General features: G+C 33.6%; 1 protein-coding gene across 1 annotated transcript; it reads left to right on the forward strand.

The window, feature by feature from the left end:
* Positions 1 to 2,188: 2,188 nt before the first annotated feature.
* LOC100733432 (coiled-coil domain-containing protein 178) lies at positions 2,189 to 57,022 on the forward strand. The gene is made up of 7 exons (XM_063232028.1): positions 2,189 to 2,373; positions 11,828 to 12,048; positions 16,389 to 16,531; positions 21,677 to 21,830; positions 49,542 to 49,637; positions 49,774 to 49,910; positions 56,905 to 57,022. Exons 1-7 carry the CDS (start codon positions 2,202 to 2,204, stop codon positions 57,020 to 57,022), a joined length of 1,041 nt encoding a protein of 346 aa, XP_063088098.1. The 5' UTR covers positions 2,189 to 2,201.
* Positions 57,023 to 72,089: the final 15,067 nt, after the last annotated feature.

Here is a 72,089-nt window from a genome sequence, read left to right on the forward strand (position 1 = left end):
AAACACATATAAGCCAAATCCAAAATGTTTTGATTGTGTGTTAATTTGTTTGTGTGATTCAGACTCAAGTCATAAAATTTATCATAGAATGAATCATAAATTACCTGAAGAATACAGTGCTTAATGAGTACATTTTTATGGAAGCACAACTATCAATTTAAAGTGCTGAGGATGCTTTAGAATTTGACAAAAGAAAATAATAGATTCAAAAATAGCAAATTAAGGACCAGACAAGAGAAAATCACTTTAACGCATTAAAGTAGAAACACCTGTTTCTCAAGAATTTCTGTCAGGAAGGATGCAGAGAATTTTTGACAAGCGCATGAGATTAGAAATAGAGACTTGCATAGCTGGTCTTACTGATGTGTGCCTGTAATACCAGCACTCTGGGCGTCTCATACGGGAGGAATGGCTGTTTAAGACCAGCTTTGGCAACTTAGCAACTATGTGAGATCCTATTTCTAAGAAATAAAAATTGCTAGGGGCTGGGGATTTAGCTCAGCGGCATAAGCACCTGCCTTGAAAGCAGGCAGTCATGAGTTCAATCCCTGGTACCGGTAAAAAGGAAAAAGACAAAAAAAAAAAAAATTAAAAAAAATAAAAATAAAAATTGCTGGTGACGTAGGTCAGTGCAAAGGTTCTGGATCCAATTTCTAGTACCGGAAAAATAAAGACACAGAGACTGTGCTACCGCTGAATTTACATTTCTAACCATGCTGTGACTATTATGTAACACCACCATCCAGCGGAAAATCATTGTCTTCATTTTTCAAAGGAAGTGAAACGAGGAATGTACTCATCGTGTTTTCTTAATGCAGCTTTACTATTTCACTCCTACCCTCAACTCTTTGGTGACCTTGTCTTTTTTGACACTTTATATACATGTATTCTTGTTGATGTCATGTTTTGAAAAAATTCTCTAATAGGCAGAAATTCCACAACGATAGAGCCTTTATCTCTCTTCTTTACTTTATCTCCAAGTGGGAGCATATTACCAGGAAAGGAATAGGCTGTGTCCACACTTTGTCATAAATACAGTAGATGGATAAACATCCAGGATGATACCTGTGTTAACAGTAAGTCATATTATTCCAAAAGTGTGAACCAGGAATCACCAGTATGTCTCACTAAAGGAATTAATTTATATTAAAACTAAGTAAGTAGAACTTGCAAATTGTTATTACTTCTGTTCAAAGCTAAGTAAAAAGTTATTATCTAATAAGATTGAAGAATATTGTGGTTTTTTCATCTTGAAACCATCTGAGGGTATCCAGTATTTATCTAATGTATTCATTATGATTTGTTTTCTTATAGAATAAAACACAGGTCTAATTTAAAAACAAAGCTCATGCTTTTCATCTAATAAATTGTACTTTGTGTGAAGGTATTGGTTTTCATAAATAGTTTATTAAAATATCTGTCCTTGAAAGTTTTCAAATAAATTTATTTGAAATACATTGAATTGTAATAAACTGTTTTTAAAAAGCTAATTCAGTTTTCTAAAATAGTACTATTAGTGAGACAATGCAATGTTTATACATATGAGTCTGATTTATTTCATTTATGAATATGGTCTCAAGTTGCAACTTTTTACCTAAAAAAGCCTCTTTTATCCTTCTTTGTGGCTTAATAGTACATCATTATATTAAACAAAACCACACATCTTTTTATCCATTCCTCAGTTGATGGGCATTTGAGTTGAAGAGCTTAACAAGCAAGTAAGATCCAAAAGGTACAATACATATTTTGAACTGAGAAGAAATTGTTCAAAAGAAAAGAGAAACTGATGGTGGAAAGGGGAAAGGAAAGAAAGAGGAAATATACACACACACACACATGCACACACACACAGCATAGTTAAGATAGTTATATAGCTAGTTTCTCAGTTCACTGAAGAGAATGATCTTTGCCAATATTGTTTGGAAATTATTTCATGTCTATGTCTTGTACACTGAGTGCTATGAAGATAACAATGTGCAATATATCAATTATTATTACTCTCTTATTAGACTGATTTGAAATTGTTTTATTGTACTTCTATTTTTTAATAAAAATACTGTTAATAAGTATACAAATATTTAAAATAATAATATAATATTACTAAGACTTGTGTTTTGATCACTTGGCTTAGAATGATTCATTGACGAATGTGAAAAATATTCTGATTTTAAGGTGAACAGTGTCCAGAATTAAAGCAAGAAATGGAAACATTGCTGTCAGAGGCCACCTATCTTATCAAAAGTCTAGAAACTGATCGAGCAGAAGCTGAACAAGCTTTAAAACAACAAAAATCGAGAAAGAAATTGATTATCATGAAAATTGACTCTTGGTCAATTTGGAAACTTCAAGAACTACCATTAGCTGTGCAGACAGGTAATAATAGGGACTTTCCTCATTGTTACTGACTTTGTTAGAAAAGCACAGAAAACCAGTTGCAGTTCTGTATCCAAAACCACCCATTTAGAGTTTCAGTATTTCACTTACAAACTAGGGCTACTTCCTGAGCTTATTCACAGCTGGGTTTGCAAATGATGGGCACTGTGTTGAGTAAATCTGAAGCTGCTGACATTGGGGTTTTTTGGAAATACTGTGGATTTATTGTACCCTTTGCTCACACAAACTTTAGCGCATATTTGTCATATGATGCTGGTGTTTGAATTACTAGAAATTGAGAAATTTATAGTAATGACCAATTAACATCTTCAGCTACATCTTGAAATGTGAAAAATTTCAAAAACTTAAGTGACAAATTGTCAACCATGTGAAACTCTTTGAAAATTCAATAGTATATTTAGCTTGAAAGGAACTTTTAGCAATGATGGAATTCTTAAATGCTTTCAAGAGTCATACTTTTGACAAATGCTTAAGAAGAAACTCCTATCTTTTAGACTGGAGAGTAAGGGACCTATGGTAAATTAGTATACAATATAAAGATATTTGATTTTTATTTTATTCTTCAATCAATGCTATCAAAACATGACTACCTGATTGAGTTTGGAATGATGCTCCTTTCTAATGTCAAAATTCAATTCAAGATTCAAATATATTGCAAGGAAGTTTTAATAAGATGCCCATATAATCTGCCATTTAAACCAAGAGATACTAGAGAGAAGAAGTGATGCTATTAACTATTGTTGTGACAACAGTCATTAACTTGTATACTCAGTCATATACCTTTGCTATAATACCCTAAGTTTTCTAAAACTGTATTCTCTAAGTGGAAGCAATTTGGGGAGACTCATTTACACCCACAAGGCATCATCTACAATTTTCCTAATTGTTCTTTCTTGATGTATTAGTAGGACAGTTAATGTAGAAGGCTGGTTTTGCTTCATTTTTGCTGGTCTATTTATATATAATGTCATATACCCCTTGTAGGACTCATTAGAGTTTCTTTACTAAGGATGTAAATAGTTAGTTTGGAATTTGTGTAAGTTGCTATTTAGGGAATTACCAAAATTAAATTAAGTTAAATTAAGATACACTTGCATACATTCTATATGACTAACAAATGCACTTTGAGTGGTTTAATAAATCCTTGTCATGGTCAGATTATTTTAGTGGTTAACTTATAAACATGTTATTAAAGATTTACATATGAATCAAAAATGTGTTATCTGCTTTCTTTTATTTAAGTGGTCAACATATACAATTAAAATTAAACTCATCATTATGTACTTTTTAATATAAACTTTGTTTGAAACATTTCTGGAGAGTCATGTTTCTGGTATCTGTAGCCTTTATACTAATATATGTGTGATACAATCATTAAACTTTATGAATTTGTTTTTAATACAGAATTATATATCTTCATTGTCTTTAAGTTCTCAGTATTTCTAGCAGATGAAACAGGAGAACCTTTTAATCTCCTTAAAGTCTTAATATTAATATTACAAATTTAGATTTTCAAATAAAATTAAGGAAACTTACTTCTTTCTAGATATCTTCTAGTTTCTCCCCTGGGAGAAACACTCTCCACCTCCCCTCACTTACATATTTTGTTTTGTAGTCCAGGAAGCTGATTCATAATAGACTACATTAAATATCTCTTTTGCGTTCTGTGTTTCTGCTGGAGTCCACTGATGACAGTCAACAGCAAGAGAACATAGGAAGATAACAGAGAAGAGTAAGGCAGGGGTATTAATAAGCTACTTTCTCCCTGCCTGGTCACTATGAGCCAACTATATCTCCCTTGAGAAAATGACAGTCCTGAGAGTATTACATGTAGCCAAATATTTAGCAAATGCATTTTCTTTCCCTGTCAAAAAAGATAAACATAAATGACTTCATTGTGAATTGGTGCCATATGATCCTATAAATTATAAAATTAGATGCATATAAACAGTATTCCTTTGTAAAATAAAAAGACATACATATTATTAACATATGAAGATACAAATAAGCTAGTTAATCAGGTCCCCATTTTCCCATAACCTTCCACGAGGACTTCTCTTTGACTATCCAATGGAAGAGGAAGAAATCACACGTCTGGTCTATGAATGGAGTTGAATGTTACGTTAGCACAGTTGGCAGAACTCTGGCTTTCGAATTCCAATATGAAAAGGGTGGAAACTACTTGTGTGGGTGGAAATTTATGCACTTCTTGAAGAAGAACAGGTGGCCCAATGTACATATAGGAAGTGGCAGAAAGGATGGCAGGAACATGCAAGGAATATAAGTGCAAGTTTGGTAAGAAGAAAAGTGATGGTGAGTGATTCTTTTCAGACAAGAGAAGGTAATTATGTCACACATAAATTCTTACCAGATAGACAAAAAGGTCTGGAAGAGACCTAATAGGATGTTAAATCTTTCCATTTTATTTCCTTTTGCACTGTTTAGTCTCATAAATTGTTCACTTATTACTGAAGTAGCTCTTCATAACAGATTATCCAACAACTCAGTAGCTGATGACAGTAATCATTTTGTTTTCCACTCAACGAGTTCATCATTCAATTTGGGGGCCTTTCTTGCTCAGATCTAATGGAGATATTCCTCAGAAAATAAAATTATCAAAACTCTATAAAAATTACAAAATAGAGACATGAAACAAAAAAAAACCTGAATTAATTATTAAAGTACATTAATAGTTTTAGACTTAAACAACTTGAGTATTGTCTTGGTTACTTTTCTTTTGTTACTAGGACAACATACTGGATGCTCTTAAAGAAGCAAAGGTTTAGTTAGCTCAAAATCTGTACAGATTTCAATCTATATTCAGGTGGGTCCAAAGCAGGTTGTCATGACAGAGCAACAACAATTCATGGCAGCAGAAGACAGCAAAACAACAAAGAAAATGGGGGAAGGCAAGCCTCCTTTCCTCCCTTACACCGTATGCAGGCTACCTTCCTAGGGTGGGTCCTCTGTCGGATGCTGACCTACATCTGCGATCTTCCAAACCAGTGTATGGAAGAAGTTAAATAAAAAGAGACAAATTGTATGATTTTTTAGAGCTCCAGGAGGGTCAAAACCCTTTAGTTGAGCTCATGACTCCAAAGGCTAAGACAAAGAGTTCTCTGGATCAGCCCACTTTTATTAGGACCAAGGACAAATGGTAGGGAAACTGAGGAAAAGCACAGGAAATGGGCAGGGCCTTGGGAGTTACTTCAAAGACTTCTTCAAGTAGTAAATTAAGCCAATATAGGGGAACCATTTTATCTCCAAGATAACATATATGGTAGGATTGAGACTCCAGGAACATGCAAGGAATGCCAGGAACAGTGAAATTCCTTTAACTGCTCTCTCTATTTAATTAATTAGTGTTGGAGCTAAAGTGTCTTTTATCTGTGGCCTTATCTTGCCCTTTGAGGAATCTCTGCCCTCGCAGGCTATTACAGCTTCAGCCAGGACCAGTGATTCACAGAGATTCACTTACTATGAATCAGCACCCATGGGCAGGCAAGGGGCGGAGGCCTGGACAGACTCACATATAAACATAGAAAGCCAATTAGAAAAATGTAAATCCTGCTCAGAGCTGCTTAGTAGTGGTCCCCAACAGTCCTCTACATCTATTTTTTAAATTATTTTTTCTTAAGACAGTTTGCTAATGTGTACTTTCTAAGGTTCCGGTCAATGTGTTTCAGTTGTCTAATTTTATGACATATATTCATATTAATTTTTGTTAACAGCATCAATAATGACATCTCTTTTAGGTCTGATTTTTCTAATTTGGCCCCTCTCTTTCTGTTTTGCTCTAGCAAAATATTAACCAATTTTTTGACCTTTTCAAAAAGTCAGTTTTTGCTCTCACTGAATTTTCTATTGTTTTTCAACTTTGATAGAGATTTTTCTTTGAGTTTCATTGTTAGTGTGCTCGAGAATAATTTACCTTGATTTACTTCTTTTTTCTGAAGTGGAAATTTTGGTTATTTTATTGATATCATTTTTCTTTTCTGGAATTGACATTTAAAAAGCTCCAAATTTTCCCTTCAGATCTGTATTATTTGCATGTTTAATATTAATGTTTTGTAAATTCATATTTATGTAATCCCAAATATTTTCTAAATTTCCTTGTGATTTACTTTTGGATCTGCTATTTACTTTTAAATTGCTGTTTAATTTGCACATATTCTAAGATTTTTCATAAATTTCTTTCTGCTTTCTAAATTAATTTTACTGTGCTAAGAAACATTCTCAATTTGTTTCCCTAATGTTAAAATAACTTATACTTTAAAATTAAATAGTTAGGAATGTTCTGTGTAGTAGAAATTAATACAGAATATATAATAAAAATAAATGCAGAAGATGTAATATAAATAAAGTGAATGGTTAAATAAAAACCTTAAATATATATCAATCTTCCTTAGCAAACTCCCCCTCACTTTGAACACAGTTATCTCAGTGGTCCTACCAGTTTTTTAATTTCTTGAAGTTCTCTATCATGAATGTCTCTTCATGGCTACATTTATGTCCTCAATCTCACCAAAGTGTTTATGGCTATTTCTGTCAAATGAGAACTTATAGGGTGTCCTCATCCACTTTATCTATCAGATCTGGCACTGTGTGAATTCTGGCTCTCCCTCATAGTCAAAATGCTCAGGAGAAGTAAATATTTGCACCAACCCAGGTCATCATAGCAGCCACAGTAGTACAACTAAAAGCCCACAGGAATAGCACATCCAAAACTCCTTCAGAAAGTGGGACGAACAGTAGAATAATGTATTCAAAGTGGTTGGGGGCATGTTTTGAGGGATTGGTGTCCCTGTGTACTTTATTGTACCAGTTTTGAAAAGATTAAATACAAACATAGCTTATTATTACACCTTGCATATTTCCCTATAATTGAGTATTTACAAATGTCATTAGGACAAGCTGATTGATAATCCTGTACAAATCTCTTAACTCTTTGTTTTAGTTACTTTTCTCATTGCCGAGAAAAAATATCAGATACCCAAAGTTAAAAGAAGAAAGTTTTTGTTTCTGTTTTTTTTTTTTTTTTTCTTTTTTCAACTCACAGATTGTAGAGGTTTCAGTTCATAGTCGCCTGGCTGCAAGGCAGAGTGACATGGCAAAGGAGCATTGCTGAGGAGAAACAGTCCATGGTGTGGCAGGGTAGGCAAAAAGGAGCAGGCAGCAGGCAGCAGCAGCAGAAGCCTTCTTTCTCTCCTTATATATCCCACCCAGACTGCAAGCCCATTGACCAATACCACTCACACACAGAGTGGAGCGTCTGTTATCTACCTCTTTTCCCCAGCATCATACCCTTAAAACACATTCGCATACCCTAGATCCAGGCACCTTCAAAACTCCCCACCTTGACCATGTGAGGTTTGGGAGAACATCTAGATATAAGTCATAGCACTTAATATTGCTTTCTTGTCTACCATTCATTGAATTGCTGGGTGTGGAAAACTTCAGTTATGAGTTCAATGTAAAATCTGAAGGAAAAAAAAAAACAGTGTTATCAAAGCATTTTTGACTACAGACTTTTTCATGTATTTTCATTTATAACAGTCATTTAAAATATGCTGACAACTTGTCAGGAAAGTACGAAATGCACTATGGACAAGATTTAAGTTCAGAATAGAAACTTTTGAAAGTAATTTGGCACTAATACTAGACTTAGACTTGAGTGAATCTTTGAAACCCTGATGTCCACAAATCCCTATTTCTATATATCTGTAGGCTAACAGAAACCAGAAATAACATCTAACACTAACCCAAAGTGGAAAGTCTAATTAAGGATCACAACGTGAAGCTCGGAATTAAAAGATCTACATAGCCAGTTCAAGTAAATTAGGGCTGAACCTGTTATCCAGATTGAACTGGAAAAAATTCATTTAAGAATAGAGAAAAACAATGTTCTCCAAGCAGTATTAATGATAATCTCAAATGGACTTGCAACTCATATTCCTGCTATCCAAATGTCTAAAACTGTTAACTAGAAAATGTTATTTAACTATTCTGTGTGTTCACAGTAATATTATGTATTTTTAAGGAGCAAAGATAAATTTTCTCTGGAAGATGAAAACTGCACACTGTGTACTAAAGAATTACCTCAAATAAAGTTCCAAGATGACGAGTAGCACAGTATCAAATATAAAATCAACAATCCAAGATTAAGGAGTGTAAACCAGTAGAAATAGTACATAGAATTTGCTCAAAAAATAATTTCAGATATTGGATTGTACATGAGATTATAAGATAAATATACTTGATATGATTCAAGAACTTAAAAAAGAGAAATTTGAAAACAAAAGCAAGGACTAAAAAACTATTCTTTAAGGAAGAAAAAAATGGGAAAAAACATTACTAGAAACAAAAAATAATGCTTTAGCTGAACAAGTCAATAGTTGCTTAAATTGTGTATACAAGACAAAATAATAGATAACTAAATTTTTTTAAATGTGCAAAATGCATACAGCAACACAGTGAATAGGCAAAATGAAGTATTTAAAAGTTAGGCCATAGAATGAGGTGGTATAATGAATGTCTAATGAAGATTATAATGGTAATTCATATTTAAAAACAGAATCTAAATGAATTGTTGTTTGGTTAGTGGAATTTACAAAGTAAGAAAGTGGTACTGGCAAACACTACACACATCCAAGAAGTTAGAGAATATTTAGAAATATATTCTTTATTATTAGAATTGTCACCAAGCATGGTGATACATGCCTGCAATCCTAGGAGGTGATACATGCCTGCAACTCAGGAGGCTGAGGCAGGAGGATCATTGCAAATTCTAGACCAGCCTGGGCTACAAAGTGAGCTCAAGGCCAGCCTGAACTGCATAGTAAGACCCTGTCTTAAGGGGCTGGGGATTTAGCTTAGTGGCATAAGTGCCTGCCTTGCAAGCAGGCAATCGTGAGTTTGTTTCCTGGTACCGATAAAAAGAAAAAAAAAAAAAAAAAAAAAAAAAGACCCTGTCTCAAAAAGACAAAAGAAAAAGAGAAGAATTGTCTTCATGTGTGAGAAAAAGCAAAATCATTCCTTAGAAACAAATCAATATCATTTTATAGCAAAAATACTTATTAATTCAAAAATTATGATTGTAGACTTTTAAAAATTGAGAGCAAAATATATACAAAAACCAGTAACAAAATTCCAAATAGTGAAAAATATTTATTATAGAAGCTACAAAAAGTTAAATGTTATCTTATTAAATAAAAGAATACTGATAGAAAATACGGAAAAGCAGTGGTAAGATAGATCAAAATGGAGATCAGTGAATCAGATTCAGATCAAAGCTGTAACATTGTGTATTAGTCAACTTTCTGAGAGCTGTTGCAAAATACCTACCACTGAAAATTTAAAGGAGGTTTATTTAGACTCATGATTTCAGAGGTTTCTGTTCACAATTGATTGTGTCCAAGGTAGGAACTCCTTGAGGGGAGGCAACAGTGGTGCAGGCTGCTCAGATCAAAGCACTCCCCAAACAGAGCACGGAGCAGAACCAGAGAGAAAGAGGGGAGGGTTCAAATACAGTAGCCAGCAGGACAGCGGCTGGCCCACAGGATTACACCCTGAAGTGTGCTCCACCCATCTCCTGGGCGATTCCCAGCCAGTCAAATTGATATAACCACAAGTCCTTCACGTTCACACACTGATTAATGGTAATGAAGAGAGTTAAAAACTTCTCAGAATATGATTGAAATTTTGATCAACTGTACAAGTTTAGAGAAAAGAATGGGTTGCTGGACAACCAAAATGTTCACATAAGCATTGACAGATTTTTAACCTAATAATTTAAAACACCTGCCTCAAAAATATAGGAAAACATGCACACATACCATGATGGTTTGTGTCTAGATGTGCCCCCAGAGCCTCCTGTGGTCATAGGTGGGATTTCGGCAGGTGGCTGGATCTGAAGTGTGATGCTGACAGTACGAAATGATGCTGGGATTGATTCGTGGTGTGATGCTAACATTATGGATTCTCCATCCTGTGTGCGGATTCTCCACCCTGGCTAAGGGTAGGCAGCTGAATACAACACAAGGGACCCAGAGAGGGCAGCAGCTGCTGCTGCTTGTCACCGCTTCCTCACTGCTTCGCTGCTTTCCTGTCTTCCCGCCTTCCGCCTGCCATGAACTGTTTCTCCTGTGCAATCACCCTCCGCCATTCCCCTGCCTTGGACTACGCTGACTATCTATGGACTGCAAACTGTGAACTGAAATAAACCTTTCCTTGTCCTCTCTTAAGTTGGCTGTTGGGTATTTTGTCTCCGTAACAACAAAAGTAACTAAGACACATGCATGTATACATTCTCAAGAAAGAGGTCTATGCATATTTTCAGACATCTACAAAATCCCAGGAAAAGAAATTTTAAAATATGAATACTGATACTAGAAACTAGCATAAATTATAAACGAAATATAGTTGGAAATAATAAAAACATGAAAAAGGCTTAAGTCATGAATATTAAATATAAGAAAAATTCTAAGAGATGACATTGGTAAACGCTTTTAAGAAATTTAAAAAAGATTTTAAAATCCTCCAGGTCATCTAGTTTTATTCCAAGAATGGATTAAAGAATAGTTGCAAAGTTAGTATAATGAAATCTTTTTATCTAATTTGCCTGAACTTCTCTTAGCTAATAGGGGAACTTTTATTAAATTTTAAAGTAAAGTGTAACTGAAGGAAATGTCTCAGTTCAAAACTTTAAACATTTGTAGAAGGAAAAATAGTATTTTTCATATATGCAAATTTTTGGTGAATTTTGACAAAAGTTTGTTATTTTCTTCCTATAGGCCCTTCCCAGTTCATGTTAGGGTTGTTAATAGATTTGTTCAACTTATTATGTTTTGTAGTTGTGAGGTTATTTTGTTTTTAAACTAGCCCTTATCTAAACATTTATTTTGTCTATTAACTTGAGGTTATTTTGTTTTTAAGCATCCTCATGTAAACATTTATGTTGTATATTAACTTTACTTGAACAATCCTGTCATTTGTAATAATGTTCATTTTTGTATGTTTTGTCATATAATTGTGTCGCTAATAAGCAATAATCATTTTTGCCTTTTCATTCTCATATTTGTAATTCCTATTTCATCATTTTACTGTCCAGTAATTTTGAAAGGCCTCTAGCCATTTTTATAATTTTGGAGTACTTTTATAATTTTGGAATACCAAAGATCTGTGCATCTATTGGTCATAATAAGTGAGATTTATACTAAAACTATTATTAATTTATAAAACATATTCTAATGCTTTTGGCAATGAATGAAGAAACCTATACATTTTTATAATGCAGGATTAAAATAACCCTTACTTTAAGTTTAGCAAAATTCACAGATATGTAATTTCTGAAACCAAAATAGCTCAAATGTATTATCGCCGACATTTTTTCCCTTGAGCTGATTTTCTTTTGTTCATATCATTCCCCCTCTAGAACACGAAGCCTATTTGAGAGATATTATAGAATTAAGGTCTCATCTGAAAGACAGAAATCAGCAGTTAGAACATTTGGAGGAACAAAGGAAAAAGCTGGAAGAAGCCAACGCAAAGGTTCAGGCAGACATAGACTTCATGCAGGGTCACACTGCTCTGCTGGACTCAAAGCGCAGGCAGGAAGAGGAAGCTCTGCAGGAGTGTCACCAAAGGAAAATCGAGGTGATGAATTCAGGGCCGGATGTGCTTGTTACCAAGTATTATTTATGCAACAATACACTACAGCCACAAAAAAATCACATATCGTCCAAGCTTTCATTTTACTCAAAATCAAGCTGCCATTTATTTCTGAGAATTTACTAACCTATATCCACACAATCTATTGGTATTCATTTTAACTGTATCTTCTTCATGTGCCTTTCTACCTAAGGAGAATTAATAATGCTTATAGTCAGTCTACCTGAGTCTTCTAAGAAATTGTTTGTGGATTCAGAGCACCTGGTTTTCAGAGTCATAGTTGAGTAAAGAATAGATATCAGTAATTTCATTGTTGTTCAAAATACATCAGTGAAATAATCTTTTTTGGTGCTTATCATTTATTTCTCCTATTGGGAGAATCATAAAATAGAAAAGTAATATAATTATACCTGTATACAAAGAACAAATTTAAATTTCTATCATATTTATGTTTGGTCATTTTAAAGTAAATGAAACAGTTGTGCAATGTCTTTTGTGTTCATTTTTACATTTCCATTTTCCTCTTTCCTTCAGCAAAAGTAGCCACTATCAGATGGGATTTGGTGTGCGCAGGGCGGTATGATTGTAGACAATAGTCGTTATCAGAAACTTCATATTTCTAACAAAACTGAATACTTTTATGCACACATGTGTTTAGAAACAGTGCATATTATTTTTAAAATTTTAAAAACTATCATACATTGTGTAACTGCACTGGTTTTATAATCTATTTATTTTAACCAAGCTGCTATTAATAACTGTAGACCTCGTTTATTTATTTACTTGTCATTTCCATTAAGCAGATCTCTCACAAATTATTATTTACCATTTTACCCCTTTTGGACATCTCCTTTGTTTCCAATATTTGGCAACAAAGCCACAGTTTTGTTGCCAAATACTCACCCATAAATAACATTCTTTCTATGAGCATGTGAATTTGTCTTATCTATGTATTAGCTAGTAGGATATTAACAGAGTTGTGGGTCATGTATAATTTCAATTTTATTAGATAAATTGCTACACTGGCAATTTATTTTGCTAGAGTAGTGGCAGGGGTGGAGACTTCTCATTTTCCACTCTGGACAAGAGGGCAAACCCTTCTTAAATAACAAATTTATACATAGTTGGAAGGCAAAGCAAGAGGGCAAAAGTTATACACCACTTTTCCTTTCTCCACTGTCTTTCTAATAAGATGTAGATAGGAATTATAAGATTGATTTCTGGGAAATTTCTTAGAGATAGGCCAATTGATTAAAAAGAAGGACACTTTACAGCTTCCTAGCAACCTGGCTATAATGACTGCAGTTCTAATTTATACCATGTATCATGAAGCCAATTTAGAATCAAAAAAGAACATCAAGAGTAGACTTGCATCCCTTTCTATGAGAGAAAAGTAAATTGAAATCTTAAACAATGTATGGCTTATTTATGACACTTCTAGATGAATCTATCATAATACACCTCATAATTTCATTAACATTATTATTTTTTATACTTTAAAGATTTGTCCCTATTGGCTTAAATTACTAATTTAAACTACTTGCTGGTTTAGAATGCTTTTCTGATTTCTGTAAATTTGGATTTGGCTGTGTAGACAGAGAAGCCGAGCTGTCAGGTAGTTGGCAACTAGGTTTGGGAATGGGAAAAAGAAACAAAATTCACTCAGACAGACACACAGCCTGGCAAGGTCACTCTGAGGGTTAAATTAATTTGTCCACTTTTGGGGCCACAGTATCCAAAGAGTTATATTTGATCCAACATCATTCTGGATCTCTCAGTAAAGATGGAATCTATATATAATATTAACACGAATTCAGTAGATTTAGAGTGAGGTTGATAACCCTTCATGAGGTTGGTAGGCCTCATCCATATAGCCGAAGGTCTTAACATAATAAAGACTGCTCTCTAAGCAAAAAGGAATTCCATTAGCACACTATTATTGGACTTGAACTGCAAATTTCCCATGGGTCTCCAGCAAGTCAGTCTACTCTGTAGATTTTGTACTTGTTCCTCTATAATCATATGAGAAACTCCCTCAAGATAAATCCTTCGCCTTCTGTTTGTCTCTGTTTTCCTCTTGTTTCTGTTTATTCAAAATCCTAACTAATACAAGTAACATCGATGTAATAGCTGCACCTCTAGCATTTCCACATCACTGTGCACCCACAGCATCTTAAATTGCTGGGCTGGAGCCTCTATTTATCTGGGCTTAATTCAGCCTGCCGCTTTCTAGCTATTCCAGGGGTCAGAGTGAGTGAGACACTGGCCCTCATGGATTCTGTGATGGGAGCCAGGAACTGAGATAAGAAATTACCTACCGTGGTATATAATCAAGGGAAAGTAATTCCCATAACACAGCTGAGGTACTATTAAGAAAGACTACAAATAGTGTACAGCCAAAATGTGAAAACCTTTTGCAATAAGGTGGAAGAAAGCATTTTTTTTGTTACAAAATGAGCATAACTGACAAATTTCAAAAATGAAAAGCAGATTTAAGAACACTGAGGTGACTAAATACCTCCTCAGAGAGACATAATAGTACTTACAGAGATACTGTAGGAAGGTTCGACAGAATAGTATTCCAGAGGACAGGGCTGGCACATGAGTCCTTGTGTACAAATGCCAGCTGATTCAGATTTTAGGCTCTCTTTTTAAACCTATGCACCTGTTTCTTTATTTATAAAATGATTATAATAAAACTGTCATAATTTTAGTGTATGAACGAATTAGATAAAAGAAATTGAAAACAAACCATACCAAAAATTATAGGAAGTAATGTTCAAAGGGAAATTCTTAGCTGTAAACATTTGCATTTAAAGATCTCATATCAATAATGTAACTATACATAGCATGAAATCAGACAGTGAGGAGAATGCTGAGTTAAAAGCAGGAGAAAGGGCCTGGTAAAGATCAGAGTGAAAATACAGCCGAGGCACAGCCTAACAGCTGATTGTTGCAGTGGATCATGGGTACACCATGAAGCCTGGCCTATCACGTTCCATATTTTCCTCAGGGACAAATCCCAGACAAGGAGGGACTGCTCATATATGTAGCCTGCTGAAATTACTCAAATTATCTATTCCACAGAAAGTCCCTAAAACATAGGTAAATCCACTCACATGCTACACCTGTGCTGTCCTCTATAGGAAGATCATGCTATTAATCTGTCCACAGTAAAACTCAGTGTGGTGCCCCTGCCTGGCAAGAATCTGTCATTTAGATCTGTAAGTGACCAAGATTTCTACCTTTTACATATCCTAGGATTATTTTATGTACACTGATTCCAAAGCAATCTTTTAACTTTTAGAAACAGGAAAAGGAGAAGAAAGAATAACTGTTTATGGGTTGGAGTTTCTCTTCAGGGTCATAAATATGAGACCAAAATATGGTAATAAAATTCAGAGAAAGTATTGAATGCCACTGAAGTGCGTACTTTAGTGGAATTCATATTATGCTGAGTTTTACTTCAAATAAAAACAAAGTAAATGAAAAAGCATATTTTGAAAAGACATGTTTAAAAGATCAGTATTCTTGCTACGGCCACATTTAAATGTCCTTGATTGGAGGTCAGATCATTGAAGTGTGACCCAGAAAGATGTTCCATCCTACGCTCCTTTTTTCCTCTGTTTCCTAGCTGCCATGTGTTGAGCATATTTTCTCTGCCACACATTTTATTCCCTGGAGTAAGCTGCCCATGGACTGACCCTACGGGAGAACGTGAGCCAAATTAAGTTGTGGTGTAAGGTATTTTGTCCCAGAGATGGAAAAATGAATAATATGATCTCATTTAATTAATAAAAAAATATATAATGTGAAAGTAATATGTGCCAGGTAAGAGGATAGACAGGGATACATAAAGAAGAATGGATAAAGATAGTATAATGTTTTTTCATGTTTATTAACTAACATGGGCAGTAAATTTAAACATTTTGGGCCATTAACATAGTGTGAGGGTTTGTGGTACTTGGTTGAAGGCATTAGTTTAAGTTTTGTACACAATTAAAAACAAGTGATTGTTTCTAGTTTTGCTGTTCTCTTGTTTACATGTTATATGTTATTTTCACAATAAAAACGACAAAGAAACAGCTTTTCGTTATGTGAAAAAATAATAATTTTACTTTGAACCTCTTAATTTGGGTATTCAGGAATATGCCTAGCACTGATATTTCTCAGTGTGTGAAAGCCTACTAGAGAAGCAATAGCCGAGCTATGGGAAGAAATGTGTGTATAGAACTTTTCTCCAAGTTACAAGTACCCTAACTTAAAATATTTCCTTTTAGTTAACATTTAAGTGCAAGTATCAGCAAAAATATTCTTGTTTCCAGGTAATGAATGCATTCAGACAAATTCATGAAGAACTTGAACAAATTACAAAAGACTGTGCTAATGCCGATTGGAAGATTCAAAAAAACATAGAAGAAATGAAGAAAGATATTCGTATGGATGAACTAAGCCTAGAAATATTTAAGTAAGAATTTTTTACAAATGTTATTTATAGACTTTAAGAATAAAATTTTAATTAATAGTGTAACACATCTTACTACTTGAAGAATTTTGGATCAAACAATGATAAAGAATTTAAATTACCCATATTTATCTTATCACCAAGTTTATGTAAAGATTAAAATGTATGAATTTATGTAAGTAAATTTATATTGATTCCTAAAACTGTATTTTTGTATCATCTTAAAGTTTTTAATTTATATTGTCAAAATGTCTAGGACTACAATATAAGAAAAATGTATACATATGCTGTTTATCTCCAAACTGATAACTCTACTTTAAAAAATGGAGTTATTTTTATACATGAGCATATATCTACGCATTAATTGAAAGTAGCATTTAATTATTTAACGTAAGTCTATTTGCTTACTAATAAAATAGAATATATCTTATTTGCTCATGTTTGTTTCTTGATGTATTTTCTTTATTCCTATTTTTGTTAATTCTTCTACTCATTTTTATTTTTTATACTATGTAAATTCATATTGTGGTGGTCTTCTGAAAATATGTCTTTCAATAGTTCTACTGGAAGGATTAATACAGTCACAAAATAACATATTAAGTATAATTATATATTTCACTAACAGCATTTTTAATTTTTAAAGAATTAAAATATACACAAAAATGATCAAGAGTGCTAATATTTAAGCATACAAGTTGGTAAATTTTTCAATATGTGCATTCATATGCAAGCAAGACCTAGATTAACATACAGAAATATTCAAGTTCACTGGAACTTTTTCTTACTCTCCCTCCTATTCTATATTGTTCTCCATCTTTATTCCTAAAGGTAATAAGCATTCTAATTTCTATTGCTGGAGATCAGTTTTTCCTGCTCTGGAATTTTGTTTAAAAGGAAATGGACAGCATACATACCTTGATATCTGTCTTTTCATTCACCATTGTTTATTATATTTACTCACCTATTTTTTTTTGTTTTTTTCTTCAAATCACATTTTATTGTTACACTTTAGACATGCGTAATGATGGCATTCATCATGGAGAATTTGTATCTGTATTGTTCTGTATTCATTACCATGAAATATTCTACAGTATAAACATAGTGTAATTTTTATTTATTTTTGTATGATGGACATATATGGTGGACATTTTCTCTTTATGATTTTTATGAATAAACTTATGGATGTTCTGGAAACTTGCTTTTCTGTGGAAATAAGAGCTAATTTCTCCTGGGAATATACTAGGAATGGGATTGTACTAGAATACTAGTTGAGGCAAATGTTTTGCTTAAGAGGCAACTGCCTAGTCTCTTTCTGAAGTATCTGCACTGTTTCACAGTACACATTTCACAGTACTGTGTCCCTGATTACTGTTGCAATCAGTAATCTATGGCAGCCCCAGCTTCTCCACAAGCTCAGCAGCGCTTCATAGTATCAACTCCCCAAGACTTCAGCCCCTGGTTGGCTGGGCAGTAATTTCTCATTAGTGTTTTAAGTTGCATTTATCAGAAAGGTAATGATGTCAAACTCCTTCGTGTGGTTTATTTGCCATCTGGATGTCCCTTGCATGACAAGCCATAAAAATGTATGTCCTTACTTGTTTTAATCTATTTCTTTTCTTTTGAATTTGAAAGAGGTCTCAAAATACTTTTAATAACTGTCCTCTCTTAGCTATATGAGTAAGTATCTTTTCCAATTCTGTACTTTGATCTTTCATTCTAGCCATCATGTTCTTGTCTGGTAGAACATTTATTAATTTTAATAATGTCAAATTTATCATTTTTTTCTCATAATGCATTTTCTAGAATTTTAAGGAAAACTTTTCTCAACATTACAAAATAGTATAATGTTTTCACACCTACTTATTACCCATTAATGTTTAATTTTTTGAGGTCTAGCTCTATAAAAATATTTCCAATTCTTACTTCAGGATATGTGCATTTATATGCAGTTTTATCTAATATATACAGTTGCTAATCATTCATACAATCAAGATACAGAACAGTTTTATTCCTCGTGCTGTTCTTTTATTTGTCCTCCCTGCCCATTCTTTGTCTCCTGACAACTAATCCTCTCTCCATCATCACAGTTTTGTCCTTTTGAGAATATTATATAGATGAGTTCACACAGCATGTAACCTTTTGATTTTGGCCTTTTTAATTACATACAATGTGATACAGATGAGTTTGGCTTGCTGGGTATATAAATAATTCATTTCTGTCTTATTAATGAGTAAGATTCATTTTAGGGATAGGTAGGAGTTTGTTTAACCAGTTGCCCTTTAAGATACGTTTATTTTGTCTCAAGTTTTTTGCGTTTGTTAGTAAAACTGCTACAGACATTAATGGACAAGTTTTTGTATGAGCATGAGTTTTCATTTCTCTGGTATAACCATCTGAGAGAGATATGGGTTGCTGTAACTGAGATATGGGTTGTTTTAGCTGAAATATGGGTTGTAGCCAGGGGTTTACGAGGGAAACAATTTAATACAGGATGTGTAATTTTTAAAATTATTTTACAATAGTCACCCAATAATTCAAATACAAAAGTGTAGGAAATCTTTCCACACAATAAAGACTACATGGAATCCAGCTGAGGGTCTGGATCACATGACAATATCCTGCAGGAGTCCAGCGGAAGATCTACAGTCCATCACAGTGTTTCATGGAAGTCTATTTTGTGGATCCGCACTGAAAAGTCCCGAAGATCAGTAGTGGAAGCCAGAAAGCCTGTGCCAGCGGCATGAAGGATCTGCACTGGATCCAGGAAGCGATGCTCAAAGTAAGAACCAGAGCACCCCCCTAAAAAGTACCACAGCCATGCTCAGTGACAATAAGATCCTGAGGTCCCCCAACTATGAATGAAAACAGCCGAGTTCATGTCAGGAAGCCAGAGTGACAAGCTTCTGCAGATTGAACAGTACACCATCTTCCTCTCTGAAGCTAGGAACTGGTAAAGACCAGAGCTCCCCCAAAGTGGACCACAGCCACTATCAGTGACAAGATCCTGAGCTCCTCTGATGATGAGAACAGCCAGGTTCGTATCAGGAAGGATGTTCTGCAAGCTCCTCCAGGAGAACCTACAGCAACAAGGTAACCAACACTCCCCAGGAGAACCGAGAACACCTCTTCCTCTCTCCTGCAGCACTTCTCCCTTCATGTTGGCAGTAATCCTAGGTGGGCTCCACATCCAGCGCAACGCTGATTCAGTTCAGCTGGTTGTTAACAAGTTGCCCACAAGCTACAAATCCACCGTATGTGTTAAGTGTAAAGTTAGTTTCATGAGAAACTGTCAGACTTTTCTGGAGACTCTACACCATCTTGCACTCTCACTACAGTGTGTGAAATGTGCAGTTTCTCCACAGTGGATCATGTGACTTTTCATAATTGCATTCTTTCTTTTGTGAAGTATCTGTTCAAGGAGTTTCCCATTTTCTAATTAAATGGCTAATTTTCATGATTATATCAAGTATGTAATTAAAATATTTTATGTTTTATAAAATTTATCTTTTCATATCAATCAGAGTATTTTGCAGGGAAAAAGTTTTGAATTTTGATAAAATTTAGTTTGTCAGTTCTTTCCTTAATGCATTATGGATGTAAGGTCATGTGTAAGACCTTTTGCCCTCTATTAAGTCACCTTATTTTTTTTTCTTAAAATACTAGTTTTGTATTTAAGTAAATGGATAATTTTTAAACTGTGTATAACATGTGACAATTAGAAGTTCTTGGTATTTTTTATTTTGTCTGTGCCTATACAATTGTTCCAATGCCATTTATTAAATTGCTTTTGTAAATGTGTCATATCATAGAGGCATATTTGTGTGTATCTGTTTCTAGGTTCTTTATTCTGTTTCATTGATCTGTTGTCGGTTACTTTCCCAATACAACCTTGTCTTGATTACTGTGTTATGTAATCATGGTTAACAAAAGATAAGAAGCTTCCTTCCCCTTTTATTCTTCTAATTTTGTTCTTATTTAGTAGACATGAGAATGAATGACACAATTTAGACTACCAGTAGAGCCAGAATCATAGCAAATGTTTACTGTGAGAAATTCTCAAAAGACTGAGGAACTGATGGCATGAACTTCATACGGAGATACGAATAGAGGAATCAAGAAAGCAGATTCACTGTGTGTTAGGCAGCTGTCCATCTTTCAGGCAAAAGTCTATGCTTCATTCTCAGGTCATTGAGAGAAGAAAAAGTCATTTCACAGAAGGCAACTCAGCCAAGCTTATTTATAAATCTCCACTGCTGACGCTCGGCACTTCTCATTGCCTACCTGTCTGCTGGAGTTCTGATAGGTAAACCCATGCTTCCTAGACAGGCAAGGGTCAGGAATCTTATTCTCACCCATTTGCATTTCTGCGGAAGATTGTCTTTCAGCTGTAGTGGATCCCACCTTAACCATGATTGATATCTGAGAATCTGCACCAATTCAATAACCACATCATATATTGCTTGGGAACTGGTATGTATTTTCTCCTGAATTTCTAGGAGACGTTTTGTTTTTTGGTGTCAACTAGATAATTTTCTTTTTTTGATTTTGAAGAGGAAAAAATAAAACAAAATTCCAAAACATGTATTACTGCAGTATGATGTTTTTAGTTCTTCAAGGACAATACCAAAAAGGGGAATAACTGGGTCAAATGAGACTGCTACTCATAGTTTTTTGAGGAATCGCTACACTGATTTCCACATGGATCAAAGCTCTAAATATTAAAACAGAAATACTCAATCTACTGGAATAGAAGTTAGGTAAAACTCTTGAAGCCATAGGTGTAAGTAGCGAGTTCACAAAGAGAAGCCAGATTGCGTGGGAATTCAAACAATCAAAAACTGGGATCTTATATTATAAAAAAGTTTTTGCACAGCAAAAGAAAGCTGCAACCAAGTGAAAAGGCAACCCACAAAGCATGAAAATGTCTCGCCAATTGTCCGCCAGACAAAAGAACCTATAAAGAATTAAAAAAAGTCAGACTCCCCAAGTCAAATGCTACTGGGGTTTTTTTTTCTCACTATGAATATCTAAGGGTTACTTTTCTACCAATAGGAAATTGCTATGGAATTCCACAATTGTCAGAAGCAAATGTAAACATGCATTACCATTTATTCAATATGGGTGAAATCAAATGTGTTTTTCTCCTAGGAAAGAGGTTGGTAAACTGAATAATCTGCGTACTCACTACTGTTCAAAAATAGAAGATGTTAAAACAAGTATTGAGGAGAGTGAAGAAACAGTGAACGAAGTACTAAGAGAAGCAAAAACATCAACAAAAGAAGTATCTGTTTTATCAAAAACAGTGAGTTTTTCATATTTAAAGATTAAAATGAGTGATTTTAGTTTTCATCTATGAGTAGGAAATTTTATGTTAGTAATTAAATAGAACTTAGTCAAATTTATGCCTCTATTAGTTTTCTATGGCTGCATAACAAATTTCACAAAGTTAGCAGCTTAACATAACATTCATTTCCTATTTAAATATTTCCCTTTCAGATGTCTGGACAACACATGATTCAATTGGCTTCTCTGTTCCAGGGCTGTTAGAATAAAACCAAGTTGCCAACATCCCTGCGTTTCTTCCTAGGGATGCTAGCTTTCAAGCTCTTTCCCTTTTGACCAGCTTCAATTCCTGTAGGTTTGTAAATGAGGAGCTTGCTTCTCTGATGATTGTCAGTCTGAAATCTCTGGTCTCTGGTCTGGAGGCTGCCTGCAGTATGACTGGTAGACCGCTGCTTGCACAAAATCAGCTCTAGTATGCTGAGTCCTTCTCACACTTGGAACCACTCTGGCCTTCACTATGATTTTATCTGTCCTGAAGTTTTATTCTGCATATCTCATTCATTATATTAAAGAAAAATAAAATACGTAAGATGATAAATATATAAAATATACTAAAGGACACATTATACAGTTCTCTGACTATTTACATTCCTACCTAGAATTAAGAAGACCTTTTGTCACTTTCTCTCATTAAGATCTTTAGTTATTTCTCTGTATAGTTTATTATTCTATAATTATTAATTGGAGTAGAATGCATTAATGACTTTGGGAGTCATATAGATATATTTTTACACACAATAAAAATATGCTCATGATTTTGCTCCATATTTTGACTTCTTTTCTCTACTGATTTTTAATAATTTGTTGACCATGATAGACACCAGATATTTTACTTAACATATGTTAAAACTGCTTCAATGTATTGTCTTACATTTCTTTATAATAAATTCTCTTTTATTGGTATATGTTTGTGGTACATAATGAATAGATTCATTATGGAAAATTGGTTCATAATACATATCACACTTAATCCACTTTAAGTTCACCTTGTCCTCCTTTTTATCCCTCTTATCTCTAGAACTCCTTTCCATCTCCACAAAGTCTAATTTTCCTTTTTCATATCTTCTATCTTTACTTAGTATTTGGTACTTTAAATTGTGCATACTTTGGATTGTTTGTATAAAAAATATCATGCAATATTAGATCATGTGTATTAGATCATGTGTTTCTATCCTTAGCACCATGGTCTCAAAGTGCTTCCATTGTTATACAAATGGTTCACATTTTTTTTTCCTTTTTGGGAGGTGAGGTAGTACTCTATTGTGTCTATATACTACAAGTTTAAAATTCATCCATCTGTTGATGTGTATAGGACCCTTCCAGAATTTGGCTATTGTGAATTGCAATGCAATAAATATGACTGTGCATATATCACTGTAGTATAAAGTCTTCAATCCTTTGGGGAAGATACCTATAAAAGGTTAAAACTGAGTTGCCAGCTTGGCCATGATGTATGATATTTTTAATGATTTGTGGCATTGTTTGCCAGGGTATTAAAGATTTTGCATCTACATTCTTTAAGGAGATTGACCTGTAATTTTGATTTTTTTCTGTAGGGGAGGTTGTTTTATTTATTTTTTTTTTCCTTGTCCAATTTTGGTATCAAGGAAATACTTGCTTCCATGAGTGAGCTTAGCAGGGCTCCTTCCCACCAATTTAATGGAACAGTTTGAGAGCTGGTGCTAGGTATTGCTTGCAATTCTGGTGGAATTATGCAGTTAATCCATCTGACCTCAAATTTTTCTAGTTGATAGTTTTTATTACTGCTTCTGTTTCATTGCCTATTGTTAGTTTCTTCAGAGTTTTCATATCTCCTTGAGTTAATTTTGGTAGTTCATATGTGTCTAGGAATTTCTACATTTCTTCTAGGCTCTCCTCAGGATTTCAGTGAAATCTATACTAACTTTACATTTTCTGTTTCTAAATGCAATGATATGGCATCTCTCCCCGTTTTTGGTAAGTTTGGCTAAAGCTTTTTCAATATTTATCCTTTCAAAGAACCAGCTCTGATTCATTGATCTTTGTAGTTTTGTCCCTCACTTTTGTTAATTTCTTCTCAGATCCTTATAATTTCACTCCTACTGCTCGTTTCACATTTAGATTGTCCTTATTTATCTAGGAAATGTAAATGCATCATTAGGTTATTTTAGACTGGTATATTCATTTAATGTATTTTTTCACAGCTATAAATTTCCTTTATAGGACTGTCGTCTTATGTAGCATTGCTTTTGTATTTTGTGCTTCCTTGTCATTTTATTCTAGGAAAAAAATGTTATTTTATTCCTGATTCCTTTGTAATTTCTTTCCTGATTCCTTCACACTGATTATTCAGTAACACAGCATTTAATCTCTATGTTTTTTTCTGTAGTATCTTGGCTTTCTTTTGCTGTTGATTTATAACTGCTTTACACTGTGGTCTAATAGAATACATGAGATTTTTAATTTTTGTTTTTAAGTATGCTTTATGGCCTAAAATATGGCCAATTTTGGAAAGATTCCATCTGTTCTTGAAAATAATATGTATTCTGTTGTAGGATGAACACTCTATAGATATATATTAAATCTGTTTTTTCAATGGTGTTATTTAATATTTATTTTGTTACTTTTATCTTTTGACACCTATCATTTATTGGTATCTATTATCTTATTTTCAGTAGATTTTAGGAATTTGTGTATGTCAACAGTTGGTTGACAGTTTTAGTATTGTAATCTCTTCATGTTGAATTTTTCCATTCACCATTGTGTTGTACCCAACTTTGTCTCTTCTAAAAATTTTGAATTAAAGCTTGCTGCAGCTAAAAATAAACAGTTACTCCTGTTTGCTTTGGGGTTCCAATTCCATGGAGTACCGTTCCACATCCTTTCCTTTTCAGTCTATATGCATCCTCTTGGATGAGGTATGTCTCTTGTAAGGGAACATATGATTGAACTGTTTAACTAACATTGCAGTCTGTATCTTTGATGGAATATTTAGACCATTGGCAATGAGAAATATTGTAAGGTATTTATTGAATCCTATCACTATACTATTTTTCTAGTGCTCATTTCTTTCTCTTTTTTGTTATTTTGTTTGTTTATTTACTCCTCTGGTTAAATGTGCAGTTTCTTTGGACTTTTTCTTCCTGGCGATCCTACCTATCTTTGTTCCATTTCCTTTTAAGTATTTTCTGCATTGCTAATTTAATGATCATGTATCTCTTGAGGATTTCTTTGCCACGAAAAGTCTGTTTCTTTGCTAGTTTTGAAGGTTAATTTTCCTGTATGTGAAACTATAAGTTAAAAGTTGTTTTGTCTTAGAGCTTGAAAAACTGCTTCAAGCTTTTCTGACTTTTAATATTTGTGCAAAGAAATCCAGTGATATTCTGTTAGGATTGCCTTTATAGGTACTTGCTATTTTTCTCTAGTAGCTTTCAATATTCTCTCTTTTTGTTGAATTTCTGAAATTTTAATTATGATATGTCATGGAGTGGTTATTTTTGGTCAAGGTTATGCAGGGTTTAATATGTCTTTTGTACTTGGATATTAAATTCTTGCCATAGATATGGAAAATTTTCTACTATGATTTCAGTAAGCAAATCATAATATATCTTCTGAGGAGTCTCGGGTTTTCCATTATTCCTGAAATTATGAGTTGTTGCTTTTGTCATTGTCGTTGTGAATCACCTAGTAGCTCTTGGGTAAAGCTTGCACCATGTTTTCTTGTTTTGAGGGCATCACTGAGAACATCATCTAATATCACCATTTTGTCTTCAGTTTCTGACACTCTCCCCTCACGTTGGTCAAATTACCTTCCCAGTTTCTACTGAATTTTTCATATCTTGTGTATCTGCTCTCCTTTCATAACTTTTCGTTTTAAATGTAGAGAAATGATTAACACCATTCTTTGAGCCTTTTACTTTCTTAAATTTGTGGAAGAAATTTTTCATACCCTAAAGACATAAAAACACTCTTATTTCATATGCATTTGTTTTCTGCTCTTGTACATTTCATGTTTCTACCAGATGAAACTATATTTACAAAGATCAAAATTGAGGGATTTTCTTTCACCCATCATTCTTTATTTCTTATTTTAAAGATAGTAAAACCCAACAAAACAAGACAGAACAAAGCCAATCAGAACAATGCAGCAAAATTGTTATAGATCTTTAAAATAGGAGACCAAGAAAACAGTAATACGTACCATAGTATATCTTGTTATCTTCACAATAGTTGTCCATTCAATCAGGTATTGCAAAATCAAACCAAAAACAAAACACTATAAAACCAATCAAAACAGAATATTGAATAAAGCAAAACAATTAATCCGAACAAAACAAAATAGTGAAAACAATACTGAAATTTTAGGACAAAGTAGTATAATCCTCCATATTTGCTATATTGCTTACTGTCATCCTCACAAGAGATGCTCAGACTTCTGGCCCCAGGCCTGCATAATCAATCAAGCAGTATAAGCATTTAGTTGCTTTATGTACCTTTGTTGTTATCAACTCAAACTGTTCTCAAAAGCATCTGCTTGCTTAGGCTCATGGGAGGTGCTGTCTTTTCCCTCCCTGGAATGTGCATGATTTGCACAGCTTATCAGGAAAGCTGGCTAGTTGATTTCTTGGCTGATCCCCCAAGTCCCAGCACCCCCCATCATTCTTTTACTTACAAGTTTTGTGGTAGCAAAAGTGAAATATGAAAATATAAAGTTCAGATACAAGTATGCAAAATGAGGCTCCAATTCATACTTTTCTAATGTATAAAAGATACTCTAACAATACAATTTATTTATATAGACAGATCTATGTATATAGAAATTGACAGTTCTGTCATATATGTATGTTGATAACTCTATCTCTCATCTCAGACTTCCATATTTGTATGAATTTCTTTTTCTACTCACTTATTTATGAATCTGTTGAGTAATACTCAACACCCATAAAGAGTTTTGATTATCTACCTTAAACTTTAATATTATCTTGTTAATTTTCTTAAGAAATTTTCTTGGAATTATTGTTGGAACTATATTCATTTATGAATCATTTGAGGAAGAAATTAAATCTTATGATTGGGATTTCTAAACATGTCCATGATCTATCCCTCCACTTATTTATGTTGTTTTTCTAAATTAGACCAAAAATAATCTCCAAGAAACTTTCTAGAAAGAAAATATTGTCTTTGCAAAATCAGCCTGTTTATAGTTTTAGAAAATTAACCCATCCATTCTCACTATTAGTTACTATAAAGTCAAGTTTTTGTGTAATCCTGAAATGTTCATAAAAGTGGTCTGTGTTGTCCAAGTTAAGCTAATATTTATTAATGATTGATTTGTATCCTAATATATGGGCAATTGAGATCACAATTCTAAGACAGTTCATTTTGCTAACTGTTGTAATTGTGGTACTGACATCTTTTATACTCCTGACTTATTTTCTGACTGATCTTTCAATTATCCTGAAAGCTGTATTAAAATAGTAAGATATTGAATATGTCCATTAATATTTGCATTTTTAATTCATTTTGTGTTTTTTTAAATAACTGGAAATAATGTATTTAGATAAAATGAAGATTTGATTTTTTACAATTAAATTTTTTCTTTATGCAATATTTACCTTAAGGGTTTAAGGTATAAATTATTAGAATAATTTGAATACACATTTTCCTTACCAGATGGAAAATATAATCCATGTTTTTATCTCCTTTTAAAACAGTTTATCGATAATCCTTACACACATATATTCCATTTACTTAGTAATTCCTTTTTCAAGGTAGTTTACTATTAATTTATACAGTTGTATAATTTACAGTTGTATAAATTACAATTGTATAAATTACAGTTGTATAAGTTATACAGTTGTATAAATTAATAGGGGAGCTAAGGCCATGCAAGGTGTGTTCCAGCATGCTGGCATTGTTCTGGGGAGAGTTTAAGACCATCACTCCCAGCAGTTAAGTGCCTGCCCAACTCCCTGAAACACTGGACTAGGATCTGGAGGTTTCTCTGGCCTGACTAGACCATGCTCAGTGACCTTCATTCATGAAGAGATCTGAGGCACACAAGATGCATTCCAGCACGTTAGTGTTAGCCCAGGGAGAGCTTTGGACCATCACCCTCATTGGTTAGGAACACTGGAGGTGGCACAGGCAGTTCTGTGGGCCTGACTAGGCCATGGTCAGAAACCTCCATTCAGTCCCAGGAGCTGTGAGCGCATAGGAGGCAATTTCCAACATACCTGGGGAAAGCTTTGGGCATCCCTGAAACGTGGAAATATAGGAAAATGACAAGATGAAATACCAAAATGCAATTGCAAACCTCCAGCCCATCCCAAGAAAGCCTAGGAGCCATGTAGATAGAAGCAAATATAAGCCATATACCTGAAATGCCTGAAAGGATAACAACTTAAATAAAGAAGCAACTTGGGAAGCTATAAATGAACTCAAATTAGAAACAATATTCCAGGAAAAAGAAGAAATGATAAAAGTAATGAAAGAAATGCTGAACACATCTAAAGAAGACACAGTTAAAAAATTAGAGGAACAAAACAAAAAGATGGAATCCCTGAATGAGCAGTATAAGAAACAAGCAGAATGCATGAAGTAGATTTAAAGGAATCAAAAATTCCATTGAAATATGTCAAAACCACCACAACAAAAGTGAAGACAGAATTACAGATCTTAAAGACATGATTGCAGCTAGTGAACAGGAAAGAAAACACTTTTCTAAAAATAAGATATCAGAACATAACAATTCAACAGCTGCAAGATGATGCAAAGGAAAACAACGTAAGAGTGATAGGGATAAATGAAAAAGAAGGAGACAGCACAAATGATATCAAGAGGCTATTTAGAGAAGTAATAGCTGAAAATTTCCCAAACATGAAAAGGGAAACTGACATTAGGATTAATGAAGCATATATAACCCCAAATAGCCAAAACAAACTACACCCAGACATATAATAATCACCATCCCAGGAACCCAATATAAGAACAGAATATTAAAAGCTGTTAGGGAAAATGGACAGATCACCTACAAAGGAAAACGTACCAGAATCACAGCATACTTCTCAACACAAACAAAGAAGTCAAGAGGAGCATGAAGGGTAGTATTTCAGATCCTAAAAGAAAACGACCTCCAACCCACACAGATGTACTCTGAAAAACTGTCTTTCAAAATGGTGGAGAAATAAGATACTTCCATGACAAAGGACAGTTGAAGAACTTCATGATAATCAAACAGACTTTGCAAACAATACTGGAAGGCATTATAGATATGCATAGGAAAAAAACACTAAGCAAGGCAGACAAACAGAATGGAAAGGTAAAGTTACGACAGCAGAAAAATAACATGTCAACAATAAAATAATATATAACAGTTATAACCACTAATGTGAATGGTCATAACTCACCAGTTAAAAGAAACAGACTGACCTGCCTGGCAAGTACTAGGTCATGAGTTCAATCCCTGGTACAGAAAAAAAAAAAAAAAAAAAAAAAAAAAGAAACAGACTGGCAGAATGGATCAAGAAACAACATCAAACCATATGCTGTCTACAAGAAACCCATCTAACACAAAAGGAAAATCACAGACTGAAAGTCAAAGGATAGAAAACAATACTTCATGCAACAGGAATGGACAACAAAGCAGGGGTAGCTATTCTGTTTGCAGACAATGTGAACTTCAAGAATGATCCAAATAAATAAAGAAGGTCACCACATACTAGTCAGGGGAAAACTTCAAGAGGAAGAGATAACAATTTTAAATATATATGGGCCAAAATCCAGAGCACCCCACTATAGAAAGCAAGGGTTAACAAAAATGAAAATTCAAATAAGCAATAACACAATTATAACAGGAGACCTTAATACACCATTGACACCAAGCGATAGATCAACTAGGAAGAAAATTAGCAAAGAAGAAACGGAACTGACTCACACTTGTGAACAAACAGACTTGTTAGACATATACACAGTATTCCATCCAACAACATCAGACTATACATTCTTCTCAGCAGTATATGGGACATTATAATAGACCATATATTAGTCCACAAAACATATTTAAATAAATGCAAAAGAATTGAAATTATCCCATGCATGTTATCACATGATAGCATCATAAAACTAGAAATTAATGAGAAAAGAAACTGCAAAAACAACACAAACACATGGAAATTGAATAATACACTCTTGAGCAATCAGTGGACCACAAGACACATTAAAGAAGACATTAAAAAATACCTCTAAATAAAAACAACTTGCCAGAATCTGTGGGATGCAATGAAAGCAGTCCTCAGAGGAAAATTTATTGCACTGAGTTCCCACATCAGGAAAACAGAGCCAATACAAATAAACAACCTGATGCTACACCTCAAAAATCTAGAAAAAGAAGAGCAAGTCAAGCTAAAAGCCAAAAGAAGTGAAGAAATTATAAAAATGAGAGCAGAAATTAATGAAATAGGACTAAGAAACCAATCTGAAGAAACAGTGAATCAAAGAGTTTGGTTCTTTGAAAGAATAAATAAAATTGATAACCCATAGACAACCTAATTTTTAAAAAGGAAAAAAAAGCTCAAATTCATGCAATAAGGAATGATATAGGCAAAATCACTACAGACTCTGTGGAAATACAGATCATCAACACCTATTTCAAAAACCTCTATTCTCACAGATTCGATAGCACAGAAGAAATGGACAGATTCCTAAAAACATATGAAGTACCAAAGCAGGATCAAAGAGATGTAAAACTGTTGAATAATCCAATTTCTATTGATAAAATTGAAAATGTACTAAATTCCTTAGCTGCAAAGAAGAGCCCAGGCGCAGACAGATTCACTGCGGAATTCTACAAGAAATACAAAGATGACTTAATGCCAACATTCCTCAAACTCTTCGATGAAATTGAAAGGGAAGCAATTCTTCCTAAGTCATTCCTGGAAGCAAATACTACCCTAGTACCAAAACCTGAGAAAGACCCAACTACAAAAGAGAATCACAGGCCAATCTCCTTAAAGAGCACAGATGCAAAAATTCTCAATAAAATATTGGCAAACAGGATGCAGCACATCATCAAGAAAATTATACATCATGACCACTGGGATTCATCCCAGGCATGCAAGAGTGGTTCAACATATGTAAGTCAATAAATGTCATCCACCATATCAATAAAGCCAAAAGAAAGAATCACATGATCATTACTATAGATGCAGAAAAAGCTTTTGATATGGCCCAATACTCATTCATGATAGGAACCTTACAGAAAATTAGAATAGATTGTCTTTACCTCAACACGATAAAGGCCATCTATGACAAACCAACATCCAGCATCATATTAAATGGCCAAAAACTGAAGGCGTTACCTGAAAATCAGGCACAAGGCAAGGATGTCCCTTATCGCTGCTCCTATTAAACCTCTATTAGTCAGAGAAGTTAGACAAGAGAGAGAGTAAATGGGGTAAAGATAGGAAAAGAGGAAGTAAAATTATCATTATTTGCAGATGACATGATACTCTACAATGAAGACCCCAAAACTCCATTGAAGGACTCCTCTATATAATAAATAAGTCCATCAATGTAGCTGGATACAAAATCAATACTCAAATCTTAATAGCATTTCTATAAACTAACAACAAAATCACAGAGTGAGAAGTCAGGGAAGTGACACCCTTCTTACCAGCATCCATAAAAGTGAAACACTTAGCGATGAATCTCACCAAAGAAGTAAAAGATCTACACAGGGAAAATTAGAGTACCCTGTAAAAAGTAATTGAAGACCATCTCAGAAAACGGAAAGACATTCCTTGTTCATGGATAGGAAGAATAAATATTGTGAAAATGACCATTGTCCCAAAACTGTTATACAGATTCAATGCAATCCCCATGGATATACCATCAACATACCTCATAGATCTAGAGAAATCACTCCTAAAATTCATCTGGAACCAGAAGACACCTAGAATAGCAAAGGCAATTGCAAGCAGCAAAGGCAAGTCAGGAGGCATCACAATCCCTGACTTGAAGTTATACTACAAAGCTACTGTAATAAACTCAACATGGTACTGGAATAAAGACAGATCTGAAGATCAATGGAAGAGATTAAATGATACAACTACAACTACGAACACATTCAGCCAGCTTATCTTTGGTAAAGGGGCCAAACATGTTCACTGGAAGGAGGACAGTCTCTTTAACAAATGGTGCTGAAAAACTGGCTGTCCATGTGCTGAAAACTAAAACTAGACTCATGCCTATAACCATATACTAAATTAAAATCTAAATGGATCAAATATCTGATTATTCAAACAGAAACACTAAATCTTTTAGAAGACAAAGTAGGTAAAAGTCTTGAAGACATTGGGGTAGGTAGAAAATTCATGAACAGGAATCAAACTGCACGGGAAATACTTCCCAGAGTCAATACCTGGGATCACGTCTTATTAAAAAGTTTCTGCACGTCAAAAGAAATCTCCAGCATAGTGAAAAGGAAACCCACAAACTGGGAAAAAATCTTAGTGAACTGTCCTTCAGACAAAGGACTTCTGTCTAAAACATATAAAAGAATCAGACACCCAAATTCAAAGACCCAATCCAAATATGGGCATCTGAGATGAACACACAGTTCACAGATGAAGAAATACAAATGAAAATAAATATATGAAAAATTTTCATCAATATTAGTCATTAGAGAAATGTAAATTAAAACATCACTGAGATTCCATCTCACTCCTGAAAGAATGGCCAGGATCAAGAAAACTACCAACAACAAATGCTGGAGAGGCTGTGAGGGAGAAGAAACTCTTCTGAAATGGTGGAAGTGTAGACTGGTGGAATCACTGTGGAGTTCAGTCTGGAGATTCCTCAAAAGGCTGGATTGAAAGTCCCATTTGATGCAGCTGTTCTACTTTTAGACATATTCCCAGAAGTACTAAAAACATCATACTATAGTGATATATGTGCACCCACGTTTATAGCAGCACAATTTGTAATAGCCAGATCTTGGAAACAATCGAATTGTCCATCAACTGAGGACTGGGTAGAAAAGTTACAGTGATTTTATACAGTGGAGTACTAATCAGCTATAAAGGATGACCACTTTGAGATATTTATAAAGAAATGGACGCAACTTGTGGCCATACACATAAGTAAAATCAATCAAACACACATGTATAAATACTGTATAGTCTCTCTAGTGTAAGAAATGGTAAGAGTACATAAGAGTTTATGGTAATCATGATTCCCCATTACATTGCTTTGAAGCCTTATAATGTTTTCATTCATTAGTTGGAATGGTTTTATTCTGGTTTGTTTGGTTTTATTATCTGTGATGGTATGAACTGCTATTTTGAAGAAAACAAGACATTATAATAGCCATGGCTGGTTTAATATCATCTTGCTTTGAAGTCCTACCATGCTTTTATTCTTCTGTTTCCTTTGGTTCTATCATGTTGTATCTTATTGGATTTCATTGTGTGTGATAGTATAAACAAATTTTTTATGGACAATGAGATAATATAGTAGTCATTGTTTATTTTCTGTTATTTGGTTCTGAATGCTCTGTATTACTTTCATTCTCTTGAATGTTTTTATACTATTTTGTTATGTTTGATATTTTGTATATGAAGTTACGCTTAACTATTTCAAAGAAAGAGACATTATGATAGCTACTGTTATATCGGGTTGCCTTGTGGTGAAAGACTGTGTTGCTTACATTGTTCTGTTCTCATCTACTTTGTTCTATCCTTTCTCTTAATCTCTTTAAAATAACAATTTAAAATATTTGTTTTTTTGTCTTTTTCATTTTTATCGGTACCAGGGATCAAACTCACGACCGCCTGCTTGCAAGGCAGGTGCTTACACCGCTGAGCTAAACCCCCAGCCCCAACAATTTAAAATATTTTTGCAATAATAAAATAATTGTAATCACAATCATAATGGAACAATACAAGGAAGTAAACTAAAAATATTGAGCCAGAGTACTACAGAGAACAATTGCCATCGATGAACTGGAAAAAAATGGATTATTTCATATAAATAATACTACAAGTCTGTCTACAATTTCTTTTTTTTAATTTTAAAGATAGTAAAATACAACAAAACAATACAGAACAAAGCCAATCAAGACAATGCAGTGAAATTGGTGCAGAACTTCAGAGCAGGATACTGGCATAACCATAATAGCTACCCCAGAATATCTTGTTATCTACACAATAGTTGCCCATTCAATTAGATGTAGCAAAATCAAACCAAGAACAAAACACTGCAAAACCAATCAAATGAATATTAAATAGAGCAAAACAATTAATCAGAACAAAGCAAAACAGTGAAAACAATATTGGACTTCAAATCAAAATAGAAGGAAATCCTCCATATTTGCTATATTGTATACTGTCATCCTCCCAAGAGATGGCCCAGGGCAGCATAATCAACCAAACAATACAAGCATTTATTCCCATTATGTACCTTAGTTGTTATCAACTCAGGCTGACTTCTGGAAACCACCTGGTTCCTAAGGGCTGGAGGGGATACGATGGGACTTTTGATCTTGGTGGGCTGGTAGACCCACCTGAGAAGCTGACTTTTGCCCGCAGCTGGCACTACTTAGCAGAAAGGCTGGCTCCTTGCTTTCTTGTTTGGTCTCCTAAGTCCCAGCATGGCTGATTTCTGGGAGATGTTGACGTTTCCCTCCCTGTGGCACCTGGCTGGTGCTGCTTGGGAAGGTTGACTCCGTGCTTTCTTGGATGGTGCCCCAAATCCAGCATGGCTGATTCGCCTACAATTTTCTCTAGCCTAGCTCCCCAGTTTCTGTCCAATGATGTCTTTCTGTGTCACTTTATAAACTAGCCTGCTGAGACAACTGGAGAGACCTAGAATGCATCTTGTGCTTCCTTTTTTTCCAGTCTCTCATGATTACTCTTGCGTATGGTTATAATGCCTGGATTTGACTGTTTATTCAGACCCAGCATTGTCTATTTGGATTTTCTTGTTCAACTTGGAGGGAGAAAAAAAAATCTTCCTCCCAGTTTCCCAGTGCTTGTTCCCCATTTGGTACACATGCTTGTTGTACAAAAGAACCAGTTAATAAGCAGAAGGGGAAAAAAAGAGGGAAAGTTGAATAAACATGGTGTAGGAAAGGAGGGGACTGTGGCCTGGAAATTGCTTGATGAGGTGGGATATGGTACAGCCATCCACTTAATACTTGATGACATAAAAATATGCATGTGGCTTTCCAAAATGTAAAATTCCGTGTGACAGACTACTATAAACATTGGAGAAGCACAGCACAGCCAGTACCATTTAAAATTTATAGTTATCAAATGCTTATAACTTCAATGTACAAATCATGATACTTGTCATCTATAAAAATATCTTGCTCTAAAATATTTTCAAAGAGGAAAATTTATTCAGCAAATCTATAATTTTTTTCATTAATCTTCTCCATAATTTTAACTGTGGAAGTATAATCTGATGTCAAAACAAAATGTTATTTCTGATGAGAGGTTGTGAATGTACTTGTAAAGTTACTAATATTTTTCAATTATTGAAATAATTTGGGAACTGTCATACTTTCTAACAAAAATGAGAATACAGCACAGTTTATGTGTATTAATTTCCCTTCATTTTTTCTCATTTAATATACATTTTCAAACAACACATGTTTAACACTCCACTGAAAGCAATGATGTGCACTATTAGCATGCATTATTTTTTGGTATGCAATTGAAATTTCAGCTTCAAAAGAAAAATAATATTTGCGCTGCCTAATTGCATGCAAGACTTAACTGATTTTTAAAATTTCAAGACTTATTTTGCTTCCAATCTAATCTTTAGTACACATAGGCTTTTTATCTAATTTGTGTTGCCCTTGGAGCAATGAAAACACATTTTCCTTATTTATTTTTCATGAAGAATAGTTTTGGCAGATCAAAAAATATCTTGAACACTGTGTTAATTATCTTAACATAATGTTCACAGATGGAAAAGCATAGTTTTCCTATCTGTTCTTATTTAAAATTTATAATCAATATTTCACACAGTTGAGAATTTTTTAGAAAATAGGATTTTATGACATGCTTGTTTTTGTTTGCCATTGGTATTTCTTCATGTGAGAAGTGTATATTCATCTCAGATGCCCATTTTTGTATTGGGTCTTTGAATTTTGAGGGTCTGACTTCTTTTAATTCTTTATATGTTTTAGACAGAAGGCCTTTGTCTGAAGGACAGTTCACTAAGATTTTTTCCCAGTTTGTGGGTTCCCTTTTCACTATGCTGGAGATTTTTTTTTTTTTTGACGTGCAGAAACTTTTTAATAAGATGTGACCCCAGCTATTGACTCTGGGAAGTATTTCCCATGCAGTTCGTTTCCTGTTCATGTATTCTCTACCTACCCCGATGTCTTCAAGACTTTTACCTACTTTGTCTTACAGATTTAGTGTTTCTGTTTGAATAATCAGATCTTTGATCCATTTAGATTTTAGTTTAGTATGTGGTTATAGGCAAGAGTATAGTTTTAATTTTCAGCGTATGGACAGCCAGTTTTTCCAGCACCATTTATTAAAGAGACTCCTCCTTCCAGTGAACATGTTTGACCCCTTTATCAAAGATAAGCTGGCTGAATGTGTTCGTAGTTGTAGTTGTATCATTTAATCTCTTCCATTGATCTTCAGATCTGTCTTTATTCCAGTACCATGTTGAGTTTATCACAGTAGCTTTGTAGTGTAACTTCAGGTCAGGGATTGTGATGCCTCCTGACTTGCCTTTGCTGCTTAGAATTGCCTTTGCTATTCTAGGTGTCTTCTGGTTCCAGATGAATTTTAGGAGTGATTTCTCTAGATCTATGAGGTATGTGAATGATATTTTCATTGGGATTGCATTGAATCTGTATAACAGTTTCGGGACAATGGTCATTTTCACAATATTTATTCTTCCTATCCATGAACAAGGAATGTCTTTCCGTTTTCTGAGATTGTCTTCAATTTGTTTTTACAGGGTACTCTAATTTTCTCTGTTAGATCTTTAACTTCTTTCATGAGATTCATTTTTACATATTTCACTTATTTGGATGCTAGAGGGAAGGGTGTGGCTTCTCTTATTTCTCTATTCGGGATTTTGCTTTTAGTGTAGAGAAATGCTATTAATTTGAGTATTAACTTTGTATCCAGCTACATTGCTGAATTTATTTATTATATTGAGAAGTCTTTTGATGGAGTTTTGGGGGTCTTCTTTGTAGAGTATCATGTCATCTGCAAATAATGATAATCCAACTTCCTCTTTTCCTATTTTATCCCTTTTATTTCTCTGTCTAATTGCTCTGGCCTGTATTTCCAGTACTATGTTGAATAGGAGCAGTGATAAGGCACATCCTTGTATTATGCCTGATTTTAAGGTAACACCTTCAGTTTTTGGCCGTTTAATGTGATGCTGCATGTTGGTTTGTCATAGATGGCCTTTATCATATTGAGGTAAAGACCATCTATTCCAATTTTCTGTAAGATTCTTATCATAATGAGTGTTGGACCATATCAAAAGCTTTTTCTGCATCTATAGAAATGATCATGTGATTCTTTTGGATTTATTGATATGGTGAGTTACATTTATTGACTTACACATGTTGAACCATCCCTGCATGCCTGGGATGAATCCCAATGGTCATGATGTATAATTTTCTAGATGGTTTGCTGCATCCTGTTTGCCAATATTTTATTGAGAATTTTTGCATCTGTGCTCTTTAAGGAGATTGGCCTGTGATTCTCTTTTGTAGTTGGGTCTTTCTCAGGTTTTGGTACTAGAGTAATATTTGCTTCCAGGAATGACTTAGGAAGAATTGCTCCCCTTTCAATTTCATCAAAGAGTTTGAGGAATGTTGGCATTAAGTCATCTTTGTATTTCTTGTAGAATTCCGCAGTGAATCTGTCTGCGCCTGGGCTCTTCTTTGCAGCTAAGGAATTTAGTACATTTTCAATTTTATCAATAGAAATTGGATTATTCAACAGTTTTACATCTCTTTGATCCTGCTTTGGTACTTCATATGTTTTTAGGAATCTGTCCATTTCTTCTGTGCTATCGAATCTGTGAGAATAGAGGTTTTTGAAATAGGTGTTGATGATCTGTATTTCTACAGAGTCTGTAGTGATTTTGCCTATATCATTCCTTATTGCATGAATTTGAGCTTTTTTTTTTCTTTTTTAAATTAGATTGTCTATGGGTTATCAATTTTATTTATTCTTTCAAAGAAGCAACTCTGATTCATTGTTTCTTTTGATTGGTTTCTTAGTCTCTATTGCATTAATTTCTGCTCTGATTTTTATAATTTCTTCACTTCTTTTGGCTTGGGCTTGACTTGCTCTTCTTTTTCTAGATTTTTGAGGTGTAGCATCAGTTTGATTATTTGTATTTATTCTGTTTTCCTGATGTGAGAACTCAGTGCAGTAAATTTTCTCTGAGGACTGTTTTCATTGCATCCCACAGATTCTGGCAAGTTGTTTTTATATTTTTGTTTGCTTGTAGGTATTTTTTAATGTCTTCTTTAATTTCCCCTGTGACCCACTGATTGCTCAAGAGTATATTACTCAATTTCCATGTGTTTGTGTGGTTTTTGCAGTTTCTTTTCTCATTAATTTCTAGTTTCATGGTGTTATGACCTGATAACATGCATGGGATAATTTCAATTCTTTTGCATTTATTCAAATATGTTCTGTGGGCTAGTATATGATCTGTTTTAGAGAATGTCTCATGTTCTGCTGAGAAGAATGTATATTCTGATATTATTGGATGGAATACTTTGTATACGTCTGTCAAGTCTGTTTGTTCACAAGTGTGACTCAGTTCTGTTATTTCTTTGCGGATTTTCTTTCTGGTTGATCTGTCCCTTGGTGTCAATGGTGTGTTTAGGTCCCCTGTTATAATTGTGTTACTACTAATTTGATTTTTAATTTCTGTTAATCCTTGCTTTATATAGCAGAGTACTCCGAAATTCGGTTCATATATATTTAAGATTGTTATGTCTTCCACTTGAAGTTTTTCCCTAACTAGTATGCAAAGACTTCATGTCTTTGGATCATTCTTGGTTTGAAGTTTACACTGTCTGCAAACAGAATAGCTACCCCTACTTTGTTGTCCATTCCTGTTGCATGAAGTATTGTTTTCTATCCTTTGACTTTCAGTCTGTGATTTTCCTTTTGTGTTAGATGGGTTTCTTGCAGACAGAATATGGTTTGATGTTGTTTATTGATCTATTCTGCCAGTCTGTTTTTTTTTAATTTGTGCATTGAAACCATTTACATTAATGGTTATAACTGTTATATATTGATTTATTGTTGACATGTTATCTTTCTGCTGTTGCATCTTTATCTTTCCATTCTGTTTAATTGTCTGCCTCGCTTAGTGGATTTTTCCTACGTGTATCTAACCTGTCTTTCAGTATTCTTTGCAGGGCTGGCTTGGTGATCATAAAGTTCTTTAGCTTTTCTTTGTCATGGAAGTATCTAATTTGTCCATCGATTTTGAAGGACAGTTTTGCAGGGTACATCAGTCTAAATTGGAAATTATTTTCCTTTAGGATCTGGAATACTTCACTCCATGCTCTTATTGACTTTATTTTTTGTGCTGAGAAGTCTGCTGTGATTCTGATAGGTTTTCCTTTATAGATGATCTGTCTTTTCTCTCTGACAGCTTTTAATATTCTATACTTACGTTGGATTTCTGGGATGGTGATTATTATATGTCTGGGTGTAGTTTTCTTTTGATTATGGGTGTTTGGAGTTCTACATGCTTTACTAATCCAATTGTCAGTTTCCATTCTTATGTTTAGGAAGTTTTAAGCTATTGCTTCTGTAAATAGTCTCTTGTTATCATTTGTGTTGTCCCCTTCTTTTTCATTTATCCCTTTCAATCTTATGTTGGTTTTTTTAATCATTAGTAATTTCCTTATTCCTTTTTTTAAAGAGATCTTTCCTTTCCTGTTAACTAGCTGCAATCTTGTCTTTGAGGTCTGAAATTCTATCTTCACTTTTGTTGAGGCAGTTTTGACAACTTTCTATGGATTTTTTTATTTCCTGTGTATCTCTTTAAATATGCTTTATATATTCTGTTTGTTTCTTACATTTTTCATCCATGGGGATCTATCTTTTTGTTTTGTTCCTCTAATTTATTAACTGCGTCTTCTTTAGATGTGTTCAGAATCTCTTTCATTACTTTTATCATTTCTTCTTTTATCTAGGAGATTATTTCTTGTGTGAACTCCTTTAAAGTTTCCTAAAACTGCTTGCTCATTTCAGTTACTATTATTTCAGGTATTTCAGGTGGTATGACATATATTTTCTTCTATGTAAATGGCCCCCAGGCTTTCTTGGGATGGGCTGGATGTTTGAGATTACATTTTGGTCTTTCGTTTTGTCATTTTCCTATATTTCTGTGTTACAAGTGTTGTTCCAAAGCTTCCCCTGGGCGTGTTACAAATCGCCTCCTATGTCCTGGGCTCCTGTGACTCCTCTGGCAGTGAAACTCCCCATATTGAAAGAAGGTCACTGGGCTTGGCCCAAGCAGACCAGAAACCTCCTCTGGCAGCACAGCTCCCTCCTCAGGTAGTGAAGCTCCCCAGATTGAAAGAAGCTTACTGGGCGCAGCGTCTGAAATTCTTGTTAGTGTGATTCCAAAACAACTATAATTTATCCTATTATTAAATGAGATAATAAAATGACTTTTAAGGATTTAGAGATTATTGTTATTGCCATATTGGACAAGGCATATCAAAGAATTTTAAGTTGAGTTTGCATGGAAAGTTTGTGAATAAGGGAATTTCCTTAGTAAAAGTGTTTTCATAATTTTTTGGATATATTGTTATCAGTGGGAAAAATACTTGTATTGTTAATTTACTAGTATATGTACTATACAGTAAATCCTAACACAACATGCACCCAACTAAGTGGGCTATTTCATACATTTGCCTTAAAATACTTCAAATTAAACAATTCCTTCTAAAATATAGTTAAGATAATAATTATCACTAACAACTTACTAAATGGAAAACCTTGCTAGAGAGGCTGACTGACCAGATAGACTACGAGACATAGCTAATAAATGTGAGAATTATATGACAACCTAATATTTTGAACAATGAAAATAATTTTATAATGCAATTTTCACATGTAGCATATAGATGAAGTGCAATAATATACACATTTCATAGATTTCCTTATCAGATTTACGCTAGCTTTATAGAAGGAACTTTCAGACTTTCTTTCTGGAAATTTAATACATATTTAAATAAGATTTTTTGTAAATCTGATGAAAAACTTTGGTGGAATAGGACTTTAGTGTCTTTTTTTTTAAGTACAGATCACTATAAATCATTAGATTTTGATCTTTTATGTATGTATTAATTGTGGGGCATATATATGTAAAATGCTAAATATCATCTCTGAAATTGGCCTTTGTTATATTTTCTTTTTTAAAAGAGATGCTTAATGTTACCTAAATATTGATTTAAAATATATGCTCAGTAACATGTGAAAGTGTTTTTTTTTTTAATATACTCAGCTTGTAAAAAGCTATTTCTTATAAAAGAACGTTGACTTACAGAAAATCCTTTGTGGGCATCTATGAAAATTATTTTAAGAATTCTATCATCTGACCTACTGAAACAATGTAGCATATTAATATTCAATAATCATTAAATTTATTGGGCATTCTGCTTGGTTATGGTTTATTGTTCTTTTAATTTACTGCTGAATTAGATTTGGGAGTATTTTAAGATTTTGCATCCATATTCATAAGTGAGTGAATATTTCAATGTTCTTAATTTGTGCTACATTTGATAGATTTCCTTATCAGGATTAAGCTAGCTTTATAAAAGGAACTTTGAGACTTTCTTTCTTTCTTATTACCTAGAAAGTTATTACATATTTAAATAACTTTTTTTGAAAATCTGATGAAATACTTTGATGAAATAGGACTTTGGTGTCTTTTTTTTTAAGAATTTGAATTATTTTCCATTTCATAAGCAATTATTTTATTTCATTTCATGATTGCCTTTTCAGGTTATGTATTTCTTCTTGAATATATTTTATAATTTTTAATAGAGCCATTAACCCTGGATATAACTTAAATACATTAAGATTTTCAAATATATGATCATACTATGCTGTAGAATGCTCTTTGCTTTTGCTATACCTACTTTCTACTTATGTACACACTATTTTAAATTTTTAGGTTAAATTTTCAATTTTTAAAAATTGAGTTTTCTAATTTAAGTCATGGCTCTCAGGTTTAATTGTTTTGTAATTTTGTGACCTCTAAAGTGCTTATGTGTGCATTAGTGGTTATAACTGCATTCTTGTTTCTTTAGGCTTATTGTTTCTTTTTACAGTACTGTGCACTTTTTATTTGAATGCTTAATGATTATATATCTAGCTATATAAAGATATACAGTATATGTAAATGTATGTATGCAAAGGACATACACACACACACACACACACACACACACACACACATATGTTTCTTTCCCCAAGAACTATAGTTGCATGTCTTATCAGAAAGCTCTTTGAGAGACATTGTGTGTTCATTGTCTCCAATTTCTGTCTGCAATCTTCCTTTCGATGATTCTAGTCAAACTCCCCCATCACACTGTGCTGCAACTGCTGTTAATGTATCCTATTTTCTTCTTTACAGCACTCATAAAAGATTATGAGACTCATTATAGAATCTATGGTCTAAATTTATTTTAAGACATGTTTTGAATGGCACAATACTTAATGAATAAGTACGTGTTTCTGAAAATTTTTAACATATTCAAAAAAATATCAGAAAACAGTGTTCTAGTATTATCTCACCACCCATATGTAGTTACTGCTAATGTTTTGTTTGTGTGTAAACCAGCAGGCTTTTTAATAATTTTCTAAAAAGTATGTATTATCACATGCCTACAGAATTAGCAGCATATATTGTTCCTAATATATGAAAACTTGTTTCAATATCATAATAAATTTTATTATTTTTCAAGTTTTTAATAAAATTGTTACTAGTATGAGTTTGCAGTATACAATGATTACACTCATTTCCAGAGTTGGTATGTGCACCTAACACTTCACATTTCTTTTTGTCATCTTTTTCTCACAACCTGACCTCCACCTTCCATCTGTCCTTTGATCCTCTATAATTTTAATGGCTTGAGAATTTCTTAAACCCTAGTTATTGAAAATTTTCCATTTTTAAGAACTATAAAGAAGCCTACAACAGATATCATGGAATTTTAAAAATTTGACATACTCATTTTAACAAAATAATCTTTCGATTGAAAAAGCGTAGTCCCAGAGCCATGCACTTTATCATTCTCCCAAGGATTAGAAAACATTTTCATAGTTTCAAAGATACTTAAAACTTTAAATTTGCCTTTTTCCAACTCACTTTTTAAATATTTCCATTAATTGAGTGTGTCAACTTGCATATCATTAATCCTGTAGGTGGCAGAGACTGGTTCCATTATCTAGTAAAATTTTTATAGCACTCAGCACTCAACTAGAGGCTGTTTCTACTCCTTAGCAAATTGTATAAATTTAGATGTTATCTGTGCTAGTGTTGTTTCCATGAATATAAAAAAAGTTTGAACGTCATTGTAACCCCAAATCTGCTTAATGACTCTCAGTGAATATATTCTTTAAATCTAGAGGCCCTTTCTTTAAATATAATTTAGTTATTCTTTAGGCTTAAATTTTTCCTTTTTTTCAAAACAAATAATATAGAAGAAAAATTTTGTAATTAAGTAAAATAGACTTTTCCCATTGTACTGAAAAGCACATATTTAAAATCACTATTGTTTTGTATATATTCTTTACCATATGATTAACAGTAAGAGGAATCTACTCATTGTGATTTTGAAGATATTTACTTTATTGTTCACTAGATTTCTTGCACTTTATAGTTGCATTTAGTTATACTTCTTGTGCATTAACTATTATAAATTAGTTAACTATGACACCATTCTTTAAGTGACAGGAATCCAACAGATTATAAACTCAATAATTTTCTAATAGTTTGACTATTTTGTGTATGATAAACAAGATCTTATATTTTGTATATCACTAATAAAATTCTAATGTTTTGAAATAATTTACATCTATTATTCAGTCAACTTTAATCCAAGCTCCATTTAGAAGAGTATAAACCACAGTTTACTTCAGAGAAACTAAAGGGTGTTGCTCTCAATCATCTTAGTGTAGCTGACCATCAAAAGATATTGCCTAAAAGGACTGATGAATCTGACTTCTGCATAATACAGTGGACGTGCCTATAGGAATATTGAGAACATGGAAGTTCATAATTTTTCTTTAATTGAAAAAGTCCATAGACAGAGATGAGTTATGCTCTAGGCTAGTTATGCCATTATAAACATGTGTGTGCGTATATCACTGTGGTATGCCATGTTTAATTCTTTCAGGAAGATACCAAGAAGAGAATAGTTGGACAAAATGGAATCCATGGTTTTAGTGTTTGAGGGCTTTCCACATTGATTTCCACAGTGTTATCCCAGAATGTTCTATGTGAATATTTGTCATTAAATGTTCAATAGAAACAACACAAATACCTGCTTTCTCCTATTTTTCTCAGCTTTGTACTTTTAAATTGCATCAACCTAATTATTGGGTAATATAGTGCTGAATTAACTTTTATTTTCCTGATTTGAAATGAAATAATTTTCTTTTCTACAAGGCAAATTTATTCTAGTTTTAATTGCAAAGGTTCCTATTCATGACAGACTATGTAAATTTAGATATCACAGCGACTGACATTTTTAATGATCTATGTATTGTCATCTATATAAAAAAATTAATACATAATACCACTGATTCCATGCATTTTATTACTTAGGGCAGCATTAAAGAAATAATGTTAGCCCAGAAGTTGCTGATTGCAATAAACACACATGCAGTGCTTGCGGTATACGCATTCACATTTTGTAACTTCTTGTAGTGAGACCTCTATAAACACTTATTTGGAGCATGGTGGTACAGGTCATTACTTTTTACCCTCAGGCACTGGATTTTCATGTTTAAATTTTATTCTTTTTATTGGAAAATATATCAGAGGCCCATTTCTTGACAGTGATATTTGTTTAGATTGAGAAGTATATCTAATTTTTTTCATCAAACCTACCACACCTGAAGATAAAAATCACAATAGAAAATATTATCCCTATCCCATTTATACATTTTATAGACCTTTATAATGCATAAAGGTTGAAAATGAAAATTTTTAGGCATAGAGATAAAGATACTACAAAGAACATGATGGAACCAATTACATGCCTTTAGCTAGGTAGGAAAGCTTAATTAAATTATTGCTGAAATAATCCTTTGCTACAGTTGTAAAAGCACAAGGTGAAAAGAAACAAATTTATATGGAAATGATTTAAATTTATTTGAAGTTTGGATTTCATGAACTAGTGAGGAAAACAAGATTAGTAATGGCATCAGTTATGAGATTGTACAAAATCAAATGTCATGTGAAAGCAAAGTATTTTACAAACACATTCAAATGTGGAACCAAAAAGTAAAGTGCTCAAGTCTAGTAAAAACCTATGCACGGGGTGACAGAGAATTCTAAATCATTAGAACCACACTGAGGATTATGTTGAATTTCGGAGCCCTGATCTGTTGAAGCAATTAGCAGGACATATTTCAAGCCTAGTATCAAAGAAACAGAGTTCGTGAGATCCAGAGATATAGCAAATAAAATGAGTCATGAATTGTCAATGTCGAATAAAAATATATACTGGTAAGTTAATGTACTTACTAAGTGTTCTAATTTCTTTCATTTTGACCTGAACAATTCCCTTCAAAATTGCTTCTAGAACAACTTTCCAAATGATAAATTTAATTGATATTTGATTACCTAGGAATGTCCTAACATGGCATTCATTTTTAAATGATGATGTATAATGCTAGGTGCTTTATTTTTCTTTCTGTATTTGACATAGCATATACTTTTTTGTCCCCTTTGTTTTTAATGAAAAACATCATCTATTAATCTAAATGAAAATTCTTTGTGTTTGAAGTATGACTTTTGATATTTCTAAGAGTGCCTCATTCTAAAGCTTTGGACAATTTGATTGTATGTTATGTGTTTTATCTCTGACTTTATACCACTTAGTGTCTTGAACTTGAATATGTAGATTCATGTTTTTGTTTGGTTTGATGTTTTACTAATTTGGGAAGTTTTCAGGCATTATTTCTTCAAATATTGTTCTGTCCAGCTCCTTTTCCCCTCCTCTCTCTCTCTCTCTCTCTCTCTCTCTCTCTCTCTCTCTCTCTCTCTCTCTTTCTCTTCCTTTGAATATGTTTGTGTACTTGCATGTTGATATACTTTATGATGTGCTATAACTATAAATCTCTGTTTATTTTTCTTTGTTCCTCAGACTACATTATCTGAGTCAACTCATTTTCAAATTACACTTCCTTTGGCCTGCTCAAATATGCATCTGCATTCATGTAGCTATATTTTTATTTGTTACTATACTTTTCAACTAAAACATTTCCACTTGAGTATCTTTTATAGTTTCTGTCATCTTACTGATATTTTCTAGTTGGTAATAAAGCATGTTTTACTTTAATTCCATAAATATCTTCTTTTAGTTCTTTAAACATATTTTATATAACAATGTCTAAGGCTCTTCTGGGATAGTTATATTGAGTGTGATTTTTTTTTCCTTTTATGTATAGTCCATATGGTGTTTATAGTCATTGTTTTAAAAAAGGACCTTTTATTTTTAAACAATGCAAGGAATATCAAAGAGTTCTGTTTGGAATTTTATAATATATAGACCATTATGACATATTCAGCTTTATTAATTCAGTCCATGAGTAAGAAAGTTCTTTTCATCTTTATTATTCATTTTCATTTTCAGTATTTGTAATTTTCACTGCAGTAGTTTTTAACTCTCTCGGTTAAGTTTGTATCTCAGTTTATTTTAGAATATTGTAAATAGAATTATCTTTTTTATTTCTTTCAGAGCAAGAAAAGTATTGATATGTAGAAAACAACCAATTTTTGCACTTTATTTTGTCCTGATACTTTTCTAGATTTGTCAATCATATCATCAACCAATAGACATAATTTGATACTTCCATTTCTTATTTGTATCTTATTTGCTTCTTTCTCTTGCTTGAATGCTCTAGCTAAAATTTTCAATACTAAATTGAAGAAAAGTGCTAAGAATAGACATCTTTGCCTAATTCTTGAATGTAAAGGAAATGCTTTCAGCTTTTTCCCAACCGATATGATAATGGCTTTGTCATATATTGTCTTCATTTTGTTGAGGTATAATTTTTGTATACCCAACTAACAAAGAGGTTATATCACAAAGGAATGTTGAAGTTTACCAAAGGGTTTTTTTCACATGTATTGAGCAGAATATGTAATTTTCCCTTGATTATATATATATATATATATATATATATATATATATATATGTTCAACCAACTGTGCTCACTGGGTTGAAACCAACTTGGTCATTTTGTATGATTTTTAATGTGATATTACATAGGTTTTGCATGTATTTGTAAGAAATTTTGTCTTATTTTCTTGATGCTGGGTCAAAGTAACCAGCACCCACAATTTATAGGGGGAAAGGTTTATTTTCACTCACAGTGTATAGAGATTTCAATGCATAGTTGGCTGAATTTAAGACAGAGAAGCATGGCAGAGGGGCATCAAATAGAAGAAACAACCCTTGGAAGAGCAGGCAGGAAGCAGGGAAGCAGCAGCATTGAGCCTCCCTCTCCCTGTTGTTCCATGTAGACTCCAAGCCGATTGGTTGGTGGCCCTACATTTGGGGTGGGCCATCTCATTATCCACACCCAGAACTATGCTAAACCAATCAATGGATTAATTTAGTCATCAAATATCCTTAATTCATACTTACACACTCTAGATCCAACTACCAAATCACCATCCATAAGTGCATGAGGTTTTAGAGGGACATCTAGATATAATGTGTAACAAATTTTGACTTTATATTCATCATGGATATAAGTCTTGAGGGTTTTTTCCTCCTTTTCTTTTTCCCCTTTCTTCTCTTCCTTTTCTCCTTCCTTCTTCCAGTCCTTCCTTCTGTGCTTTTTGCCAGAAGGAAAGAATTCTCAAAGATTTTTTTTTTTTACTTTACCATTTTTACTTATGCCCTTTATGAGGACTTATTCTTAGAAAATCACACTGCTATTTCACACTTTTCATGGTCTCATTTTTCCTCCATTTTTGTTTATGATGTATTTTACAACACAGTTATCTAAAAAATATTGTCAAACACATCGACAGATCTTTAGTTTATTTGGCAAGGTGACATTTTCCTTTAGACCAAGACTATACAAGTAAGTTCATATTGATGGATTTAATAACTTGTACTGTTTTGTGTTCTTGTCTGTATTCATCTGAAGTTTACTTTTTTCTATAACATGAACTGGATATGAGATAGAGACCACTTTGTATGTTTTTGAAACAGAGATTCCAAATTGTTACAGCCACATTAAATAAATTCTGCCACTGAACTCATATACAACATTTAAAAAATATTAGTTTAAATATATTTCTACTCTCTGATTATTTTCTATTATCTTTGTTTACTGTAATAATAAACTGTTTTATACAGTTGTATAATAAAATGCTTTAATGTCTAGTATCAAGTTTAAAATATTATATTTGATTTTCAGATACTTCATGGATATTCTTGCTTATTTTTCTTCCAAAAATCATTTTCATACAATTAATCAAAGACTATTTGATTTTATTATATTTTATGTTACTCTGAAGAAGACTGATATTATATCCTATTAAAAGTTTCTACCGCATGCCATTCTTTCATTGTGGATTCTGATGTAGGCTTTTTATGGGAATTCATGTATATGTGTTCTCAGTCTTTTAAAAAATATTCCAAATGCTTTATTTTTAATATAACTTTTATAGTAATGTTGCTATATTTTAAAGAAAAATTATTACTCTTATCGACAAAAGCTATTAATTTTCTCATCATTTTATAGAATCATTTTGCTAAAATCATTTACTATAGTTTTAAATAAAATTTGTTTCCTTGGATGCTTACTCATGTTATCTGAGTTTAAAGCCTTCCATCTATTCATTGTCAATATTTTAATAGCAATATTTGGCTTTATTATCCATTGGGCCTAGTAAGTCATTCACGAAATACAATTAAGTATGATAGTGATTAAAGATATCATGATTTTATTCTTGAGTTTAATAGGCATTCATTCAGAATTTCATAATCTTTTTCAGTACTTGTTTCCTTATATTTAAGTAGCTTTTCCTTTGCTAGTTTAAAATATTAAAGAAACTGGATAGTGAATTTATCAAGTGGTTATTTTAAAAAATGTTTTGATACTTATGTTGTTTTCTTCTTTAATTTGTGCTAATGAATTATGATTGAAAATTTTCTAACTTTTACATCCAAAACATACCTTACTTTATTATGATTAACTATTTACTTGAACATTGGCATAATTTTCTATATTCTGCCAAAAGCTGGCATAAACGTTCATAAAAGGAACCAGCCTATGGTTTTATCATGTACCACTTCAGTTAATGTTAATTAAATTTTGGAAGCTACACAAAGTAAAATACAACCTGTGCCATCCTACATAAAATGATGGATTTCCACAATTCACTTATTTTTTGTTCATTTTTTTAGCTGGATGATTTGAGGAAGACTTATGATCAACTGTACTGGAAGCAAAGAAAATATGAGCATAAGTGCATGGAAGTAGTTAACAAATTTTATGCCGCTGTAAGTTGACTTTTCCTTGCTTCCCAGTAGAGATTCATGCTCTGTTCCCAAATATTAAACATGTAATTAAAATGTATTACCATTTATTTTTCTTTTCTCACCATTAAACAATGTATAAATGATTCTTTTCTTAAAGAAAAAAGCGTGGGATGTTGAACTTTATAATGTTACGAGAGACTTTACAGACATTTCAATACTATATGCTCAAGCAATGGGAGAAAATAAAAGACTTTCAGATGAAATCATCACCATAACAAATCAAATCAGTGAAAGGTAATTCTACAAATAACTTCTTTGTATTTTTTTACTCGGTATATAAAACGTAATAAAGCTCCCCAATTTGTGTTCCGGGATAATATGGTACTGTTCTGGTTATAATCAGCTTGATATTTGTTTAGCAATATTACCAGTGTTAACTCTTTAATCTCTATGGGTCACTTTAGAAAAAGTCAAAAGAACTAAAAAGACTGATCTTGTAATGACTTTAACACATATTTATGCTATGTTTTGTGGGACAAATCCTCTTATATTCAAAGATACTTTAGTTTTAAATACAGTATCTCTATTCAAGTTCAGGATCCCATTCATTCAACCCCGAGTTACACACCAAAGTACTTAAATTTCATAACTCAGAAATCCTAGTTTTCTTGACTTTTCTTTGTATTTCAATATTCCTTTTCAATGTATCAACAAAAGCTGTTCTATGTAGTCTAAATGTACTTTTTAATCTGATTACATTACTGTCCCACCAGAAATGTGATACAAGCAGTTATAGCTCACATGACTTTACAGTGACTTCTGAAACTGGTCTACATGTAGCTGTTGTACACTCTAATCTACAATCTTCATTTTAGTGGGCATGCTTTTTTTCTTTTCTTTTTAAAACTAACCACTATTAGTTCTCTTCTGTATCTGCATTAATCTTTTTTTTTTTTTTTGTCTTTTTCTTTTTGATTGGTACCAGGGATGGAACTCACGATAGGTGCTTAATGCCGCTGAGCTAAATCCCCAGCCCCCATCTACATTAATCTTAACAGGGGAAAATGAGCAGAAATCCCTTCTTCACATAGTCCCCAAAGTTCCTTCAATACATAGTTATCTTTGCAGTCTCATCTTGTACCTGAATTTTACTTTTTAAATTAATTTTATTGGTGTACTTTTACATACAGAATGATCACATTCATCATAAAGAATTTGTACCTATACTTATTATGTCTTATTTCTTTATTTTGTTCAATATTTCTCCTTCCCATCCCCATTTTAAAACTTTGTCTCTATTTTTTTCCTACCATTTTTTCAGTCCCTCTTTCCTTTATTAGTTAGTTTGAATTGTGACTTTACCTCAAATTTTCCTACTTATCGTATTTATTTTCTAGCCCATGTGGCATTTTTTGACATTTTCCTTTCCTGGAATATTTTATCATTCCTATATAATTGCTATGTACAGTATTCTTTTTTTCTGTATTATCTCCTTGTCTATAAAAATTTTGTTTATACTATCACATATGGTAAAATCCAATAAGATACAACATGATAAACTGATGGAGACAAAAGAACCAAAGTTTCATGGGACTTCAAAACAAGATAATATTAAATCACACTAGCTATTTTATTGTCTTGTTTTCTTCAAAATAACTGTTCATACCGTCACAGGCAATAAAATCAAACAACCCAGAAAGAAACCATTCCAATTAATGAATGAAAACATTATAAGCCTTCAAAGCAATATAATGGGAAAGTATGTTTACTACATACTGTTATGTATTCTTACCATTTCTTACACTAGGAAAGTTATTCAGTATTTATACATGTGAGTTTGATTTATTTCACTTATGAGTATGGTTTCAAGCTGTGCCCATTTATTTATAAATATCTCACCGTGATCCTTCTTTATAGCAGAGTAGTACTCCATTGAATAAAAATACCACAACTTTTTTATCCGTTCCTCAATTGATGGACACTTAGGTTGTTTACAAGATCTGGCTATTACAAATTGTGCTGCTATAAACATGGGTGCACATATATCACTGCGGTATGTCATTTTCAGTTTTCTGGGAATATGCCTAGAAGTGGAATAGCTGGAACAAACTTCTAATCCCAGCATTTTGAGAAATCTCCAGACTTACCTCCACAATGGTTGCACCAGTCTATACTCCCACCAACAGTGCAGGAAAGTTCCTTTTCCCCAATGGCCTCCCCAGAATTTGTTGTTGGTAGTTTGCTTGATCCTGGCCATTATTTCAGGAGTGAGATGGAATCTCAATGTAGTTTTAATTTGCATTTCTTTAATGATAATGATGATGAAAATTTTTTCATGTATTTATTTGCCATTTGTAGTAAAATCAACATGGTACTGGAATCAAAACAGAGCCGAAGATCAATGGAATAGATTAGAACTACAAACACACTCAACCACCTTATCTTTGATAAAGGGACCAAACATGTTCACTGGAAGAATGACAGTCTCTTTAATAAATGATGTTGGATAACTGGCTCTCCACATGCTGAAAATTAAAACTAGACCCATGCCTATCACTATATATTAAATTAAAATCTACATGGATCAAAGATCTGAATACTAAAACAGAACACTAAATCTATTGGAAGACAAATTGGGTAAAAACCTTGAAGACATATGGGTAGGTAGAGAATTCATGAACAGGAATCAAATCACATGGGAAATACTTTCCAGAATCAATAACTGGGATCACATCTTATTAAAAAGTTTCTGCCCGCCAAAAGAAATCTCCAGCATAGTGAAAAGAAAACAAACTGGGAAAAAAAATCTTAGTGAAATGTCCCTCAGACAAAGGACTTCTGTCTAAAACATATAAAGAATTTTAAAAAATCAGACCCCCAAAATTCAAAGATCCAGTCCAAAAATGGGAATCTGCGATGAATACACACTGCTCAGATGAAGAAATACAAATAGCAAATAAATACATGTACAGTATTCTTTAGACTGATTCCACAGTTCAGGGGTGAGTTCGGGAAGCTTTCATTGACCAATCGGTGACAGTCATTCCCTAGTATATGTTTGTATGTGGCAGAGATATTCCTTTCCTTCCCTCTCTTCTCAGGTTTACTATTTTGTGTTGTGTGAATAATTGACTGATTTCTATCTCTCAAAATGATTGAGACAATTCAGGAGGACAGACACAGGCACTGACTATTTCTTTTTACTTTCAAATGCTCAGCATCTTCTTAGTTAGTGGCATGCACTGTGTTATCCATTATTAAGTGCTACAGAGAGAGAAGCAGGAAAGCTTTTTTAAGATCACATTTCTTAGTGATCGTGTACCATTGTAAATGACTGAATGGAAACATTAGTAACACATATCTTGTGCTAAGCATACTTCTAAACAATTAAAAGCAAATTTTCCTTTAAAAATAGCCCAAAAGTGTAATTGTTAATACTACTATCTTTTATCATGTTATTTGTTAAGGGAAAAAAACAGAGGCAAAAATACACAAATAGAAGAAGCCCTGAAATGTGGATGCATAGGCACGAGCTGACTCTGGGGATGAGGACTGAGTGAAAGTTAGCATTTGTTGGATTATCGTGCAGTAACAAGCGGTCCCCAAATTATAGTAGTTTGCATCATAAAAAATTATTTTATACTCACATGGAAATTTAGTTACCTGTACTTCATGTTACCTTTTCTGACACCAAGAATGAAGGATTGCATACTCCTGGGCATGTTCTGGTCTACAGAGAAAAGTACCCTGATGAGATCAATTGGTGGCTCCTACAGATTCCATTAGAAGTAATAGCTGTTTCTGGGGCTCACATTCCAGGGAAGGAAGCAATGATCAGGTCTCTCGTATTAGCAGGATATGGAGTCTAATTCTCTGAGAAGAGGTATCTTTAGTAACTGAGAGCATCACAACAACCTATCACATGTAATGGGAACATAACCCTAATCATAGGGAAAAAATTGGATAGCAAGCATCCTGCTTGCCCAGATAACATGTTATGATGTCACTTAGAGGAAAATCTACTGCCTCCTTTCCTAAATTTTTATTTGCTTTCCTTCCAAATCTGCTGTAAGTTTGTGCTTCCCTGTTCCCACAAGCAAAGTTATCTTTTATCTCTCAACACAGAATACAAATTTATATTATAATTTGAACCTGAGAAGGTTTGTAATTTGCTTAAGTATCTTTCTCCTCCTGCTCATTCTTAGTGTTTGTTTCCCTTGGCTACTTTTACTGAAAGTTTCCCCTTTATGTCTAGAAATTCTATACAAAGACATCTAAAGATAAGTTAAACTAATAATTTACAGCCTATTGTTTATGAGACAACACTATTTTCTAATTTACATGATTAGGTATACCCTAGACTCTCTTCCCATTTCCTAGGCCATAATGAACAAAATTCCATTTTATAAAAATTTCCAGTTCTTCCAAAATAATAGTATCTTCCATAATCCATTTGGCACTCTAATTATAATGTGGATTATTATAGAAAATTTCAAAATTGCAAAAGGTAAAATGAAAGATGAAATACTTAAATTCCTTTAATGCATAGAGATATTAGTGCTGTATACTACCAATTTTATATTCTTAATGAATAACTGTCAGCCTTATTTTTATTCTGAACATAATATAACATAATTTTTGTCACATTGTAAGACAAATTTCAGATGCATTGTTTAAATATCTGTATGTGCCTATTATATGAATAAACTATGATCTATGTAGCAATTGCTATAATTTATATTATTTAATTTGTTTTACTACTTTCTATAAATACTACTATGGTGAATTTTTGTTTGGATTCTTTCTTAGCATCATAGTTCTTTTAAATTTAAAGTGGGTTTATAAAATGCATCGACAATAATTCTCTTTCAAAGCTCTTAAAATATCTCAAAAAATACTTTCTTGACCTGCTTAGTGAAGAATGGAATTTGGTGCATATAAAAAGGGCAATAATATAATAATGAATACATCAATCAGGGATTTTACAATATGAACAATAAGCAGTAGCTGATTTTCAAATACACTGGAAAAAATGCTGATGGGATCTTCTTGTACATGGGATATTAGATAAAAAGAGAAGAAGGATGATCAGGCTACTTTATTGAAATAACAAGGCATTGAAGAGGCTCATGTATTCTCTAGAGTAATAAACTTCAGACTGAAGTCACACAAGATTCCCATAGATAAATTTTTTTAGATAACCTTGCAAAATTATAAAACACATGAGAAAACTTCACCCATGAACAAAAATTGTCAGCAATAACCCTTAGTATGTTTACCATTTGAATAATTTGAAAATAATAGAATTATCATAGAATTTAGAAAATAAAATTACTAGATTCATTTACCTTCCTAAGTTTAAAGTCACTGCAGGAACAAAGTAAACATTGAGCATTATGGAAACAGTTGAGGTATATTTGAAAATAACCCTCTAAAACCTATATTATGGATGATACATTGTGTCAACTTGAGAAGTTTGGAAGTTTAACTAAGAGACTCAGCAGGAAGCTGGGATCCTTACTTTGTAAATATCCTCATGTTATGCAAGAGGAAGACATGGAGATTTTCTAAGTGTTACATCTGCTCTGGAGGGAACCTGGTGCCTCCATACAATGTAACAGAGGAAAAAAAGCTTCTCTTCCCTCTTGCTCTGGTTGATGTGCTGGATGCTGCCTTGAACCATTGCCCCTGTGCCATGTCACCCTGCCTTAGAGCCAACTGAGTATGGACCGAAACCTTCTCCACAAATCATGAGCTACACAAACCTTTCCTTCCCTCATTTTAGGTCCCTGCTATTTTGTCCCAGCAACTAGAGAAAAGTAACCAAGACAATTTATAAACAAGTAAACTATATTCCTTTTGCTGCTAAAAATTTTATTAAAAACAACTGATACATCTGGGAGCAAACTAATCAGTGTACTAGGAAACATAAAGTAGAAGCCAGAATGCAATGAAGAGAAACAAGGAAATAAAATACAGACTGAAATTTAAAAGTTGTGGAAAACTAAATAAGAAAAAAAAGAGAAGAGAATGGGAAAAGTGATCTTCAAAAATATAATGAGATTCTATTAGTTTTAAAGCATGAAACCTTGGATTTAGACATCACAATAAATCTCATACAAGATAAACTCAGAAATAAAATTTTAATGTTTTTACACTCTTGCTTACTCTTGTTAGAAATGTCAATCATAAAACATCACATGCTTTATGTCGAATTTCTTTTACAGTAACAATGTCTGCAAATAGTTTTCCTTCTTTCCTTCCTCTAAAAGACAGTGCCTCCATCTGTCCTTCCTCTCTGCCCTGTACAGGACATAGTTTACATTTGTCACTTCTTTTCTTGACATTTTCATTTATTTTTGCCCTTACATGCCTTTTTTTCCATCTTCCAATTTAAAATGAAAGATCAGCCTTCATTTTTTCACAGTTACAATGTGTCTCTCTTCTCTTCTTGTTAAAATGTTTATACGATTAGCAGATTTTCAGGTTATTAGCAGGTTATTAGCAATGTCTGCTTAGCTTTTAGTTACTTTTTTAATGTATGTCAGTTTGGCTACTGAAACCTCCATAATAAGCGAAAAAAAGACGTTCCTTCTGAAATCTACTGGGTAGTTTTTAGTCCTTTTGTAGTCCATCTATTTATTTTCTTCTTTCTCTGCCCATTCCCATCTCTCTGTCTCTCTCTTGCACACACACATTTGCATGTGTAATATAGATATAGACACACATATCCATATCCATATACCCATATTCACTTTTTAATTTCACTCCATATTTTTTATCTCTCCCTAGTATCATTTCGATACCTGTCCATATCTATCACTTAGCATATCTGTTAATTCGTCTCCTGCACTGTCATTTACCAAGTTCCCTCTTTGTATATCCTCCTCTATCCCTCTGTTTCATCTGTCAGCCAACATTTTACCAACTTCCACTGTTTTTCTTTTAAATATTTCTCCAGTGGCTGCCTTTCTTTTTCTTTATCTCAATTACCAATAAAATGAACCAGGCTGTAATTGTTTCTTGGTCTAAATACTAAAACTGGCTTTCAGCTGGTTTTTTTTATGAACACTTAGTTGCCGCATAGGCAGTGTCACTGGGATGATCTAGCTACAGAGGATCTAGATACTTACTTTCAGCCACTTAAATTTCAGAGGCTTCTTGCCAGTGATGAGATCAAGCCCCTTCTTCCAGACTGGATCAATTAGTGTTTTACTAGAAAGACAGATATAAGACAAGATATACAAACATCTAAGAAATTACAGATAGACTTACGATGGTTCCCTAGAATCGGATGTGGAAGAGTGCAGGCGGGGGGCCGATCTGTACACAGGAGACAGGAGGATTTAGTCCACGGTCTGGAGCTCAATGCCGTGTCCCCTGAAGATGGGCAGCCGGGTTTGTAATGGAAGGCTGAAGAGTCTAGGGCAGAAGCTGAAGAGTTCACACGCGACACCAGAAGGTGAGGTCTAACCCGAAGGCAAAGACTGAAGCTCCTCTGAAGAACACAAGCAGCTCTGTCCTTCCTCATTTCCTCTGTACACCATCCAGATGACAGCTGCCCTACGGTGGGTCTTCTACATCCTAAGCTATACAATTACTGAGTCAGTTTAGTTAAATCTCTCTTCACTGAACTGCTCAGTTGACACAGTCAATCAAACAATACACAGACTGTCGGACTAGACACCATAATCTGTCACCTGTTCAACTTCACATTCATATCACTTGCCTATGTATTTGATTTTTATTTTCTCTTTCTTATTAGTGCATATTTGAGTTATATGATGATTTGTTTATTGTGAGGAGGTGGTACATGTATATAACACATCTTTATGCTTATTTCTTCCTTTTTTGTTTGAATCTGGCATTCCACTGACTGGATTTCTTTTCATGTTCCCCTTTGCTCCTCCTCATCCTCTTTTCTTCAGATTACTTTTCAATCAGATTAATGGAAGAGTGATACAATAGAGTAGACAGTCCCAGAAGCTTCCCCTTTTGGTAACTTACCTTCTCCTATCTGTAAACAATGATAGTGTGATTACTTTTTCCATTATTTTAATACCAAGGGACATTTGGTTTCCTTGTTGTCATTTTGTCTCTTTTATCTTTTTAAGGGTATAAATTGGGAACTTGTGTTTTAACAATTTTTGTGTCCCAGTTGTCTAACACAGCATTTGATGTATAAGCAATGAACATCAATTTAAGTGAACTTAGAGAAGCCCTGGACTTGGCTCACAGCACCTACCGCCCCGTGTTGTTTTTGTGGGTTTGCTTCCCTGTGGCTTCCTCTTTGGGCTGAGCTTTGCTTGCAGACTTTTGTGAGAGTTGTCAGGGTGGGGATCTCAACAAGTGCTGAATATATAATGTAATGAATTCAAGAGAGATAAGTGTAAGCATTCGCCCTCAGGCCTTCTTCCCTGTGTCAAGGGTCTCTGTGCTCTCATTCTTTTTGCTGTGTATTCTGATGTCATACCCACCCTGAATGTCTCTTTCTGCTCCAAAGCACAAATAATGGTTATTCATTTTTAATTTGTTTCTTTCATTATGTTCTAATTAAACCAGAGGGTGCTATATAGATCACACTGTTCTGACATACTTTCGTAATTAAAAAATATTACTGAATAAGTTATGTTGTTCAGTGTGGGTACTCAATATGCATGCTACCTTCATTTTATGTAGAATTAATCTTTATAACATCTTTGATGACTCACCTTAAGCCAGTGGCCAATGAGGTGAGGAAGCTGCATGAGACGTCACCTTACAATTGTAGAAGAAGCATTTGGGTTTGAATATAGGTTTATCTGACTCAAAGTGCATATTCTTTCTACTTAACTGCACTGACTGTCTTCTTTTGTCTGTTATGGAAATCTCAGATTCTATTTCTGACATATTAGAGAAAATATTAGACACTATATTTACTAATCACTTTTAAAATATCAGAAGCTTATGGTTTTCCTTAATTCTGTGTTGCTGTGTTTGCTATCTTCTCTGTTGTTCACTGAAGGACCCACTCTTCTTACTCCCTTTTTTTTTCTTTTACATTTTATTCTTCTTTATCTGAATCATCTTCCCTTTTCTCCTTGGTTTTCTTCTTTGTTAACACCAAAAATTATAACACATCTAAAAACAAACCATTGATCTGAGTCTAGTGAACACCTCTACGAAACTATGAATTGCTACACACCAGCATTTCACTAGAATGCCATCACACCATTCTCATGCTGTTTCCAAACTGCCATGTCATTACAATGGGCAAAACAGTCATCACTTCAGTGTATGATTTATGGCTCACATACAGTTGTCTTGACAAACACGTTTCATAAAATGCACTAATATAGCTTTTTAGTGCTCAATAGGCTTTTTGCACATTTCCCTTGACTATCTACCCCATTTTTGGATCAATGTGCTTACAGTGGTGTTATCTTGCTTGAAGTACAGTCAAGCATTAGAATTCCTTATTAGGAATACTTTACAGAGCTTGAAAATAAGGAAATGACTATGTGGAAATTCCTATCACGTGGTTAACTTCAAGCAAACTAAATCTAATCAATTTCAAATCATGTTAAACAAGTTACTCTTTCTGGCTCTGATTGTTGAAGCCTGTCTGTCATGTGAATAAGCTATCAAGTAAAGTTGTTTGCTCACGTCAAATATCCCAAATGTGAAAGGTTCATTTCTAATGGATGTGTGATTCTACAAGAAGCAAAATCATCAAAGAATAAACTGTTGCTACAAAGTGAATAATTATATCATTATTGATATATTATCACCACCAAATAGTTGAGTGATTTACTTGCAAATGTACTAAAAATTTTATTAAAAAACATAGCATATATCTTTTAATGTTGCCATTTTCAAAAATGAATCTAGAATGTTGTGTTTTAATATCCACTTAAGCTGTATCTTACAAGCCTATTCGTTGTGTTACATCACAGAAGCACAAAATGCTTCTTTCAGCATTTCACAGCAATCTCCCAAGTGTTCTTATTTTTCCTTTTTTTTTCCTGATATTGAAGGATAAAACTGTAAGAATAACATATTAAAGTGGAATGTACATCATTCAAAAGTAACTATATGTTTTCAGACATTTTAAACTAGATGTTTTTAGACATTTTTAAATGTTTTCAGACATTTTAAATTTTAAAAGTAACCAGATGCTTTTAGACATTTTTAAATTTTAAATTTTTAAATGAGGAATTAAATATTAAAATAAAGCACCTCCCGTTCTCTCTTCTGCCCCAGAAGAGGCTGCGGAAATCTGAATCTGCTGCACACACAGTACCTGGAAGAACTCTTGAGGTTTCGCACCACCTTCCCAGAAAAGTTTTAGTTTAGACCGCGTCATTTCCAACAGCAGAGTCACTTCCTAATTTTCAATTGTAAGAATGATTTCTGATGGAAAATACCTATTTCCTGCTTATTCACTCTACTGACATCCTCACCCCAACACCTAACTAGCAGTTCCAGAGGACTGGTCTGTTATTTCACTGTATTTCTACATCCTCCTCACTAAACTGCCTGTCTCACCTTGTTTTCTCTTTCTCTTTTTATGGACCTGGTTATACTCATTCATAATAAGCCTTACATCCTGGAAGGTAAATAGGACCAAAATATGTAATAGATACTGGGAAATACAAAGAAAATATTCAAATGTAAAGGGGACAAGGGGCAGGGGAGGAAGGGGGGAAAAAGAGAATAAAAGGGGGAAATGAAAATGAAACTTTCCTATAGAGAGGAGAAGAGGGATTAAAAGGGGAAGGAATTGGGATAAAGCAAGACATCTGATGATCTGATGGCATTTTGAATGTAATTGTTTTGCAGATAAACTGCCCCTCCCGGGAACTTAAAATTTTCTTTTCTTGATTGAGAATTCTGAAGTTTTATTATTGCATGTCTAGCTACGGCTGTATCTTTCTCTGTGTGTGTCTGTTTTTGTGTATAATTTATCCTGTCTAGCACTAATTAGTACCTCTAAATTTGATGATTCTTATTGAACAAATTTTCAAAACCTGAAAGCTTTCAGCATAATTTTGCTACCTACACTGCCTGCCTAGCCTATTTCTAGTCCTGTGAGGTTCTAGTGGAGATTCAAAAGTTAATTTGTCCATTGTTTCCTACAGTAGGAGATTTTTCTTTACACATTTGGAAAACACACACTCAAAGGCATTGAAATAATTAATTTTTTCATTTCTTGATGAATTGTTTATTTTACTATTTTCCTTTCTAATTATTCATAATTTTTCTATTAAATTATATTTCACGACATTAATATCACTATATTAAATGTCTGTTTTTACATTCTCCTGGTGGTTTGATCTTAGGTCTTACTTTGTAGGCAGCGTGGAATCTTGTTTTGCAAATAAAAGCTGATGTTTTTAATTGGTACACTCTAGATAGGTGTATTAGACTTACAAGTTTAAATGTTTTATTCTTTATTTTAAACAAATTAAATTCTTGTGAACATTTCCAAAAAAATCTTGAGCTATTTACTTTTTTAATGCCCTCCTAACAATCATATTTTAGCAAAAATTAATTAGATATTAAACATCTTCATACTTATCATTGCCTAATATCTTAGCTATACTTTTACATAATAATTTCTTACAGTTTATATATATATATATATATATATATATATATACACACATTTTATATATATACACACATACATACATTTGTGTGTGTGTGTGTGTATTCTGATCTTTCTCATTTATTTTGTTAATTATGTCTCCTTAACCTTTCGTTCGCTTTACATACATATGAAGTAATTTTTGATAGTTATTTGAGTGAAAGCAAATTTTTTTAGTTTATTCAGATTGTTTCCATGAATTTTGAGCAATTTAGCAATGTCTGGAATTTGAATTTGACATCTATGTTTGCTTATCTTCATAGAAAACCATTTAACTTGAAGTGCCAAATTATGATACCTCATGCCATGCCCTTGTAGTCCTGAATTACTTTTAGTATTCCATATGAATTTTATAGTTGTTTTCTATAGTTCTGTAAGGTACACTAATGGTTTCTTAATAGGAATTGTGTTTCTTCGTGCATCAGTTATGGAATTATGACCATTTTGACAACATTGTTTCTGCATGTCAAGAAAAAGGATATATCTTTCCATTTGCTGATTGATGTCCCCTTAATCTCTTTTTACACAGTACTGTAGTTTTCATGGAAGTGGTCTTTACTTTTGTTTGGTTAGGTTAGTTCATAAGCATTAAATTCTTGATACTATTGTGAATGATATTGGTTTTTCTAATTTCTTTATTGGTGAATTTATTATTGGAGTACAAAAGCACTATTGATTTTTGTGAATTGATTTTGTATCCTGCCACACTGCTCGATTTTGTTATTAATTCTATGAGTCTTTTGATGCAATATTTTGATTCTTTAATGTAGAAAATCATGTCATTTGCAAATAATGATAATTTGACTTCTTCCTTTCCTATACATATCTCTTTTATTTATTTCTTCTGTCTAATTGCTGTGGCTTAAGTTTTGAGTACTATATTGAACAGGATTGGTAGTAGTGGATGTCCTTGTCTTCTTCCTGATATTAAAGGAAAAGTTTTTCATGTCTTCTAATTTACATGATATTGGGAGGAGTTTTGTCATAGATGGCTTTTTCAGAATAAAATAAAATACTTCTATACCTGTTTTTTTCTTGTTTTTTATTATGAATAGATGCTGGATTTTGTCAAAGGCTTTTTCTGAGTTTTTAAAAATGATTGCTACTGATATCCTATTTTCACTTTATATGATGTGTTAAATTAATCGATTTGTGTATGCTGAACAATGCTCACATTTCTGGGATGAACCTTATTTTTTTTAAATGATTCTTTTTTTAAATGATTTTTTAAGTGATTCTTTTTAAATGATTTGTTACAATCTGTTTGCCAGTATCTCATTGAGGACTCTTGAGCCGAGGTTCATTGAAGAGATTGGCTGATACTTTTTTCATTTTTATTCCACTTCTGTCTGATTTTGTAATCAGGGTAAAGCTAGCTTCCAGGAATGACTTTGGGAGTACTTCAGTTTCCTTGAAGAGTGAGGTGTGTTGGTGTTAGATCTCCAAATCACAGCCAAAATCCCAGAAGCACAACAGCAAGACAGAAGTTAGAGAAAAGCATTAACATAAAAACGTTAGAATTACAACAGACTTCCAGACAGAAATCTTAAAAGTCAGTAGAGTTTAGAGTGAACCGTTACAAGCAAACAATTTCTAAGCCAGAATTATACAATTTACAAAATAATGCTTCAAATTTGATGGAGCAATAAGGTCTTTCCATGACCTTGGGAACAGTTGAACAGGAAGAGATAAAAATCATAAACATATATGCATCAAAAACAAAGTGCACTCAGTTTCATGAAAGAAACTCTACTGGACAGACAAGGTCCAGTAAACAACAACCCAGCAGTTCTAGACCCATCTAAAAGCCACACACACAGGGCCTGGCTTTTCACCTGCAGGCTGGGGTCTTGTGTCCTTTGTTTGCCAGAGCCTAAACTTCTTTGTGGTTCTTTAGCCCACAGCTTCCGCACGACCATCTCTTGTGACTGTATTCCCTCAAGTCACTTTAGTAAAGCAACACGTGACACTCTGAAGTGAAGTGGTTCTATGTTTATTCTCCATCTAGTCTTAAACAACCCCTTCCAAAATGATTATACCTTCTCAAATATGGTGGATACTGCATTGGATTTCTTCACTCTAGCCTGCCATGTGGAAGAAGTCATTTTTGGAATAAATTACTACATTGATTTTGCAGTTATTTTAGGTGCAGACTTTTCTTGGGGCTAGAATTGCTTGTTCAGCCCATTGTTTCTTCCTGCAGCTGCCATTCCTCTAGATGTAACTTTCCATGCCAGGCACTGACTTCAGGTGAGTCAGTTAGTCTCTGCTGCTTTGTGCCAAGGAGGGATTAAAAAAAGAAAAAGAAAAACAGAGAAGTCCTCTAAGTGGTTGGTGAAGAAGTTAGCTTACTTAAATATTTTAGCCTTGAGATCTTTTTATTTCAATGGTCTCACTCCTAACTTTCCATGGTATGTAGCCTGAGTCAGTGAGTTTCTCTTTTTACAAGTAAGCACACCTCATTCAGAGTATTACTATGAATCTGTGAGCCCTGCTCTGGTCATTCACCGGTGTAATTCAGACAGTGTTTCCATGCCTCTCCAACTCCTGCTTTGCTTTTTAGCTCCATTTCCTTTCTACAGAGATGATAGATATTACCTTGTTCGTGAGGTTTGTTATGTCCCAGGCATGCCTTGATATATGCTTGTCTTGTTTCTACCTCATAATTACATATTATACCTTCTGTAGACCAACGAAGAATGAGGGATCAATGCAGGGCTGCATCAGTTATATTCACTCCTTGCTTCCATGTTTCCCTGGAAATCAGAACTAGCTGGAAAGTAATCAGTGTTGAAAACTAGAGGTCAAAGATGCCAGCCCCAGTCAGAGAATACTTGCTTTACTGGTCATTACTTTTTTGTTGCTCACTGGCAATGCCATACAAAGGTAAGTCAACAATTGGCTCATTGGAGCAGACATTTTGATCTGCAATTTTCATCACTAATTATTTTATAGCTAGGTCTTTTTGGAGGAAAGGGGTGCTATTCATCAGCTGTATTGGCCACATTAATTCAATCTTCTCCTTGTCCTACTGAACACTCGTGTTCATCTTGATGATAAGCCCTTGAGCAGCGTTGATTGAACAAAGTGTGGTCAGCTACCAGGTATCATTAGCATCTTCTGTGTCTGTAGTCTCAAGTCTCTTTTACATCTGTTGAATCATACTGTGAAAGTAGATCCTGGAAATCTGTAACTTAATAAGGTTTTATGTACACATACTCAACTTGAGAAATACTTCTCTAGTTAATAATTGTACCTCAGTTCTTGGCTGCATTTTAGGACCACCTGAGGTGCTTGAAAATGTTGAAACTAGAGCTTTACCCTGGGTCAATTATATCAATTTTTGAATCACAACAATTTATTACATACTTTAAATGAAGTGTACATCTAGGATTGAAGACCATTCTTCCAATCAAATGGTTCTCAGTTGGGATAATTTTGTATACTCACTACAAGACATTTGCAAAGTTTGGAGATATTTTGCAGACAGTGCCACATCTAGTGAGGAGACGTTGCTAAACATTGTATAATACATCAGACATCCATTCCACTCCAACAAAGAATTTTCAGACCCCAAGTGTCAGTATTACTGAGGTTGAAAAACCTTGGTCTAGTTCATGCTTTTGTTTTAGGTTCGACTTTTTCATTTAAAAAGTTCTTTAATAAAAACATCTTCAGGGATTACAAAGAATTTTACTTTCAGTATATGATTCAACAGATTTAGGGTAGATTTGCAATAAATCCCCAGATTTTACTGGCAGCACTGGGCTGCTTCTGAAAGCTAAGCTTTGAGACTCTCTAATCTTCTCATATAAATGCCATTACTCTTCTGAGATTGGGCCCACCCTGATATAATTAGATGTAATCAACAGGAGATGCAGAAACAATAAAGTCTTGAGATACATTTTCTGTATTTTAATTTTAATTACTTTTCTTCTTGTTTTGTTTTTTTGGCAGCATGAAATACAATCTCATTTCTTTTTATTATTATGAAATATATACTGCCTCAGTATACATTCCCTTAACATAATCGTATACTAACCTTTTTTTATTTTTGTAGTATAAAAAGAAAAGTGGAGCACGAGTCTGAAATTCAAGGCTTACTGAAAGTGAAGGAGCAGAATAATGAGTATCTCAAACAGCTGTACAGGGAGGCCTATCAAACTGGTGCTACTTACCATTTAACCAAAAATAAAGCAGAAGAAATGGAACATAAAATAACAGAAGTGAGAAGAAAATTCAAGGTTATGTATCTTCATTGTCTTCTTAACTACAGACAAAAGAGTATTTAGCCTGAATTTTATTGAGTTAATCTGGATAATTAGCTTTTAATTTAAGGATAAATGTCTAAAAATCACCTCTTTTGAAAAAATAAGAAAATAATATCTTTGCAAAGGTCTATCTTGAGTAAGTAAAGATGAGGTTTCAATGTTCTGTATCTAACTTTTGGTATTATCAACTGTAAACTTCTTGGATCACCAAGAGTATAGGGCTTGGTTCAGATAACGCTGTATTTCTAAAATATAATTATTCTGTCTGTGATAGGAACAGGAAATTCTGAGACGTACCCCTCCATCCTATGTAACAAATACATATGAAGTACCTACCTTGAATCTGTGTATTACTGGGTTCCAGAGTACCAGGCAATGTGTAGACTACAGTGCTACAAAAACACCTGCTTATATGCCTCAACCCCACTGCTCTGTGAAAAACACAATCAATAGTTCATTCCCTGCCGTTTGTTGCAATGTCAGTCCCATTTTCCTGCACGTGGGAGGCCACTTTTAACAGGCTACTTCCATCCATCAAATCTTACACACCCACACTTCTCCTATCTTTGGCATTTTCTTATTAAAAACTTATGAGCATAAAATTGCTATACAATTTGTACTCTGTGTCATAAACCTGCTTCTGTCAGTATCTATGGTGAAAACTTTTTTCTTGAAATGTATAAACTGGTGACATAGAGGTTCTCTGCCAGGAAATGTTCTATACTGAATGCCTGGGGTGTAGTTTCTATACTGAATTCAACTGTTCAATTGACTTGGTGAACTGTACCTCTGTCTCTCCCAGTGAGTATTCATTTGGTTCATAAAGTTTTTCATATTTAAAGGTAAGAAACAAGGTAAACAGTGTACATGGTAAATTAATCTTAAGGCTATTGTATTTTAAAGACATAAGGTACATGATTATATATACAGTGTAGTACATAGAATAATACTGAATGCAGTTTATAATTTAACTTTTCATTAATATGTTTTTCTAATTAGTTTTTTTTTTCCATTGGAGATATCCTTAAATATCATCATCCACTTACTTGGCTACCTAACAGTGTACTTTAACTTTTTAAATTAACTAGAAACCCTTCGTATTGTTCAATTATTTTTCCCATATCTGCCAGAAAACTAAATTTTCTTTTTCAGATATATTGTTTCATTTGTATGACATTCATTTATTGAGAGGGATGTTACATTGCATTACCATTTTTACCATTAAATTTCAAAATTACTCCATGTCATAAAATTGTTGTTAGATTAAGTTCAAGTTTGGTATGACTATTCACTTACTATGATAATGCACTTTCTAGTACTGTAACTAAATATTTGATATAATCACTTTAAAATAAGAGTTTATTGTGACTCATGGTTTAGCCCATGTTAAGTGGATCATATTTTCTAGGACCTGTGGTAGACCAGTACCTCTTGGAAAGAACCCATAGTAAAGAAATTCCATGTACCTCATTGTGTCTAAGAGAAACGTGGAGAGAACTGTGTTCCACAACCTCCTTGGAGCCTGCAGCTCTGTCACCTGAAACTTTCCTTCAGGCCTTGTTTCTGAAAGTTCCATCCTTTTCCTCTATTGTCAACCCCCCCCATCAAACCTTTAATGCATAGGCCTTGGCGGAATATTCAGGATCCAAACTATAGAACTTACTTTGCAAACCCAAGTAGACTAATTCTCTTGCTGTTTTGTTCACGCTAAACTGAAGAAAATGCATGTCATGTCCTAGTCCATAGCTGACGAGAGATCATTGGAAGAAACAACAGAAAGAAATTTTTTCATTTAGAAACCATCCCCAATTGCTGAACACTCCTTCTTAGATCTGGACCGGAATACAAACAGTATTAAATTTCTATAATACAATGTGCACATGCTTATCTGGGTCTGAGTAGTACTGAATTAAAATTAAATTTCTAGGGGCTGGAGGTTTAGCTCAGCAGCATAAGCGCCTGCCTTGCAAGCAGGCAGTCGTGAGTTCGATCCCAGGCACTGATAAAAAGGAAAAAGACCAAAAAAAAAAAAAAAAAAAAAAAATTAAATTTCTAGATTGCCCTTAGATGACTCACGTTTGTAGCAATTCGTGTGTAATGTCCCTGTTGTCTTTTCCCAAATGATTAATGAAATGTGTGTACGAGTCTGCATGTTGTGTATTCCTTGCAGGCCCAGTTCTATCTTGGTTCACCTTGGTCAGAAACCAATCTCAAATGCAGTGAAACTTGGTAGAAAAGTAGGTACTTCAGATTTGACTGCAGATTAGAATCAGAGTGCTGGAGCTAAGTGTAAATTTAGTAGAAAGGACTGAACAGAATGGAAAGGAAGAGACAGCATTCCACAAGCTTATTTTATGTTGGATTCATTATATTATATATGTTAATTTAACAATTAATTGAGTTACTTTAATGTTTAAAATATTGCGCAGTTGTTAACACATTTATTTTGGGGCAAAATGATTGCTCCAATGTAGCACAGCTTTTAGGTAACTGTAGAATTTCAGTGCCAACACATCTGATACTGAACTTAACATAGTCAGTAGAATGCTGGACATGTACCCTGACCAACAAAGACGTAGTCAAGCCTAACACTTCAAAATAACCATAAAAGGGACCGTTTTAATCCTAGAAAGTGATGATGTCTGAGATCATCCACGGTAACCTGTCTGTTAATGTTACATTTTAGAGTCTTTTGACTTCCCTTGAATACTTATATAATATTTTAACGAATCCTAATTTATTCTTTAGAGAAATAAACTTGGTCCTCTTTCCATGCTACAGAAGTTTCCTTTTGTCTGCAGTTTTCATTTCATTTCCACTAACAGATGTCAGTTACCAGTAGAAAACCAGATTCTAAAACTATTAAATGAAACATTTTGAAATTCATTATACTTTTTAAACTGCATGACATTCTGAGTGGCAAGGTGAAATCTCGAGTTGTACTGCTCCCCCTCCCAACGCAAGTGTAAATCATCCCTTTTCCAGCATATCTGTGCTGGGTGTGCTGCTACCTGCCTGTTAGTCACTTAAGAGCAGTCTGCTTATCACATGGGCTATTGTGGTGTCGCAATGCTTGCACCTCTGTTTTACTTGATAATGACTTCGAAACACAAGACTGATAATACTAGACATTTTACTACAGTATATTTTATTATTACTCTGTTAACTTCTTACTGTGCCTAAATATAAATTTATGATACATATGTGTGTAAAGGAAAAAATAGTATATATAAGGTTTTGTACTAACCACAGTTTCAGGCATCCAGTGGATGTCCTGGAATACATTTTTTATGAGTAAGGGGAGACTGCTAAATTTGTTTATCTCCAAGACAAGGTTCACAGGCTAATTATTTAAATGAAAGTCAAACTTCTAAAAAGCTTTTGTACAGGGTGTAGTTTGTTTCAGAAGATACCTACTTACAGCATTTCTAGTTCAATCAACAGAAGACAACTCTAATAAACATGGCTTGATTTGTGCTCTCTGCAGCTTCTATAACATTACAAATAAGATTGATATTTTAAATGGTTATAAAACAGACATTTAAAAAATCTATTAGCTTTTATTCTGAAGAATTTATGCCTAAAGCTGGTCAAATCTAGAGCTTATCACTCTTGCTCCTTGAAAAATAGCCTTTATTGAGCCATGAATGGAAATTAAATTCTTGATGTTTCATGAAAGTTGGTAAAAGTAATGGCCAAAATTGATCATTGCCACTTGGTTTTCCAAGTTAATGAGAGAGCCAATCATATTGTCAGATTAGTCTTAAAAAGATACACAACTGGGCAAGCCATGCAGAAGCCTCATGTCTCTCAGGATCTAGTCCGATTTCCCTCGCCCCATTCCTAGTCCCCATTCCTCTTCTATAGTAAATTGTCCTACCTTTAACCTCCAAAAATAAATAAATATAAGGCCACACAACTAATATGTCTTAGATTTCAGAAATAAGTTAATTTTTCTTTATAAAATTGGACTTATTAATAATTAGGGACTCTCAAATGTCTTATTTCTCATTTATACCATACAATTATCATTTTTTAGCTTTTTATAGGTTCCATGTTTAATAATTCAGGCGATACTTTTGATTTTTTATTAGTTTTTAATTTGTTAAAATTCTTCTGTGGAGATAGACTATTCCCCCAAAATTGCATGCAAAGAAAGTGATTGTTATTAATACTGGGAATACGGGCATATGCATGAGATTTGGCTACTGGACAGAGGATGCTAGAGCACAAGTGAAACCGAAAGAGTTTGAGGTAGGATTCAAATCCTTCAAAAGACAGAAAATCTCATTTCCCTAAAGTATTAGAAGGGATAAATAAACCTGAAATAAATGCTACAAAGAAAGCATTACATATTCATGGTTTTGGGGTGCAAAACATTGGAGAACATAACCAAACTTTAGTTGATTTCTTGTACCATATGTAAACAAAATTTCCATCCCTACTGTATTGTGTTATAGCTTAGCTTCCAGAAAATAGGTAGAAATTGACATTTCAGCATTTGCCTTTAATTCTCTGAACTTTGTTTCTGTGTATCTTCTTCCTTTCCCAAGGTAAATTTGCTTCAATTAAAAAGGCCTAATTGTTAGTATCAGGTGTTTATCAATGTGAATGCTGGTTGCGCTGATTATGCAGAGAATATTGAGAAGATAATTAACTTATATTTCTAGTTTTCTCATGCCTTAGATTTTAGCATAACCTGTATTTTCCTCCATATGGTAATAAACAATATTATATATAAAACATTTAACCTAGAAATTTCCCAATGGCATTTTCTCAGAAATAAATACTCTGTAGCATAAAGTTTGATGTTAGGGTAAAATACAAATTAAACAACTCACATATTTTACTCTTGAGTGTCTCCTAATAAGTGTGCGGATTCTAAGCAGCACAGTGAAGATAATAACCGCTATTTGTTGAGCTGTATGACTGACTCCTTCCTTGAGTGAATTACTTTTGTATATTATTTCCTTTTAACTCCCACAATCATTTCATGGGTAAGAATGCATTTTATCTCAACTTTATATATGTGAAAACTAGTATTTGACGATGGTAGTGACATATTAATATAATAATGATATTTGCCAATTTTCAAACTTGATACAAATTGTAACTTTCCCAGAAAAAAATGTATGCTATACATGGAACTTTAAATGTGTTCCTACTCTCACTAGTATTGTTCAAAAATTTGATTAAAAGAAAATAACTAAATAAAGAAGATTGGTAATTACATAATAACCACTTGAAAATACAGTCTATGGGGGAAGCAAGTTTGTCTATTTTGTGTACAGTGCCAAATTCAAAGTGCTTGCTCAGTGCTTAGCCATTAAATCTTTATAAAAATCGCCAATATGTAGTGGAAACATACGGCTGGGAAACTTAAATCTGGAAACTTACGAATATTGGAAATCATTAAATATATATATATTGATAAATTGTAATTTCACTCAAAATTGAATTTTTTAAAAAAATTATTGGGACTTCTGCTTTATTTTAGTGGCTGAGATAGATAGAACTTGCTAGATTGAGACTACCATAGACAGCAACTTCAAACTCAGAATTTAAAAAAAGTAATTAAACCAGAAAGGTCACCGTGCATAACCGTGGGTGTGGAGATTCAGACTACTTTGCCTATTTTAACTTTTTTTGTGGTTTTAAAATGCTTTTGCAGGATAATCACCACCCGTATACAGTGCTTTCATGAAAGAGAAAGACAAACACCATATTGTATTATTTTTAGGCAGCATCAGGCTGGGCCACCGCTGGCTTTTCTGTTAGAGTCCTGGCCACCAAAGATGTTCTAACAATCAAACCCAGCACCACCTCATCTGACTAATTCTGTCCAGCCAGCAGTTCTTTGCACAATCCTCACCTTTTGCTTCAGCAATTTAAAGTTTCATTCTTGATCTCCGTCCTACTTAACCCTTGCTTGCACTGTTCGGTTTGGGTTAGCTCCTCTGTGTCCCTGGAAAGTAAACAGAAACCACCTCCTAGATTCTGAGTGTTGATAGTGTTCAGGGCGACTTTGGAGACAGCACCGCCTCTCCCGTCAGCCCTTCAACTGTTTTTGAACTAGTTCAGGAGTCTCTTAAAGTAAAATAGCTCTCTGCTGCCACCTTCTGGATTTTGGTTGCTAAAGCCAGGCAGCCAGCAGGTCAAAGGTTTCTAGCCGGCTCTTTCTAGAAGCTGAGTTGCTGTCACTGCTTTTCTCCGGATTCCTGTGAGCTTGTCTAAGTGATCTTTGGAAGTCTTTCACTCGTTTTCCCCGAAAGACATGACAGAGACGTGATAGTCTGAGAGCTCAAAATATTTACTACCTAATTCTTTCCAAAATATTTTGCTCATCCCAGCTCTGAAACTTTAATAATAGCATTAGTAACAGCAGAAATCCGTCCCTGTCTCCAGGAGATGGCCCATTGCAATCACCTTCCGGCTGCTGGGCAAACCTGGTAGAAGTTGAAGGGAGTTTCTGGGCAGAGGACCTCCCTGAGGGGTGAGGACCCTCTGACCTGGGTTAGCAGTTATTCCTGTGTGAGGAAGAAGGGGAGACAGCAGCAGCCAGTCCACCCAAGG

Source organism: Cavia porcellus, unplaced genomic scaffold (assembly GCF_034190915.1).
Source record: "Cavia porcellus strain 051 isolate PalLab524CR breed Dunkin Hartley unplaced genomic scaffold, mCavPor4.1 scaffold_20, whole genome shotgun sequence".
NCBI classification, from domain to species: domain Eukaryota; kingdom Metazoa; phylum Chordata; class Mammalia; order Rodentia; family Caviidae; genus Cavia; species Cavia porcellus.

Bases quoted from the DNA above. Each gene is read 5' to 3' on its own strand.
- LOC100733432 (XM_063232028.1), top strand. From the start codon at position 2,202: ATGGAAACATTGCTGTCAGAGGCCACCTATCTTATCAAAAGTCTAGAA. The intron at 2,374-11,827 runs GTAATAATAGGG...TTCCCCCTCTAG, and splicing joins ACCATTAGCTGTGCAGACAG to AACACGAAGCCTATTTGAGA. The intron at 16,532-21,676 runs GTAAGAATTTTT...TTTTTCTCCTAG, and splicing joins CTAAGCCTAGAAATATTTAA to GAAAGAGGTTGGTAAACTGA.